Below are 72,089 nucleotides of genomic sequence, written 5' to 3'. Positions count from 1 at the left end.
GGAGATGCTCTTTCAGACTGAGGCCATTTAGGGCTTTAAAGGCCAGCACCAACACTTTGAACTGTGCTCGGAAACATACTGGGAGCCAGTGTAGGTCTCAGGACCAGTGTTATATTAGGCTTGACCTAATCCCCAGATTTCCTAGGCACTTTATCCAAAACTGCAGGCAGAATCCCCATCCCCTGTGCTTTTTTAAAGGGTGCGCACTGCCCAAGCCCAACACAGATACCCCACCCTGGGACCCAAATGCATGCTTAGTTTGCCTTTCTGGTTAACCATCCCTGCACAAGCTAATATAACAGACATGGAAGCAAGCTTTCAAACACATCAAACTATCTTATTTTATTTTAATAAAGCCAGTGTGGTGTACAGTTGGATTCAGGCTATGAATGTCTAGATGACCTGTTCTGGCATTTTTTAAATAAAAAAACGCACACAAGAAAAAACATGTCAGGGATGTTCCCATTCTGACAAACAGTGAGGGCTCTGAAGAGGAGGAAGGGCAAGCTGAGGGGAGTAGAAATTTGAGCCTTTCACACAGCAAGAGCGAAATAAGCCTCTCTCGCTCTGAAATGTTGCTTCTCAGTTCTCAAAGCAACAGAGAGCTGATGAAGATAACAGAACTGGCTGGAGGAGAACAGGTGGGGGTAGACTCCACTCCAGGACTGGCCATCCTAAGACCAGGAGGAGGACAGACTGGAAGAAGATGGAGCAGAAAGTGGAAAGTACCCTGCCTTGGCAGGAAACAATAGTTGAGTCAACTGATTCTGACAGTGATGAATGAGTTAAGGAAGCTCTGACTGCTGAATCCTGTAATTGCTGAATAAATCTGAAAGTAATAAAGCTGCCAATGTGCTGTGTCTTGTGTGAGAGAGACGTACTAAACCTGACAAAACACTACCAGGCAGAGGCAATGTGGCAGTCTCATAAATGGATCCACGGGGCTCTGATTTCTGAACTGGACTCAGGATCCAATTGAATCAGATGAATCCACTGTAGAATCCACCTTCTGTGGAATCCTCTTCCACCCTTCGGCTTCTGGGAAACTTACAAAGAAATTGGGCAGGTTTTTATATCATAGGCAAAGTCAACTACTAGAATTTGTTTAGTGTGTGCTACTTTCTTCTTATTAACATATCTTTGTTGTTCAGCTCAGGTCTCAGAATAATGATATAACATTTGGGGGAAAAGATGCAGCCCAGTAAGCCAGCACTGGAGGTCAAGATGGAGAAGATCTCAACTGCCACCATGTATTTTCCCTTTGTGCTCAAGTAGGTTGGAATGAAGGACAGCCAAACACTGCAGAAGACCAACATGCTGAAGGTGATGAACTTGGCTTCATTGAAACTGTCTGGCAATTTCCTGGCTAGGAAGGCCACAGTGAAGCTGACAAAGGCAAGTACACCCATGAAACCCAGGACGGAGTAAAACATGGTGACAGACCCTTCATTGCATTCCATTATAATTTCTTCAGGCATGGAGTTCATGTCAGATTCTGGGAATGGGGGAGAGGTTGCAAGCCATACACTGCACATTGTGGCTTGATTAAGAGTGCAGGAAAGAACAATGGAAAAAGCCAGTCTATTGCCCACCCACTTCCTCATCGTGGACCCAGGCTTGGTGGCCATGAAAGCCAGAAACACTATGATGGTTTTGGCCAAAACAGAAGAGACAGCAACTGAGAAAATGACACCAAACAAGGTTTGTCGAAGGAGACACATCACCATCTGAGGTTGCCCAATGAAAAACAGAGGGCAAAGGAAACAGAGCAGGAGGGAGATGAGGAGAGTGTAGGTGAGGTCCCGGTTGTTGGCTTTGACTATGGGAGTGTCCTTATGCTGAATGAAGACCCAAAGCACCAAAGCTGTGATGGAAGAAAAGGAAAGCGCCAGAACGGCCAAACTAGTCCCCAAAGGTTCTTCATAAGACAAGAAGTTAATTCTTTTGGGAATGCAGGAATCTTTCTTGATATTTGGATATTGTCCTTCTGGACATAGAAAGCAGTCCGCCATGTCTGAAAAAGATAGAAATATTTATTGTACATAGAATCCCACATTGTAGCTTACTGTACTAATCAACCTGGTTCGTCAAAATCTGTAAGAGACATGTGCCATCTCAATAGGGCTGTACAAGCAAGTGTGTTCCAAAAGCAACCAATGGTGTAGATCTCCTTTAATCAAAGGAAATGCATCCAAGCACTGAAGCTGCCTCTCTTATTGGAGAGCAAATGCACTATAGATGTGTTAGACTAGAGGTGTTTAGAACTGTGTCTATCCTAAAAGAAATGTCCTATCAGCCTTGAAGCTCACTGAGTTATCTTACACCAACAACTATGTCTCAGACTAACCTTCCAGCAGTTCCCTCACTGCAAGAAGCAAAGTTACAGGGAACCAGGCAGAGGGCCTTCTCGGTAGTGTCGCCCACCCTGTGGAACACCCTTCCTTCAAATGTCAAGAAAATAAACAACTATCTGACGTGTAGAAGACATCTGAAGGCAGCCCTGTTTAGGGAAGTTTTTAATGACTGATGTTTTAATGTATTTTTAATCTCTTGTTGGAATCCGCCCAGAGTTTCTGGGGAAACCCAGCCAGATGGGTGGGGTATAAATAATAAATTATTATTATTATATTATTATTATTATTTTTCAACCCAACCATCTCTCATTAATATGTTTCTGGTGTTTATACTGTTATTAATGTGTTGTATGTTGCACACTGATTTGTTATATTTTCTTTGAAAGTGTAGTTATAAATATGCAAATAAAATAAATAAAATTAACACGTAGAATCTATGCATAGTTGTTCATTACGTTGAAACCAGGTGTCAGATAATTTCATATAGGGATTTGAAGAGATAAATTTCCACTTAGTTTGGTTAGAGTATGATATTTTTCATTATTTCCTCCAAGCTGTTGAACTGACCACTATTTGTTAAGCATGAACATATCACTAGGTGTATCCTTCTGTAACCTTATGTCAGCACACACTACCCCTTTAGGTAGTGTGAACAACCTTTTTGATAGAAGGCAGGTGACTATAAGCTGATAAGTTTTGGAAAAGGCTTCTCTTACCCTTTTCATTGGAGATCTTTCCTTCTGGACACGGGAGGCAATCGTAGCAGCAAACTTGTTCACCTTCTTTCTTGGTCTTACGATAGCCCAAATGGCAATTGTCATTACATGTGGAAAGGGGCACTGCCTGTTCATAGATGAAAGAGATAAATGTTTAAGGATTCAGAAAGTATGTGTCTGCCTTTCTGTTTTGAAAATGCAACAACAAGAACAACAACAAGCAGATCCTATTGAATATTTAAATAATGGTCCAATGCACCCCAAAAGAAACATAGACCCTACCTGGTTGAAACTTTTAGACCACACAATAGAATCCTCACAAATGTTGAACACTTTATCAGGAGCAGCCTGTGGGTCTATCCTGCCAATTTTGACGTTACGAAAGGACTGGTTGGGGAATACAATCCAGTTTCTAATATCAAATCCAGCTCCTATTTCCCCATTTTGGTCAAAATAAACTTTTTCATTCACACTGTTATTAAATGAGACTCTCCTGAGATACTGGTGGACCTTAAAAAAACACATGCATAATTATGATCCAAGTGGTTTGAGTTTACCTTGACCACTAACTGTGTTGTCTTTTTATATTTTTATTATTATTTGTAATCAACCTTTATTGAGGATCTCGGACAACAGAAACAGTAGTCATATTTATTTTAAAAAAGATAGAGATACTTCCCCCCTTCCTCATTCATATTATTAAAAGCCCGAGTCAGCTAATAAAGTTGAATGCTGTGATATTCAGGACAGATAAGCGCAAGTATTTCCTCTGCAAATACAAAAGAATTCATAATCATAATTTTTGGTTATTGACACCACTGGAAAAGCTTTAAAAGGGGACATGACAAATTTGTGGTGCATAAGGTTTCAAATAAGTCTTCTCATAATGGCTATATACTACTTTGGGGTTCAGAGTCACAGTGCCTCAGAATATCATGGGCAACAGTAGGAGTGGACTGCTGATCTACTAGTAGGCTTTCAGTAGGTATCTGATTGGCTATTGTAGGATATTGGATGCTGAACTACATAACCAGCAAAATTCATTTTATGCATTTAGAAGACAAGAAATACTTAGGAACAAATTTCGCATTAAGCCCACTCCACATGCTGCAACTCCCAACCTGATCCCAAGGTTTTGATAACTTGCTTAAAACAAACAAACAAATAAACACTAATTGTAAATGTTATCATGTGTTTGTAATAACATGCAATTTTGCCATTAAGTTATACCCTTCCAGAATGACCAGCTAATCAAATCCACAATGATACTAGCTGTTGTAAAATGGGTGTTAAATCAAAGGTAACAGTTTTCAGCCATCACATGCAGATTTAACAGAGAGGAAGAGTGATATATATAAGACAGACATACTGAGGTCTATCAATATAATAGTGAGTGCTCTTGTTTTCACCTGTTCAAAAGGTTACCTGCCATGGATGGTGATTCAGAAGCTTCCAGTTACTGTCACCCACCATTGGTCTGTGTTTAACTTGGGATGGATGCATGTCATGCAAAGCATGGGCCAAAGCATAGACAGCATTGTAGATGCTATAGCTGTTGCCACTCATGTTTGGGTCAAAAAGAGGCTCAGAAAGAGTCTCCGGCTTCTCATATCCAGTGCATAATTGCATATCTTCACCATCTGTCTCAGAGTTGGGGAAAAGGCATTTGAATGCATATTGCCAGATATCCCTGATAAAGCCATCTTCTGAATCTACAACTGGATTTCTCATCTGAAGGAATTTCTGGAATCCTAACAACTCTTGAGAATGAATTGCAAAGGATAAAGAGCCATCAATGAAGTTTGCTTTCCATCTACTTTGATGCCCAACTGATGAGAAGTCCATCTGGGCTAGCATAATCCAGACTTGACCACTTAACTTCACTGGTATATTCAATTCAAACATGTAAAGCAGTGTTGTCAACATGATAATATTCTTAACATCACCATGCAAGATAAACACGTTGGCAGTGCTTTCCATTATAACTTGATTACCCTTGTTCACCTCTTTTGACATATTTATAATGCCACTGGAAAAGGATAGGTTGGGGAATCTTACTATGAAGTCAAAGCAGATCCCATTCAAGGAAAAGAGGGGAAGTATGACATTTACAAATCTTTCTCCAGTCTCATCATCCTGAGAGCAAATCACTCCAATCCATGTCCAGCTAAAAAACAGCAGCAATTGGAGGATTCCCCTATATTGATGGTTTACATTTGGAAACATCCGGTGGAAGAAAACAGCTTCAGTTACATCATTTATTTCTGGAGTAGCACCATAGGTCAGCTAAGTAAAAGAAAAAGTGTGGCTGAGGAGGAGAGCATGTGCATTTATTTCCACATTAAATTATACAGATATGGTTTCTTGATAACAGTGAAAGCAGAAAAAAATTATGGTTGGCTGCACATGTCCCATATTAATAATGATTCCATATCATACACTGTGTAAAAAGTCACCCGTATGTTTTTACCTTAATGAAATAGATTCCACAACAAAGGTTCTACTATGGAGAACATGAAGATAGACCATTGCAGAACATGTAGCCACCAAGAGGGCTACCAAATAAGTCAGTGAATGGGGAAGTTGTAGACAGAACTGTTTGACCATTGTTAAACAGTAGCATATGTATACAGGATATTTTTTAAATTAAAAATCATATGAATCAATAAACATTTCATGATTAACTGCAGCGTGCAAGTTATGCCTTTCTGCAGAGCTTTCCAAACTGTGTGTCACAATAGGTTAGTGAGTTGGCTGCACTGCATAGGTGTGCTGTGTGATATATGTCCATATCTCTTATAAGGGGTTGGTTTTACCTCTGGTTTCCTCATAAAACTGAATTATTTTGTTGCAAAATGATGAACTTTCCAATGTGGAAAATTTGGAAAGCTCTGCCTTTATGTTTGTGTAATACAATTTTATATCCAAAAAGAGATGTATTAATAAACTCCCATGAGCACATCTTACCTGGGGAATCTTGTAAATGCACAGATTAGCTGCCATGTGAACACCAACATCAAAACTGGGTCCCCCAATGACTGCTACGGGATTGTACTGGGTGTCACACTTGAAGTTAGGGATGCATTTTCCATATGCAGAAAGAAGTTGCATTGAGGCATGATAAGTCCAGCTTGCACTGAAATAGCTATTGTAGATGTGGAATCCCAGGGTTATATTAGATAAGAGCTGTGGATTGTCATTAATCTCTTTTACAGCAAATACCAAGGCCACAATGTGCTGGTAGCTCTGAAGCAACATTCTGCAAAGAAAGGCAAAGTGTGGGTCGTAGCTCATCTCCTCCAGAATAAGGCATTCAAAAGTATGTATCATATCTCTTTATTGTTACAAAAGCTGGGTGTCTCCCTCTTTCTCTGCCAAGCGGTAGGAAGATTAAAGGGGGTTCCATGCCCTCACCCAGGGTCTGTGTTCCTTTGGAGAACTGAAATATGGAGGAGAATGCCATAGCTTTCATAAATATAGTTTATTCCCTCCCCCCTATTTAAACCTTCAGTGTGCATTGAGGGAGTCCAGATCTTACAGCATGGTCATATGCAGAGGGGATAGTCCACCACAACACTGCAGCCCTGGAGTCCAAGGCATCTTTCCCAGCCGGCCTTCAGCCAGCCTCCCCAAGATGGACTCCAGTCCTTTTCTCTGCCTTCTTCTTCACAGCACACCTTGCTAAAAGCTCTCTTTTCCTGTCACCTCACACCCAGTTACCCGGACAACCTTCCAACACACACACACCCTGTCTTTGTTCACACCTCAGGGTGGGGGGATGGGGAAACAGTTCTCTTGTATTGCCAATGACCCTCAATGACCCTGTATTGTTCCTTAATGACCCTAACTTGGCCAGGTCATTTTGCATAGGCTGGTTTAGGAATTCCTCTGCAGCTTGTATTTCTTGCTTCACATCCCAAATAATAAAAATCCTACTATTTAATAATTTTTGGGTTTAGTGGGGGTCCCCCCTAAATCTATAACAATACGTTTAATTAGTGTACTGCACAAAAATATTATATGGCCACCGTTCAGAGGTGAAGAAACACTTATAAGGAAGGGGAATGAGTTCAATACTGTTCTTATTTATATGCCTAATCTGCAGTTTCCAAAACAGTATATGGACTGAAAACTCGACATAATTTGAATTTTGATAATACCCAAATTTTACAGTGTACTTCTGCATCCAAGTAATGTGCATAAAAATGCATATACTAGCATAAATATTTTTATAGTTTTAGGATGTTTTAAATATATCAATGCACACTGTTTTTATATTTTTATGAGTTGGCAGTTTATAAGTATTCTTGCGAATATATAAATACAATTAAAATGCTTTTGTTGCTTTACAAAGTATGAAAATTGGATGCTCCTGTTTGATTTTAATAGGAGGGGGTACAGTGACCATTCATAAGGGAGAATACAGAGCTGATATACTGGGAACATAGATTGCATCCGTGGAAAGGTGGAATTGTAAAAAAAGAATTATTTTTACAGATGTATATCTGTTTTTTTAAAAAAAGAAGAAGAAATGAAATTCGTACAAATAATCATTAAAGCGTTCATCAGAAGGATGTCGTTCAAAGGTTATTTCATCCGAAAAAATGTAGAACTGAGAAACGATGCCTGTAATGATGAGGTCTCCTGACTGATAATACTTGTGACGAACAGAGAGAGGGTTGTTGATGCTGCATTTATTAACAGGAGTATTGCATGACAACAGAGGCAGCAAAACTGATAGCCACACAAAGAAGAGTATCTTCACCCATGAAAATGTCTTAATGAGTGTCATTTTCTCTATTTCCATATCAACATTCACATGTCCTTGAGCAGCACAGTCTGATTTGAATGGAGATCCATTGGACTTATTGCAGTGAAGGCTTATTCAGTGAAAAGTATCAGGGATAGTCTGTCTTATAAACTGCTGATTCTCACTAGCCCAGGTTCATGGAAAAGTCTATATTAATGGTTGTGTTATGTCCTGCTAGTTGTTTTCCTGTGGTTATCAGAGGTCCTCTGAGATTTGAAAATAAAGTGGAAAAAATTGTGGTTAACTTGATCATTACAGAGGAGATAACATCTTACTCAGAATTGCAGGTTCTCTGAGACATGGCAGAGGAAAACACGCTTATCACATCCCAGCGGACATTGCTTCCCGTTCTCCTCGTTGGGGCAGCAAGTGATACAGGAACTTGCATTGCTAACTTCTTTTTACCCAGACTGCATCAGAACCAGAATATTGTTTGCAATGCATTTTTGGAAAGTGGAGATTTTGGAGGCAAAAAACCCATTCAGCAAATAGGACTAGAGAAGGACACTCGGGCAATGGTCTCCTTCCTGCCACTGTATGTATCACAAGCAGCATAGACCCAGCATTCCATGTGATTGTGCCAGGCCCAGCAATTCCATATGTAGAACATAGCTATCAAAATGTTGAATGTGATCATCTGAATGTGGCTGTCTATAGGCAATAAAAGAGCTTGAGAAAGAGAACTGTCATTGTCTAGGAGAGGTTGTAAATCTTTGATGTTGTAAATCTCTGATGTTAACTTGGGAGCTGTATATGATTACTAGTGGTGTTCTGTTATTTTTTCCTTTTGAGTCTGTCTTAACTTGCTGTAAGACAGACCCAAAAGAGAAAAAGCTCTGGGAAGAAGACCTGTCATTGCCTACAGACAGCCACCCAATCTTAAACAACTCCTCACCCACAATATTACAGCAACCAGGCTTAACATGGACACTGGCCTGCAGTAAACCCAGATGCCAACTTTGCTACCACATACACCCATCACTGGACCATAAACATCACTGGACCCAAAAACATACCATCTCAGGCTTATTTAAACGCTCATCTTCTAACATTGTGTATGCCATCAAATGCCAGCAGTGCCCTCTATATTGGACAAACAGGCCAAACCCTACACCCAAGGATAAATGGACATAAATCTGACATCAGAAATCACAAGACAGAGAAGCCAGTAGGAGAAAACTTCAGTCTCCCAGGACATTCAATACAGGATCTCAAAGCAGCTGTCTTGTTACAAAAGAATTTCAGAATAGACTTGGAAGAGAAGTTGCTGAATTACAACTTATTACTAAACTGAAAACTATGGAGAGACCTGGTCTGAATAGAGATATTAGATTCTTGTCTCATTACATATGCTAAAACTAATTTTGGTTCTCTGCATACTATCTCATGCTTTTTCCTGTAGGACTAATTACAGTCGTTAACAGTTGTCAACAGGTTTACCATACCCATTGAGTCAATCACCCATCTCCTACTACCCTTCTGAGAAAAACCCCACCCCACCCTCCCACTGTATAAGGGTCTGGTGACTTCTGTTTCAGTGTACCTGAAGAATCATGCATGCATATGAAAGCTTATACCCAGAACAAACTTAGTTGGTCTCTAAGGTGCTATTGGACTTTCTTTCTTTCTTTCTTTCTTTCTTTCTTTCTTTCTTTCTTTCTTTCTTTCTTTCTTTCGACTGCATTGGACCAACACGGCTAGCTACCTGAATCTAGAAACTTGCAACGTAAAACACGATTTTCCTGGTTTTAAAAAAGGTTGTGTGTGTGGTGCACCTACACCTCAGTGTCCTTGGCTGGAGTCCTCAAGGGTAGAGATAGTAGCCACTGAACACTCAGCCAATAGACTGTAAGCTTGCTCCAACTAGGAAAGAAAAAAAGGCTGCAGGAACAAAGCATGGGGGAAGGGTGTGTTGAAGGATCCTGCATTCAAAGGTTGCTTCAGAACAGAAATCACAGAAACTTGCAATGTAAAACTCACATGATTTTCCTGGTTTTTAAAAAGTTTGTTTGTTTTCTGGGAGCAAATAGCACAGAAATGGGCACCAAACTTGTGCTTTATTCTGCTAGGTTTTGGGAAGTGGTTTTTACATTACACTGACTGTATTGCCTATGCCTGTTCCACAAGTTCTCCATTCATGTTCTAAGCATAAAACAATATATAATAATTATCAATAACACAAGTTGAACCAGCAACACTTAAAAGCCACTTGGCTTGCTGGGGGGGAAAGAAAAGAGAGATCTCAGCAGGAATCTAAAGCAGCATAGTGAGTATACCTGCCTTAAGTTACAAATGAAATTGATAGAATTTCATAATATATTAACTAACCCATTGTGGCAGATAACATCTGGCAGGGAGGGAACTGCCAGCTGAGCTCTGATGGTTCAGGACATCAGAAATTGGGAGTGAGGCTGCTGCTTTAAAAATCCTCCATGGACCCAGAAGTCTTGAAAACCTATAGGCCAGTTGCAAATGTCCATTTTTTGAGCGATGTTCTCTAGCAGATGATTGCTAATGAGCTAGAGGCAATAAAATTCAGGGTACAGGCCTGATTTTGTCCTAAGACTATCTTGGCCACCCAGTATGGTGATCTATGTGGGGAAGGAGACAGTGGGAACATGTTCCTGTTTATTCTGCTTCACCTTTCAGTGACTTTTAATACCATCAGTCATGGCATCCTTCTGGGGAGACTATCTGTGCTAGTAGTACTGTGCATTGTTTCGCAATGGTTCTACTCCTACTTGAATTTTCAACTCCAGAAAGTGGTGCCTGTGGGTTTTTACTTGGCCCAACTGAGACTCCAGTGTGGAGTTACTCAGAGTTTGATTTTATCTCCCCTGCTGTTAGCATCAAAATGAAACCACCAAGTGGGGTCATCTGGAATTCTGGAGTGTGTTTCATCAGTATGCTGATGACCAGAGCCCATGAGGCAGACTGAAGCACTTGCCTTACCTCAGAGGGCAGAAGTACAAGAGTTGTCACTTTGCCCACCCCACCAAGGTGGGGAAAAAAATCAGATTGCTCCCACACATGCATAGAAGTCTGGACTACTGTGCACTAACTGTTTCCTGTGCACTAACTGTTGCCTGGACTTTGAAAGTCATCTAATCTTCCTTGCTGTTTTATACTGTATTGTTTTAATTAGTGTTTTTATAGTTGTTTTGATTTTGTGTGGAGTGCCCTACCTGGGTGGATGGAGCAGCCAAGTAATTTCGTTGCCCCCGAGAGGGGGCAATGACAATAAAGATATTATATTATTATTATTATTATTATTATTATTATTATTATTATTATTATTATTATTATTCAAGCTATGAGTGTTGGATTAACAAGTTCTAGCATTTTTCTAAAAGGCAAGAAAAGAAGAACTACCAGGCAAAGGCAATGTGGCAGTCCAAAGATATCCCATAAATAGATCCACAGGGCTCTGATTTCTGAACTGGACTCAGGATCCAATTGAATCAGATGAATCCACTGTAGAATCCACCTTCTGTGGAATCCTCTTCCACTCCTCAGCTTCTGGGAAACTTACAAAGAAATTGGGCAGGTTTTTATACCATAGGCAAAGTCAACTGCTAGAATTTGTTTATTGTTACAGATAGGTAGCCGTGTTGGTCTGCCATAGTCAAAATAAAAAATTCCTTCCAGTAGCACCTTAAAGACCAACTAAGTTAGTTCTTGGTATGAGCTTTCGTGTGCATGCACACAAAAGCTCATACCAAGAACTAACTTAGTTGGTCTTTAAGGTGCTACTGGAAGGAATTTTTTATTTTGTTTATTGTGTACTACTTTCTTCTTATTAACATATCTTTGTTGTTCAGCTCAGGCCTCAGAATAATGATATAACATTTGGGGGAAAAGATGCAGCCCAGTAAGCCAGCACTGGAGGTCAAGATGGAGAAGATCTCAACTGCCACCATGTATTTTCCCTTTGTGCTCAAGTAGGTTGGAATGAAGGACAGCCAAACACTGCAGAAGACCAACATGCTGAAGGTGATGAACTTGGCTTCATTGAAACTGTCTGGCAATTTCCTGGCTAGGAAAGCCACAGTGAAGCTGACAAAGGCAAGTACACCCATGAAACCCAGGACGGAGTAAAACATGGTGACAGACCCTTCATTGCATTCCACTATAATTTCTTCAGGCATGGAGTTCATGTCAGATTCTGGGAATGGGGGAGAGGTTGCAAGCCATACACTGCACATTGTGGCTTGATTAAGAGTGCAGGAAAGAACAATGGAAAAAGCCAGTCTATTGCCCACCCACTTCCTCATCGTGGACCCAGGCTTGGTGGCCATGAAAGCCAGAAACACTATGATGGTTTTGGCCAAAACAGAAGAGACAGCAACTGAGAAGATGAGACCAAACATGGTTTGTCGAAGGAGACACGTCACCATCTGAGGTTGCCCAATGAAAAACAGAGGGCAAAGGAAACAGAGCAGGAGGGAGATGAGGAGAGTGTAGGTGAGGTCCCGGTTGTTGGCTTTGACTATGGGAGTGTCCTTATGCTGAATGAAGACCCAAAGCACCAAAGTTGTAATGAAAGAAAAGGAAAGTGCCAGAACGGCCAAACTGGTCCCCAAAGGTTCTTCATAAGACAAGAAGCTAATACTTTTGGGAATGCAGGAATCTTTGTTGATATTTGGATATTGTCCTTCTGGACATTGAAAGCAGTCCTCCGTGTCTGAAAAAGATAGAAATCTTTATTGTACACAGAACCCCAAATTGTAGCTTACTATACTAATCAGCCTGGCTGGTCAAAATCTGCAAGAGATGTGTGCCATCTCAATAGGGCTCTACAAGCAAGTGTGTTCCAAAAGCAACCAATGGTGTAGATCTCCTTTAATCAAAGGAAATTCAACCAACTACTGAAGATGCCTCTCTTAGTGGAGAGCAAATGCACTATAGATGTGTTAGCCTAGAGGTGTTTAGAACTGTGTCTATCCTAAAAGAAATGTCCTATCAGCCTTGAAGCTCATTGAGTTATCTTACACCAACAACTATGTTTCAGACTAAACTACCTCAAACACTGTAAAAATGTTGGACTAGAAGTGTGAGAATACAACATCTGGTGCAGGTTCTTGGTTGGATCCAGTGCCTCTGAGGATTGATCGTCCTTTCCCCGGCACTGCCCCTTGAGTGTGACAGTCTCTGCCCCATAGATATCCTTGCCAACAGAAGCTTCATAGGAATCATCCTTACTTTCTTTCAGATGTCTTTTAAAACTGTATTGTTCAGACAGACCTTTGGAATGTGATTTTTTAAACCCAACCAATTCTCATTTATATGTTTCTGGTGTTTATACTGCTATCAATGTAGTGTGTTTTATTAAGAATGTATTTATGCATTATGTTGCAAACTGACTTCTTATATTTTCTTTGAAAGTGCAGTTATACATAAGCAAAAAGATGAAATAAAATTAACGCCCCAAATCTATGCATTGCTGTACATTAGTTTGAAATCTGGGCTCAGATCATTTCATATAGGCATTTGAAGAGATAAATCTCCACTTAGTTTGGTTAGAGCATAATCAGGCATATTTTTTCAGGCAGAACTCTGGAACTGAATTCTGGCACCTCTCTGGTGGGCATCATTGCAATTCTAAGAGAACAAGGGAGGTTTTCATGGTAAATTATGGCACCTTTTTTCTGGAAAAATAATACTGAGTATAATATTTTTCATTATTTCCACCAAGCTGTTGAATTAACCACTAATAGTTAAACATGAACATATCACTAGGGACTCATCTACACTGGTCAGTTAAAATGTAAAAAATGTGTTATAAAAATGTGACACTAGAATCATAGAATCATAGAATCATAGAGTTGGAAGAGACCACAAGGGCCATCGAGTCCAACCCCCTGCCAAGCAGGAAACACCATCAGAGCACTCCTGACAATGATGCCCACCAGAGAGGTGCCGATCCATCCTCAATGGAAAATTGCATTCAGAGCTATATTACGGTGGTTTGCTTTTTGTAGCTTCTTTACAAATCAGTGTAGATCCAGCCTAGGTCTATCAAACTATAACCTTATATCAGTAAACTCTACCCCTTTAGGATTCTAAACCACTTTTATGACAAAAGGGAAAGGAATATAAGCTGATAATCTTAGTAAAGGCATCCCTTACCCTTTTCATTGGAAATCTTTCCTTCTGGACACGGGAGGCAATCATAGCAGCAAAATTGTTCACCTTCTTTCTTGGTCTTACGATAGCCCAAATGGCAATTGTCATTACATGTAGAAAGAGGTACTGCCTGGCCATAGAGGAAAGAGATAAATATGTAAGGATTCAGAAAATATATATTAGGAATTGGCATCTAACAGTCATTTCAAAAATGTTTGATCCTCACATGAAATAACAGTGCTGCTAGTGTCAAGGGTACCTGTAGGTATGCAATCGGCTATTGGCCCTCCCCTGTTGGTGAACTTTGTTGAGAATGTGACAAATGTCTTGCATACTTTCTGATGGATTAGCCCACTGTATTATGCACTGGATCTCAGCAAAATTGAGTTTGGCATAATCTTTATTGATAGCTGCTCTTTCACTAATTTTTGCTTATTTTTTGATAGTGTTATTGTGTTTTGCAACTCCTATACATGAAAACTAGAAAGTATGTTCTCCTGATAGCTATGTGACTCAGTTTTAGGTGATTGTACACAGAAGTGCAGCCTTAGCTTATTATGCCAAGTACAGTAATACCTCAGGTTACAGACGCTTCAGGTTACAGACTCTGCTAACCCAGAAATAGTACCTCCGGTTAAGAACTTTGCTTCAGGATGAGAACAGAAATTGCGCAGCAAAATTGTGCAGCAGCGGGAGGCCCCATTAGCTAAAGTAGTACTCCAGGTTAAGAAAAGTTTCAGGTTAAGAACGGACCTCCAGAACAAATTACGTTCTTAACCAGAGGTACCACTGTAAACTGATTCAATGTTTTGAGAGATGTAGATTTGAGTTGAAAACATTGTTTTGAATGGGCTGGACCTAGCCAACAAAATACAGATTCCCTATTCAGGTATCAAAGCTCCTCTTCCAGCTGAGAATGAATAAACAGATATTAGGTCATGGTAGGTTCTGCCTCCAGATGTGTTTGAAGAGAAACACCAAATTGCAACATGCCTCTGTGAATAGAAACATGCATATGGAAGACAGGAAACTTCTTTCTCAGGGTTCATGATTGTGTGGTACCCTAACAATATGTGGGTATTTATACAGATGAATTGGATGCTGCAGACATGCATTTCAATGTGTTGACAATAGGACAGAGAAGTCTGCTACTGCTCACCATCTTCAAGTTTGCTCTATGCATAGAGAGGAAAGTCAGTGCCTGACTAAGTCTTGACAAGTCTTAACATTCTTGGGTCTCAAGAATGTCTTGATGTATCTGAGTTGCAATCAACTCATAAATTTAACAGCCTCATTTGTTACCACCACTACCCTTCTAGTGATGCTCCATGTGTTGGGCAGAGTGTCTCTGATTGTATCAATCGGTGGAAGGGCATGTGTAGTAGCATTTTCTCAGCCAGTGCAATGACACATCTTCCCTCTCCATGCTGTACTTCAGTCTTAAAAGAGGGAAAGCACACAGCCTCTTTTTTGGTTGAAGCAATTTGGCAAATCACAACCATTTCCAGAAAAAAAAGTAGGCTTGATCAAGTTTGCAGAATGACATAGCTTTCTATTGCATAGCCACAAGGTAATAAACAAGCTAGGACTGAAGGCAGAATAGATGTCTGTAGCTGGAAACAACCATGTGTTTCTCCTTTTCTCTGGGTGTATTATACAGGGAAAGAGAATCTTACATAATCTATTTACCCAATTTTGCAATGATTACTTTTGTGGGTGATATTTGGTAGCAGAGACATATTTTTTTGAATATTCAATGGTTCAATGCACCCCAAAAGACACATAGACCCTACCTGGTTGAAACTCTTAGACCACACAATAGAATCTTCACAAATGTTGAACACTTTATCAGGAGAAACATGTGGATCTATCCTTCCAATTTTGACTTTAAGAAAGGACTGGTTGGGGAATACAATCCAGTTTATAATATCAAATCCAGCTCCTATTTCCCCATTTTGGTCAAAATAAACTTCTTCATTCACACTGTTGTTAAATGAAATTCTCCTGAGATACTGGTGGACCTTTAAAAAAATTAAAAGAAAAAAACCCATGCATAATTATGTACCAAGTGGTGTGAGTACACTTTGACTAGTCACAGTGCTGTCATTTTTTTTGTAATCGACTTCCTTGAGAATCTTGGACAACAGAAAAAGTAGTAATAAAATTTTAAAATTACACAGATGTGAAAACAATTAGTGATACTTTTTTCCTTTCCTCTCTAATATCATTAAAACCCTGGGTCAACTAATGATGTTGAATGTTGTTGTATTCAGGACAGATAAGCAGAAGTATTTCCTCCGCGAATACAAAAGAATTCATAATCATATGTTTTGGGAATTGACACAACTGAAAAAGCTTGAAAAGGGGACAAGACTACTTTGGGGTCCAGAGTCACAGTGACTCAGAATATCATAGGCAGCAATAGGAGTGAACTACTGATCTACTTGTGGATTTTTAGTAGGCATCTGATTGGCTACTGTGGGATCTGGGATGCTGATTTCCATGTGCCTCTGTTCTGATGCAGCCCGGATCTTTTTATGCACAAGAAGGCAGGGAATACTTAGGAACAAATTTAGGATTAAGCCCACTCCACACGCTGTAAATCCCAACCTGATCCCAATCTTTTGATGATTTGCCAAAACAAGATAGCTAATTGTAAATGTTTGAAATGACATACAACTTCGCCATTAGTTATGCCCTTCCGGAATGACAAGCTAATCAAATCCACAATGATACTAGCTGGAGAAAAGCTAAACTCATAAAATGGATGATAAACCAAAGGCAACAGTTTTCCAACATAATATGCAAATTTCACAGAGAGAAACAATAATATAAGACAGACACAGTTATACCAATAGATAAAGTGAGTTATCTTGTTTTCACTTGTTCAAATGGTTACCTGCCATGGGTGCTGATTCGGAAGCTTCCAGTTACCTTCACCCACCATTGGTCTGTGTTTAACCTGGGATGAATGCATGGCATGCAAAGCATGGGCCAAAGCATAGACAGCATTGTAGATGCTATAGCTGTTGCCACTCACGTTTGGGTCAATAAGAGGCTCAGAAAGAGTCTCCTGCTTCTCGTTTCCAGTGCATGCTTCCATATCTTGATCACCTATATCAGAGTCGGGGAGAATGCATTTGAATGCATATTGCCAGATATCCCTGATAAAGCCATCTTCTGAGTCTACAACTGGATTTCTCATCTGAAGGAATTTCTGGAATCCTAGCAACTCTCGGGAATGAACTGCAAAGGATAAAGAGCCATCAATGAAGTTTACGTTCCATCTACTTTGATGTCCAACTGATGAGAAGTCCATCTGGGCTACCATAATAAAGACTTGACCACTTAACTTCACTGGTATATTCAATTCAAATATGTGAAGTAGTGTTGTCAACATGATAATATTCTTAACATCACCATGCAAGACAAACACATTGGCAGTGCTTTCTATTATGACTTTCTTAGCCTCGTTCATCTTATCCTTCATTTTTGGAATGCCACTGGAAAAGGATAGGTTGGGGAATCTTACTATGAAGTCAAAGCAGATCCCATTCAGGGAAAAGAGGGGAAGTATGCTGTTTACAAATCTTTCTCCAGTCTCATCATCCTGAGAGCAAATCACCCCAATCCACGTCCACCTAAAAAACAGCAGCAGTTGGAGGATTCCCCTATATTGATGGTTTACATTTGGAAACATCCGGTGGAAGAAAACAGCTTCAGTTACATCATTTATTTCTGGGGTTGAACCATAGGTAAGCTAAATAAAAGAAAAACGTGTTGGGGGGGGGGACGGAGAGTATGTGCATTTATTTCCACATTAAATTATACAGATATGTTTGCTTGATAACAGGTGAAAGCAGACAAAATTGGCTACATTTGTACCAGAATAACCATTACAATGATACCAGTTCATGCACTGAGTAAAAAGTCACACATATGATTTTACTTTAATGAAATAGATTCCACAACAAAAGTTCTACTATGGAGAACACAAAGATGGACCACTGCAGGACATCTAACCACCAGGAGTGGCTCCTCTAAATAGATTAGTGAATGGGAAAGTTCATATGACAGTAAGATGACCCAAGGTTGTAGAAAGAACTGTTTGACCATTGTTAAACAGTAACATATGTATGCAGGATATTTTTAAAATAAAAATATCATATGAATCAATAAACCTTTCCCCCATTTCATGATTAGCTGCAGCATGCAAGTCATGCCTTTCTGCAGAGCTTTCCAAACTGTGTGTCACAACAGGTTAGTGAGTTGGCTGCACTGCGTAGGTGTGTTGCATGATATGTGTCCATACCTCTTTAAAGGGGTTAGCTTTACCTCCAGTTCGCTAGTAAAACTGAATTACTGTGTCACAAAATGATGACCTTTCCAATGTGGAAAGTGTGGAAAGCTCTGCCTTTCTGTTTCGGTAATGCAATTTTATATCCACAAACCACAGAAAGGAGATGTATGATTCATGGGCATATCTTACCTGGGGAATCTTGTAAATGCACAGATTTGCTGCCATGTCAACACCAACATCAGAGCTAGGGCCCCCAATGACTGCTACGGGATTGTACTGGGTGTCACACTTGAAGTTAGGGATGCATTTTCCATGTGCAGAAAGAAGTTGCATTGAGGCATGGTAAGTCCAGCTTGAACTGAAATAGCTATTGTAGATGTGGAATCCCAGGGTTATATTAGATAAGAGCTGTGGATTGTCATTAATCTCTGTTATTGCAAATACCAAGGCTACAATGTTCTGGTAGCTCTGAGGCAACATCCTGGAAAGAATTTACAGGGTGCATCATAGCTCATCTACTTCAAAAAAGGTATACAAAAGTATAATAATAATAATAATAATAATAATAATAATAATAATAATAATTTTTTATTTATACCCCACTCATCTGGCTGGGTTTCCCCAGCCACTCTGGGCGGCTTCGAACAAAATAATAAAATACAATAGTAGGTTAAACATTAAAAGCTTTCCTAAACAGGGCTGCCTTCAGATGTCTTCTAAAAGTCTGGTAGTTGTTTATTTCCTTTACATCTGGTGGGAGGGCATTCCACAGGGTGGGTGACACTACCGAGAAGGCCCTCTGTCTGGTTCCCTGTAAAGCTGGCTTCTCGCAGCAAGGGAACTGCCAGAAGTAGGTTTCGTATGTATTTAATTTAAATAATGTACTGCACAAAATTATACTACCACATTTCAGAGAAGTGTGAAAACACAGTTATAAGGGTGGGGAATGATTTCTTATATATAGGCCTGATCTTCCATGTCCAAAACAGTATATTGACTGAAAAAAATAATTTGAATTTTGAATTTTCTGGAATTTTACAGCATACTCCTCCAGGCAATAATGTGCATAAAAATGCACCTACCAGCATAAACTGTGCATACTAGTGCATTAAAATTGGGGGAGTATCCTCTGAATCTAATATACTAATGTTTAATTGAGAGCATAACACACTACTAAACGAAAGATAATTTATAAAGATATATATCTTGTTCTTCAAAAATGAAAGAAAGAAAATGCAGTGCTTACAAATAATTATTAAAGAGTTCATCAAAAGGATGTTGTTCAAAGGTTATTTCAAAAGAAAACATGTAGAACTGAGAAATAATGCCTGTAATGATGAGGTCTCCTGACTGATAATACTTGTGACGAACAGAGAGAGGGTAGTTGATGTTGCACTTCTCAACAGGAGTATTGCATGAAATCAGAGGCAGCAAAACTGACAGCCACACAAAGAACAGTATCTTCACCCATGAAAATGTCTTAATGAATGTCATCTTCTCTGTTTCTATTTCTATATCAACATTCAAATGTACTTGAGCAGCACAGTCTGATTTGAACGGAGATCCATTTGACTTATTGCAGCGAAGGCTTATTCAGTGAAAATTATCAGGGATAGTCAGTCTTACCAAATGCTGATTCTCACTAGCCCCGGTTCTTCATGGAAAAGTTATGTCCTGCTGGTTGTTTTCCTGTGGTTATCAGAGGTCCTCTGAGATTTGAAGATGAAGTAGAAATAATTGTGACCAATTTGATAATTACAGAGCAGATAATTATCTGAGATTTGCAGGTTCTCTGAGACATTGCAGAGGAAAACACCCAGGTGGAGGTTGCCTCAGGTTCTGCTCACTGGGGCATACACAACCTTGTGTGGCTAACCCCCCCCCCCCCCCCGATTGCACCAGAACCAGAACATTGTTTGCAATGTGTTTTGGGAAAGTTGAAGTTTTGGAGGCAAAAATCCCATTCAGCAGGAGGCTGAGGCAATGGCCTCCCTCTCCCCACTGCATGCATCTCAGGTAGCACACGCTCATAATTCCATGTGATTGTGCCAGGCTTACTGTTTGCATATGTAGAATACAGCTATCAAAATGTTGAATGCAATCATCCCATTCCTGTAACTTCCATCAGTGCCCATGCATACATAGGGTGGATTCACACATGAGGCTTGTTGCATTAGCTTACTAACTAATGACAGTACTGATTTATAACATCCCTTTAACAATGGGTTTTGACTATTATAGCTCCATCCCCCCCACACAACAGACACCACATTTCTGAGTATTTGTTTTCTCTCTTTTCCTCAGTTTGACATTCTGACATTCAGGTTTTTCTTCTCCTCCCTGGAATTGCCTTCTCTTTAATGTTTCTAACTGCCCTGTTGCTGTGGCAACACAGATTGGAAGTCCCTCATTGTCCCTTTTGCTCTAAACCCTTGATCTGCCCTCCAAACAGTCTCCCCACATCGTGTTTTCTACTGCTTGGGTGTTCCCTCTCACTCACACCTACTTTCCACGCTGTCTCACTTGCTTCTCTTCTTTTTTCTTTTTTAAAAAGCTGTTTCACCTTTCCTTCTTATCTTGCCTTTCCCCTCTTGCTTTTTCAATGTCTTCTTAGCTACCCAGGTCCACTGGGCTGTGTTATTGGTTGTATGTGTTGCACCTACACCTCAGTGGCCTTGACTGGAATCCTCAAGGGTAGGGATGGTAGCCACTGAACACTTAGCCAATAGACTGTAAGCTTGCTCCAACTAGGAAAGAAGAAAAAAAAGGCTGCAGGAACAAAGCATGGGGGGAGGATGTGTTGATGGATCCTGCATCCAAAGGTTGCTTCAGAACAGAAATCACATAAACTTGCAGTGTAAAACTCACACGATTTTCCCAGTTTAAAAGAAGTTAGTTTGTATTCTGGGAGCAAATAGCACAGAAATGGGCACCAAACTTGTGCTTTATTCTGCTAGGTTTTGGGAAGTGGTTTTTACATTACACTGACCGTGTTGCCTATGGCTGTTCCACAAGTGCTCCATTCACATTCTAAGCATAAAACAATATATAATAATTATCAATAACACAAGTGGAACCAGCAACAATTAAAAGCCACTTGGCTTGCTGGGCGGGGGAAAGAAATGAGAGCTCTCAGCAGGAATCTAACACAGCATAGTGAGTATCCTTGCCTTATGTTACTAATGAAATTGATAGAATTTCATAGTATATTAACTAACCCATTGTGGCAGATAACATCTGGCAGGGAGGGGACTGCCAGCTGAGTTCTGATGGTTCATGACATCCACCATGGTAAACCTATAAGCCAGCTGCAAATGTTTGCTCCAACTAGGAAAGAAACAAAAGCCTGCATGAAAAAACTATGGGGAAAGGACCTGTGCAAATGTTGCTTCAGAGCAGCCATAACAGAAATTTGCAATTCAAAACGCATGATTTTCTAGTATGGAAAAATATATATATTATTTTTTTCTGGAAGCAAATACCAAAGAATTGGGCACCAGAAATGGGCACTTGTGCTGTGTTAGATTTTTTGGAACTGGTTTTCACGTTATGTGAAAGCTCAAATATAACACAGAAATGAACAGTAAGGGAATCATTGGGGGGAAAGTTCACTTTAGTTTTTTTATATTGCAGGATCCATGAACTCCTTGCTGCAAAAGCTCACAGCTTTGGCTGCCATCTATTCCCTTTTAAAACTTACTGTAAAGCTTCCTAACAGTTTGCCATAATAGCTGTAGACACCAATATTGGGACAGAATGTACTAATAACTAAGATTCTTAAAGGGATATATTATATGTTAAGGGAATACTAATATTTACTACATTCAGTGTTGTACATCTGATTTTTGAAATGTTGTTTTAAATAATAATAATAATAATAATAATAATAATAATAATAATAATAATAATTTTTATTTATACCCCGCCCTCCCCAGCCAAGGCCAGGCTCAGGGCGGCTAACAAGCAATAATAAAAACAAGTTGAATGCCTGCAACTTAAAAACAAAATTAAAATACAACATTAAAATATTAAAATGTAGCCTCATCGCTGAAGGAGAAAGAAAAAGAAAAAGAAAAAAGAAAGAGGGGGAGGGAATCAAATTGGCTCCAAGCCAAAGGCCAGGCGGAACAACTGAGGCCCTGCAGAAAGAAATCAGATCCTGCAGAGCCCTGGTCTCGTGAGGCAGAGCGTTCCACCAGACCGGAGCCAGTGTTGAAAAGGCCCTGGCTCTGGTTGAAGCCAATCTAACTTCCTTAGGGCCCAGGACCACTAGGGTGTTGCTATTTATGGACCTTGAGGCTCTCCATGAGGCATACTGGGAGAGGCGGTCCCATAGGTACGAGGGTCCTAGGCCGTGAAGGGCTTTAAAGGTCAAAAGCAGCTCCTTAAATCTGACCCTGTACTCCGCTGGGAGCCAGTGCAGCTTGAAAAGCACTGGGTGAATATGCTCCGATGGCAGAGACCCTGTGAGGAGCCTCGCTGCAGCATTCTGCACCCCCTGGAGTTTCTGGGACAGCTTCAAGGGCAGCCCCGCGTAGAGCGAATTACAGTAGTCAAGCCTGGAGGTGACCGTCACATGGATCACTGTGGCCAGGTCTGGGCGGGAAAGGTAAGGGACCAACTCCTGTTTCCAAGAGGTGTGATGCTATTAATGCCATCTTGCTATATTTCTTACACTAAACCATTCCTTTTTCTATGTCGTTATATTTGCTATTTTGTTGTTCTTTTATTATGAAATTGTTCTTGACGCTGTTGATTTCGAGATGTGTTCCTGTATTCTTCTTGTTAGCTACTTGGAGTAAGATGCTTTCAGTGGAAGTGGAATGTATAAATAAAAATGCTAATGAATGATTGACCTGTATTTCAGTCTTCCCAGGACAGATGTTAAGCTAACCAGTCTATAGTTTCTAGGGCCTTAAGGTCCAATGTGAAGCCAGACTCATCTTAAGTGAACTTGGAAGTTTCTGCAATACAGTTCTGGGCAGGGAATGAATAGTCTCTGGCAGACATTATAAGATGGGCAACATCTGGCATGGGAAGAGGGGGAGGGTCAGCTGGGATGATGAGTTGCTCCTTGCTCTCTGGGTATCTCATTACAAATGAACAGAAGTCCATCAGAGAAAATGCAGGAGAAAAAATTAATAAAGGACCTTCAACGGGGAGGAGAGAGGTTCATGGGGATTTATGGAATACCTCCCCTCCTTTTGTTGTTTGAAAATTGTTTGTTAATTTAAATATTCTAAAAATCAATAAATTTATTTTTAAAAAACCCCACAACAACAAAAAATGAACAGAAGTCAGGACTGTAGATAATACATACTTAGGGCTGGTTTTCAACGACATTTAACTCCCTCCACACACATCATTTTTTCAAGGGGATTTCTGACATCACCATATTAATCTGTCAGTTTGTGAATACCAGTGAGACCTGCACAGAGCAAGCTGAGTAACTTCACTTTCAAGTGTAATGCATCAAGCATGGTATTTGCTCAAAGGTCCCTGCTTGTACAAAGTCAAGATAATCATCTGCTCCTAAGTACTATAGTTACATCCACCTACTTTCCTGCTACAAATTGCACTATCTGGGACCATTAATTCCCATAACTCCATTAGACGACCACATGAGCTGGATGAATGCAGCAGTCACGTCTAAGCGCCTGTAAATCTCAATGATATTATTATCCTCCCTGTAATTATGAAATTAAGCATGGGAGCTTCGTTTCCACATATTAAGGGATTTACAAATATGAGTTGCATTATTATCAATGAAGATAGGAGGGTGCTGTGAATATCGCCGGTACAATTCCAAGGTGTAACAAGAGATAGTCAGAGCTTGGTCAGGCTGATGACAGATACTTTACACTGCACAATCTGACTCACAAATCAATGTAGTGTTGACTTAAGATAAGCTGCCCAACACAGCAAAGGACTTACTGAAAGATAATGTGGGGACAGGCGAATTTAGGTAGAAGAGGAATTATTTCCTGCAACATAGTTGGATTTGTATTATTGCCATCAGTGCTTCTACTTCAGGTGATGTTCAAGATTCCTAACACTAAGTGCAGCATCTGCAGTCCCCTTCCTTTTCTTCACAAGTATTACCAACCAGGAGACCTCATCGTTGCTGCTATTATGTCTCAGATCTCCATACTATTCAACTCAATAGACTTTGATAAATGTCCTTCTACTGACCTCTTTGACGATATTGTGTAAGATTTTTTTTGTAAAAACCTCTGGTACCGTATGTTATATTAATTTTCCCTAGGAGTGCCAGACCCATAGAACTGTGGTAGATCCTCTGAATGAGAGAAGGACAGCTTTCTCTGTCTTTGGCAAATAGTTGCATCATACCCATATTAATCATCATCTGTTATATTTGTAGTTGCGGCAGCCATGAATCTAATATCAGCAGCTTCGGAGCATTTCAAGCCCAGTATCTGCCAGTATGTGCAGAGTTTGGGAGAGACAGGTCTTGGGCTAAGCCACATTATTATCTGTACCTCGGAACTCAATTTGGTGGGGTACAAATCACTCAAGTGAGCCTTAAATGTCTTTGGACTGCAATACCTAAAAAATTGCCATGCCCCACATGAACTAACTGAGACCATGTGATCATCATCTGAGGCCTTTCTTTGAGTGCCCCCTTCAAAAGAGTTTCAGGGCCTTTTTCTGCAGTGGCCCCTCTTTGTAGAATACTTGGCTAAGGGACGCTCACCTTGTGTCTTTGTTACATTTCTTTAGCTGCCTTATGGATTTTTGTGTTTTTATGTTTTAAACAGGCCTATGATCCTTCGATGAACACCTGTGTAGAAATTTAATTTTAAAATAACTAGAATTAAACACCATAGTTTAGAGCTGGAACCTGTGCATGTTAATATTCCTCCAGGTTTACCTGAATTGAGACTGATCAGTAAGATATTATTGTTGCAGCTGAGGTGTAGAAATTTTCCTATCCAGAAGGAAACTCACTGTGTTACAGTATGTAACTCTCATTTCAGGGTTATGACACAGCTCTACCAACATATCCTGGCATTAGTATTTGCTGTAAAAGAGATCAATGCAAACCTCCAAATCTTACCCAACCTCACCCTAGGCTTCCACATCTATAACAGCCATTTTAGTGCAAGCTGGACCTATCGTGCCTGCTTGGAACTCCTCTCTACATACAGCAGATTCATCCCCAACTACAAGTGTGACTCCCAGAATGAACTAGCAGCAGTCATTGGAGGTCCGAACTCTGAGGTTTGTCTTCATATGGCAAGTATACTGAGCTACTACAGAATTTCACAGGTACCTCTCCTGATAGAAAACTACCCATACCATTAGGTCTTCTTTTCAGGCAAAAACCTAGCACTTTGCAGGTGCCGACAATCAGTTGGCCCTTCACAACTGCTACTGTGTTGATTTTTTGTCAGTTCTTTTTCATTTGCTTCCCCCCCCTTGTTGCTTAATATAGAATGTTATTAACTGCCATGGAAGAAATAATGAACTGGATAGATATCTTAATACAAATAATTGAAATAAGCTGGGTGAGGGGCTACAGTAAGGTGTCCTGCAGATGTTATTGAAATCCAACTTTCATCAGCCCCAGCCAGTAAGGGCAATGTGCTCATAGATTATGGGAGCTCTCATCCTACAATGGAAGATTGTGCAAGCCCTGTTTCACCAGTGTAATGTAAGATATGGCTTTTCAATGTTTAGAGGATTGCTCGGTGTATCTGCACATTTGAATTCTTTCAAGTTTCAGGAAAAACAAACAAGCTCCCATGTCAGCAGCACTTGCTCAAAACAAAATCTGAAATCTAGAATGTATTTTAACTGTAGTCAATACAAGTTAACATAGAAAACCACTGTACACTTAAACAAAATTTCTCTTCTCCTCATTTCCTGTCTTTGATTTAGCTCATCTATGGTCCTGCTCCAATGAGAAATATTAAAACTGAAGTTGCTTTCCTTAACCAAATGTTCCCAAATATAGACCACCAATATGAAGGGATTCTCAAGTTACTGCTACACTTCAGATGGCTCTGGACTGGTGTGGTGATTGTGAATGATGAGAATGGAGAGAGGTTTCTACAGAGCGTGGTTCCAAAATTTATTCTGAGAGGAATCTGCTTTGATTTCATCGGAAGATTTCCATCAATTTCTTATTCTACTGGTCTTATGGACGTAGTTGCAGATGGGCTCAAGACATTTAATGTTGCAATGAGAAGTACTGTTAATGTGTTGATCATTCATGGGGAAATTGATTCCATGACACTTTTGACAATGTTTCCTGCCATGTCAGAATATGAAGATATACCAATAAAGGCTAAAGGGAAAGTTTGGGTCATGACAGTTCAAATGGATTTCACATCACTTCCCTTTCAGAGAGATCAGGACATAGACTTCCTCCATGGTACTCTATCCTTCACAATTCACTCAAAGGAGGTCTTGGGATTCCAGGAATTTGTTCAGATGAGAAGTCCCATCTTGGAAAAAGAAGATGGCTTTATGAGGATATATTGGGAAAAGGCATTTCAGTGTCATTTCCCTGACTCTGAAGGAAATATGCAGGATGGCAGTATTTGCACTGGGGAGGAGAAGCTGGAGACTCTTCCTGGCTCTATTTTTCCAACAAGCATGACTGGCCACAGCTATAGCATCTACAATGCAGTCTATGCTGTGGCACACGCTGTGCATGCCATGCATTCATCTAAGCTGAAGTGCAGAGTGGATGAAGGGTGGCTGAAGCTTTGGAATAAACAGATGTGGAAGGTAATATCATGAGCACAATAATGCAGGAATGCTCACCATAGCCCTGGAAATAACAATAAAAAGGAAGTATCCAGAGTGTTTGAAAGGTTTCTGTTTCTACCAAGGGTGGTTAGAATCTAAAGACCAAATTACATGTGACATTCAAAACATAGCTCACTGTTGTGTGAATCTGTTCTAGCAACCACACTCAGGACTGTGACTGACTCATACTGAATGCGGTTAGCCCTTTCATCTTTCTAATAGGAGATTACACCAGAAGTTTCCATTTAAGGCCAAATGGCAGCTTCGTCAGAAGGATTTCTCTCTCTCTCTTCCCCTCTCTCTGCCTCTCTCTCTTTCTCTCTCTTTCTCTCATTGTTCTTCATGAAAATATCTTATTTTTAAAAACTGTAATCAAATGCCCATATGTATGCCGAGAAAGAGAGTATACAGGAGGTAATTGTTCTGCATTCACTTACTTAAGGCCGTAAGAAGATATTGCTGGACCAGGACATTGGATCATCTAGTCCAGCATCCTTTTTCATCAAAAGAAGATGATGGTGATGAAGTGCTCAGTGACTTCTATTATATCCATTACTGGTCTTTATGAATCTTTTGAAGGGCCCATTGCTCATTTCCCTCAAGAAGGAAAGTTCATCATCAACCTGTTATCCCATCATTCCCCCTGCCCAATTTAGCTCAGCTGCTGGTGAGAAACAGCTTCTTTAATAATAGTGCTGGGGAAAATGTTTATTTCAACCAACATGGAGAAGTAGAGGCTGCATATAATATCATAAACTGGGTGACATTCCCAAACCTGTCCATTCTTAGAGAGAGAGTTGAAGGAGTAGACCCATGGGAACCCCTGGGCAAAGAGTTCACCATTCATGAAAATACCATTGTATGACCCAGCAGGTTTAACCAGGTTTGATTCCAGACACATTTTTGCAGGCCATTTTGCAAAAGAAGTGTCATGGAAATACTTCTGTCTTTAGTCCTAAGGCAGGGATGGGGAACCTTCAGCCTCCCAGATGTTTCTGAACTGCAACACCCATATTCCCAGCAAACATAGCCAATACCTGTAGGTCCCGCACCCTACAACTACAATGTCTCCATAGAAGTCTCTGAGGTTACACATGCTTTGCATGCCATGCACCCATCTAGATTCAAACACAGAATGACAGTGGATGAAGGAATAACATTTCAGAATGAGCAGTTGTGGACGGTAATGTCCCAAGCATGCTAAAAGCAGAGTAGAAAAGGTGATGGATCAGTTGAAAGATTTCCCAAGGCAGCCATCTTGATACCTGTGGGAAGTGTTCAATCATGACATTATGGAAATAGGCCACTCCCAACAGTCTGGTGTTCAGAGGTACGACGCCCCTTTTTCTGGAGCAAGTATATAGTCATTGTGGCTAATAGCCATAGAAATCCAAATTCTTCCATGTCTAATCTCCACTGCTCACCAGAAGCAAAGGAATAAACAGAGAATCGAGATTTTCTGGAAAATCCAAAAGCTCATAATAATAAGCATGGAACAGCATTTTTTTCTGCTTCAACCTTCTACCACATCACGGTTATAAATGTAGAAGTTGCTATACCATTCTGACCTGCTCCACTGCTGCCCAGTCACTTCCTTCATTAGTACCACTGTTACATTTTATTATTGTAGTTTATCACTCAATCTGTTTATTATTGTACGTATATCTCAAAGTTCCTGCAATAAGCTCAAGGTGGCCTATCGGGGTCTTCCTCTCTCCGTATCCATTCTTCCTTGGTATAAAGCTTTTAAAACAGTTCAGTAATCAATTGTGAGTGATCACCAGCATTTTGTATATGCTTATGAATTTGTTTTTTAAAATTTCTCTCTAATTCTATCTATTCTTTCCCCCCAAACAGCTCAACTACTTTGTTAAAAGCATCTCATTTAATAATAGTGCTGGGGGGCAAGTTTCATTCAACCAAAACGGAGAGTTAGAGTCTGGATTTGATATTATAAACTGGGTCACATTTCCAAACCAGTCCTTTCGGAGGGTGAAAGTTGGAAAGATCGACCCCATGGCTCCCCAAGAAGAAGCATTCAGCATTTGTGAAGAAGCCATTGTGTGGCCCAGCAGGTTTAACCAGGTGAGATAAAATCATATTTTGTAGCCTATCCATCACTTCTGAAATGATTCGCAGTTGAGATACTGACCCAGCTCTGTGACCTAAGCTCAATCATATGCTTAGTGTAGGAGTGAGGGCATGGCTGTAGAGATCGTCCATGTTTTGCCGATATAGTGACACTCATTAAATCCATTATCGCACTACAACCACCAAATTTACCACCCGAAAAAAAAGGAAAACTTGATAAATTTACAGAGGGCCATATTCATGTAGGGGAAGGCAGGCTAAGGATTCCTTTTATCAAAATGGGGCTTGCTCATTTCCTTTCCCTACCCAAATCTGTGACATATTGCTCTGCTTTCCTTTGGACCACATCAGTGAGGTCAAGAAGGATTTCCTTTTCTCTGGGCAACCCAGGACCTCCATATACACTGCCCAGGTTTGGTGCTGCTAATGCAGCAGTTCAAGGAGATCGTTCAGCAAGTATACATTTTGGATACACAATATTGCAAAAAAAAACCCAAACCATGATTCTTTTTCATTTGTGGACAGGCACAGCCTCTTTCTCTTTGTAATGCCAATTGTCCTTTGGGTTATCAAAAAACAAAGAAGGAAGGGAAACCATTTTGCTGCTATGATTGCGTATTATGTCCAGAAGGGAAGATTTCCAACCAGACAGGTAAGAGACATCATGTATAGAGCCTTTAAAATATACGGACACTAAGATATTCAGACACGCAATTCCCTTGTGGTGTTCAGTTGTTCAGAAAATTCAGTAAAGTTGTTCAGAATTCAGTGAAGGTTGTGGTTCCTGATATGGGGATACAGCCTGATATATTCAGTGATATCAGTCCAAGCCATTGACAGCTGGTAATTATTTACCCATGCACACACACACACGAACACACGCAAAAAAAATGAAATGAAATGAGTCACCACTCAGACGAAGGAGGTTTCAAAAGCTTGTAAAACAAAAACCTTCAGAAATATGAAAGAACTTCAGGGGAAAGCTAACGGTGCAACAGCCTCTGTCTCTTAAAAACAACACCCAAGAACCATTTTTCACAATTCGGAGATGAGATAAAACTGAAATACAACCTTGCTCCAGTTGACATATTAGGATGGGAAGTTCAAATCATGTTGGGATGTTAAAAAATGTGAATAGGTAAAATCTGCTAGAATCCTGACCGTAAGTGATAACATTAAGCTTCAAAAGCTGAGTTAGGTCTTAAGATCTGGGGGTGGGTGGGACATTAACCATTCCTGAATATGGCATGCTGTTAATAATATAATTACATGAGAAGTGTGGCAAATTGTTGTTGTTTTTCAGATATCAACCTGGCAACCCTTATTTAAGGTTTTGTTACTTTCATTTTGATCATTTTAGTATTATGCATGTAGTGGTGCTCCTACAGCTTCTCTTTTTCAGACATGGATGAATGCTTTCAGTGCCCACCAGATCATTACCCAAATGTGGAAAAGGATTCTTGCCTGCCAAAGAACATACAATTCTTGTCTTATGGAGAACCACTGGGGATCTCTTTGGCCTGTTTTGCTCTTTCCTTGTCCTTCCTTACAGCTTTGGTGCTTTGGATTTTCATTAAGCACCGGGACACTCCCATAGTCAAAGCCAACAACCGCAACCTCTCCTACACTCTCCTCATTTCCATCTTGCTTGCTTTCCTTTGTGCTCTTCTATTTATCGGTCGACCTGAGAAAGTGACATGTCTCCTTCGACAAACAGCTTTTGGCATCATCTTTTCAGTGGCAGTTTCTTGTGTGTTGACCAAGACAATCATTGTGGTCCTTGCTTTCATGGTCACCAAACCAGGGTCCAGCATGAGGAAATGGGTGGGGAAACAACAGGCCACTTCCATTCTTCTTTCCTGTTCTTTGATTCAAGCTGCTCTTTGTACTGTGTGGCTGGCAACTTCTCCCCCATTCCCAGCTTTAGACATGAACTCAATGAGTAAAGAAATTGTTCTGGAATGTAATGAAGGGTCAGTCACCATGTTCTACTGTGTGTTGGGGTTTATGGGCTTGCTGGCCATTGTCAGCTTCTCTGTAGCCTTCCTAGCCAGGAAGTTACCTGACAGTTTTAATGAAGCCAAGTTTATCACCTTCAGCATGCTGGTATTTTGCAGTGTGTGGCTGTCCTTTGTTCCAACTTATTTAAGCACAAAAGGCAAATATATGGTGGCTGTGGAGATCTTCTCCATCTTGGCCTCCAGTGCTGGTTTACTAGGCTGTATCTTTTCCCCAAAATGTTATATTATTGTGATGAAGCCAGAGCTGAACAACAAGGAGCAGTTAAGAAGACGAAATCAGTGAAGCACCTACAATTCTATGGCCCTGCTCCATCTTAATTTGAATCTATGCAAAGGGATTTAAGCCAGCCACAACTGATTAGTTCAACTGCATTGCAATTTAGATTACAGTTTCTCCCTTTATTCCCTCATTAGGCAGGACATATATATTGCAACATATGGATTGAATATAGGAACCATCCTATGTTAATATCAACTCCCTATCCCAAGTCTGCCAACAAAGCAAGATATGGGAGCCAAAGCTTTCTTCCTTAGGTTTGCCAAACGTAGTGGCATGATTATGTGCCACCTTGAGTGGATATGAAAATACCCCCTCTTTGGAGCTAACCTATGTTAATTCATTATTCCCCCCCCCCCAACATCCAGCAGCCCAACAACATATAGCCAACCTAAAGTAATGTAAGCTCTGCCCTTCCATTTTGAATGCCACAGAATTGCCATTTATTTCCTGAATGCAACAGAACAAACAATAAATCCAAGTTATACAGAGCCCAGGATTTGTGGGAAATTTATTTTGTCTGCCTATATGCAAATGGACGATATCGTTTGGCTAGTAGTTCTGTGGAGATTCCCAACTCCAGAAAACTCCTGCCCCAAATCCGTGTGTTGTATCCAACTGCTTCATCCCATGAGTGCAAGCTTTTCTGCTTGTACAATGGATTTTCTCCCTTCTCCTCTCCCTGCGTGGGCCTCATACCCTCCCAATATCTGTTCCAGAGTGTCGGGGGAGGGAGAACCTAGGACAGATTTAGAGTTCAAATGGGGGAGTGGGAGATGGTACCTTTTACAAAAGGAAATGAGAAAAAAGTTCCGGAGCAGCCTTCCACAATGCTTGTCACACATGGGGGCAGAGGCAAAAGAGTGAGCAGCAACACATGTAAGTTTTGCATTTGTACAGTACACTAGTACCTGCACACACTCACAAGTCAAGTAAGGAGCATTACCAGAGTTCAGGGACACATTCCAGTGAGGGGAAAAACTCTGGGTGTGGAGCTGGGTAGTAATGGTTTTCAAGTGGGAAGAATTCCAAATATCAGCATCATATTCAGCTCCCAGATCTGGAATTCCCAAGCCCTGTTCTCATTGCATGAAGGCCAGAATGGTCTGCACTCAGCAACCTGTTTAGCTCTGCTGGTGAGTGCATTTCATCTAGCAAAGCATTCCAACTTGTGCTATTCCCCTGAACGGCCAGGTGTTGAGCAAAGCTTATGTATAATGCTTGTATGATACTGAATCTACATCATTTATTTCAGCCACCATATTGTCAGCAGGGTGTTTTGGTTAGATTAGTGGTTATTTTTGCTGTTTCCAAGAGGTGTGATGCTATTAATGTCATCTGGCTATATTTCTTACAGTAAACCATTCCTTTTTCTATGTCGTTATATTTGCTATTTTGTTGTTCTTTTATTATGAAATTGTTCTTGACGCTATTGATTTCGAGATGTGTTCCTGTATTCTTGTTGTTACCTACTTGGAGTAAGATGCTTTTAGTGGAAGTGGAGTGTATAAATAAAAATGCTAATGAATGATTGACCTGTATTTCAGTCTTCCCAGGACAGATGTTAAGCTAACCAGTCTATAGTTTCTAGGGCCTTAAGGTCCAATGTGAAGCCAGACTCATCTTAAGTGAACTTGGAAGTTTCTGCGATACAGTTATGGGCAGAGAAAGAATAGTCTCTGGCAGACATTATAAGATGGGCAACATCTGGCATGGGAAGAGGGGGAGGGTCAGCTGGGATGACGAGTTGCTCCTTGCTCTCTGGGTATCTCAGAACAGAAGTCCAAAAGAGAAGATTCAGGAGAAAAAATTAATAAAGGACCTTCAACGGGGAGGAGAGAGGTTCATGGGGATTTATGGAATACCTCCCCCCTCTTTTGTTGTTTGAGGATTGTTTGTTAATTTAAATATTCTAAAAATAAATAAATTTATTTTATAGAAACCCACAACAAAAACAAATGGACAGCGGTCAGGACTGTAGATAATACAAACTTAGGGCTGGTTTTCAACGACATTTAACTCCCTCCATCCACATCATTTTTTCAAGGGGATTTCTGACATCATCCTATTAATCTGTCAGTTTGTGAATACCAGTGAGACCTGCACAGAGCAAGCTGAGTAACTTCACTTTCAAGTGTAATGCATCTAGTATGGTATTTGCTCAAAGGTACCTGCTTGTACAATGTCGAGAATATAAATATCATCTGCTCCTAACTATTATAGTTATATCCACCTACTTTCCTGCTACAAATTGCACTATCTGGGACCATTAATTCCCATAACTCCATTGGATGATCACATGAGCTGGATAATTGCAGCCGTCACATTTAAGTGCCTGTAAATCTCAATGATATTATTATCCTCTCTGTAATTATGAAATTAAGCAAAAAAGCTTTGTTTCCACATATCAAGGGAACTGCAAATATGAGTTGCATTATTATCAATGAAGACAGGAGGGTGCTGTGAATATCGACAGTACAATTCCTAGGTGTCAGAGCTTGGTCAGGCTGATAACAGATACTTTACACTGTACAATCTGACTCACAAATCAATGTAGTGTTGACTTAAGATAAGCTGCCCAACACAGCAAAGGACTTACTGAAAGATAATGTGGGGACAGGAGAATTTAGGTAGAAGAGTAATTATTTCCTGCAACATAGTTGGATTTGTACTATTGCCATCAGTGCTTCTACTTCAGGTGATGTGCAAGATTCCTAACACTAAGTGCAGCATCTGCAGTCCCCTTCCTTTTCTTCACAAGTATTACCAACCAGGAGACCTCATCGTTGCTGGTATTATGTCTCAGATCTCCATATTATTCAACTCAATAGACTTTGATAAATGTCCTTCTACTGACCTCTTTGATGACATTGTGTAAGATTTGTTTTGTAAAAACCTCTGGTACCATATATTTGTTATATCAATTTTCCCTAGGAGTGCCAGGCCCATAGATCAGTGGTAGATCCAGTGAATGAGAGAAGAAGCTTCCTCTGTCTTTGGCAAATAGTTGCATCATGCCCATATCTATCATCATCTGTTATCTTTTTAATTACAGCAGCCATGAATCTAATATCAGCATCTTAAGGATCATTTCATGCCCAGTATCTGCCAGAATGTGCAGAGTTTGGAATAGACAGATCTTGGGCTAATCCACATTATTATTTGTACCTCGTAACTCAGATTGGTGGGGTACAAATCACTCAAGTAAGCCTTAAACGTCATTGCACTGCAATACCTAAAAAACTGTCATGCCCCATATGAACTAAGCGAGACCATGTGATCATCATCTGAGGAATTTCTTTGTGTGCCCCCTTCACAAGAGGTTCAGGGCCTTTTTCTGCAGTGGCCCCTCTTTGTAGAATACTCTGCTAAGGGAGGCTCACCTCGTGTCTTTGTTACATTTCTTGAGGAGCCTTATGGATTTCTGTGTTTTTATGTTTTAAAGTGCCCTATAATCCTTGGATGAACACCTGTATAGAAATTTAATTTAAAAATAACTAGATTTAAAGACCATAGTTTAGAGCTGGAACTTGTGCATGTTAATATTCCTCCTGATTTACCTGAATTCAGATTGATCAGTAAGATAGTATTGGTGCAGCTGAGGTGTAGAAATTGTCCTATCCAAAAGGAAACACACTCTGTTACAGCATGTTACTCTCATTTCAGGGTTATGACACAGCTCTACCAACATATCCTGGCATTAGTATTTGCTGTAAAGGAGATCAATGCAAACCTCCAAATCTTACCCAACTTCACCCTGGGCTTCCACATCTATAACAGCCATTTTAGTGCAAGGTGGACCTACCGTTCCTCCTTGGAACTCCTCTCTACATACAGCAGATTCATCCCCAACTACAAATGTGACACCCAGAATGAACTAGCAGCAGTCATTGGAGGGCCAAACTCTGATTTTTGTCTTCATATGGCAAGTATACTGAGCAACTACAAGATTCCACAGGTAACAATCTATCAGAGCTCCTCTCCTGATAGAAAACTACCTTGACAATTAGATCTTCTTTTCAGCCAAAATGATGGTACTTTGCAAGCACCAATGATTAGTTGCACCTTCGTAACTGTTAATGTGTTGATCCTTTGTCAGTTCTTTTTCATTTGCTTTTTCTCCTTGTTGCTTAATATAGAATGTTATTAACTGACTTGGAAATAAATGATGAGGAGCTGGATAGATATCTTCATATAACTAATTGAAATAAGCTGGCTGAGGGACTACAGTAAGGTGTCCTGCAGGTGTTATTGAAATCCAACTTTCCTCAGCCCCAGCCAGCAAGGGCAATGTGCTCATAGATGATGGGAGTTCTCATCCTACAATGGAAGATGATGGAAGTCCTGTTTCACCAGTGTAATGTAAGACATGGCACTACCATGAAAGGTAACTGAGCATTATTGCTTGAGCAGATTGCCACAACCCTCGACCAGCATATACTTTGTGCTACTAAAATTTCACTGGTGAGAACATTTTTCTACGTTTAGTGGATTGCTCATTAAACCTGGACAAGATCCCATGTCAGCAGCACTCCCTCAAAACAAAATCTGAAATCTAGATTGTATTTTAACTGCAGTCAATACAAGTTAACATAGAAAACCACTGTACACTTAAACAAAATTTCTCATCTCCTCATTTCCTGTCTTTGATTTAGCTCATCTATGGTCCTGCTCCAATGAGAACTATTAAAACTGAAGTTGCTTTCCTTAACCAAATGTTTCCAAGTATAGACCATCAATATGAAGGGATTCTCAAGTTACTGCTACACTTCAGATGGCTATGGACTGGTGTGTTGATTGTGAATGATGAGAATGGAGAGAGGTTTCTACAGAGCGTGGTTCCAAAATTTATTCTGAGAGGAATCTGCTTTGATTTCATAGGAAGATTTCCATCAATTTCTTATTCTACTGGTCTTATGGACTCTGTTGCAGATGGGCTCAAGACATTTAATGTTGCCTTGAGAAGTACTGCTAACGTGTTGATCATTCATGGGGAAATTGATTCCATGACACTTTTGAGAATGCTTCCTGCTGTGTCAGAATATGAAGATATACCAATAAAGGCTAAAGGTAAAGTTTGGGTCATGACAGTACAGATGGATTTCACATCACTTCCCTTTCAGAGAGATCAGGACATAGACTTCCTCCATGGTACTCTATCCTTCACAATTCACTCAGAGGAGGTCTTGGGATTCCAGGAATTTGTTCAGATGAGAAATCCCATCTTAGAAAAAGAAGATGGCTTTATGGGGATATACTGGGAAAAGGCATTTCAGTGTCATTTCCCTGACTCTGAAGGAAATATGCAGGATGGCGATATTTGCACTGGGGAGGAGAAGCTGGAGACTCTTCCTGGCTCTATTTTTCCAACAAGCATGACTGGCCACAGCTATAGCATCTACAATGCAGTCTATGCTGTGGCACACGCTGTGCATGCCATGCATTCATCTAAGCTGAAGCGCAGAGTGGATGAAGGGCGGCTGAAGCTTTGGAATCAACAGATGTGGAAGGTAATATCATGAGCACAATAATGCAGGAATGCTCACCATGTCAGGTTTGGCACGGCTCTCCCACACAAGACGAGTCTGGCTGGAAGCTGTTTTACTTTCTGATTTATTAAGCAATTTATTGCAGCTCGTCTTCTATAACACATCAGTCACTGTCTGAGTCAGTTGCTGCACTGAACTTCCGTCGTCTCCCAAGGCAGCCTAAATTCTACCTCTGGGTCCCTCTCTTTCTGGTCCTGCGCATTGCTCCTACCCTATTCTTTCTCCTAGTTTTGGGGGAGTCTGGTTCTGTCAACCCCCCTTCCTCTGGCATGGATCCTAATGGCTCCCCTCCTCCTGTAGCTTGCTCTGTGGTGTTTTGACATTCCACAGGCTGCATTCCAGACCTCATCTCTTCCTGACTGTGCAAAGGATTTAAGCTCCTGCTTCCCCCAGGTTCCTCTCCTGTTCAGCTTCTTCACTTTCTGCCAGAGTGACAGCGTCCCTGACACACCATAACCCTGGGAATAATAATAGAAATAAAGAATCCAGAGTGTTTGGAAAGTTTCTGTTTTTATCAAGGGTGGTTAGCATCTAAAGACCAAATTACATGTGACATTGCAATCCTAGCTCACTGTTGTGTGAATCTGTTGTAGGGACCACACTCAGGACTGTGACTGACTCATACTGAATGGGAACTTTCATCTTATTAATAGGAGATTATACCAGAAGTTTCCATTTAATGCCAAATGGCAGCTGCTTCAGAAGGATCTCTCCCCCCTCCCCCTCCCCCTCCCTCATTGCTCTTCATGAAAAGATCTTATTAAAAAAAAAACCTTACTGAAATTAAATACCCATGTGTATGTAGAGAAAGAGAGTATGTAGGAAGTAATTGTTCTGCATTCACTTACTTTGGGACATAAGAAGATCCTGCTGGACCAGGACATTGGCCCATCTAGTCCAGCATCCTCTTTCGTCAAAAGAAGATGATGGTGATGAAGTGCTCAGTGACTTCTATTGCATCCATTATTGGTCTTTATGAATCTTTTGAAGGACCCATTGCTCATATCCCTCAAGAAGGAAAGTTCATCATCAACCTGTTATATTTACTTATGAAATACCCTTCGTTTTCCATCTTTTCCCCTGCCCAATTTAGCTCAGCTGCTTGGTGAGAAATAGCTTCTTTAATAATAGTGCTGGGGAAAACGTTTATTTCAACCAACATGGAGAACTAGAGGCTGCATTTGATATAATAAACTGGGTGACATTCCCAAACCGGTCCATTCTTAGAGTGAGAGTTGGAGGAGTAGACCCACGGGAACCCCTGGGCAAAGAGTTCACCATTCATGAGGATGCCATTGTATGGCCCAGCAGGTTTAACCAGGTTTGACTCCAGACACATTTTTGCGGGCTTTATTTAAATGTCATTTTGCCAGTCTTCAAGAGGTGTCATGGAAATACTTTTGTCTCCAGTCCTTTCCCTGTTCATCTCTATTTATTCACTGTCAGGCAGGCTCACAGCCCCTTCAGCATACCCCCAGCCTAACTGTGCTATTGCTAATCATGCCTGCCATGTCTGCATGTTGGATGGCACATTTGAAAATGTTTATTTACTTATGCATATAGTCATCTATTTATTGGGACTTAATGTAATATGGATCCTGCTCATGCAGCTTTCTTATTGCAGGGATCACACATGCATACAACTCTATGAGAACTAGTGCATGACGGCATTTAGGACTTTGTTGTTTATTTGTGTTTATCCTGTGTAGTTCTTTGTATTTATTTCCATTTATTGTCAGATGTCTTCTGACTGCTATGTATCAGGGTGATTAATGAAATAAATTACTATAATCATAATATGATTAGATGTTCTAGGACATTGCTTTTCTTGCCTTCCTTGCAACATGAATAGGAACAAAGGTAGCTCTCTTAGACCAAGTCAATCCATTGACCCATCTAGCTCATTACTGACACTGACTGGCAGCTGGTCTCTGGGCTTGAAGACCAAGGTCTTTCTGAGCCCTAGCTGGAGACACCTGGGATTGAACTGCATGCAAAGCAGATTCTCTGCCGTTGATCTATGACCCTTCTCCTAAGGCAGGGATGGGGAATCTTCAGCCCTCCAGATGTTTCTGAACTGCAACACCCACATTCCCAGCAAGCTTAGCCAATACCTGAAGGTCTTCCAAACCTTCCCTAAGGAATGCAGATGTTGGAGTCACCAAGTCTTGCTTTATCACACTCTACATGTTCAGTGTATCCATTCTAATTTATGTTTTAGGTCTCAAATCTTCACCAGGAAATTTTTTGAAATCATGTTAGTTTAAATAGGTTTAACTTGTACTCCAATGTACAAGTAAAGAAGTCCCAAGCAACACCAAAGAGATTCATTGAAGAAAGGCAGAAAATTATAGCAAAATACCTGTCATTGCCTCTATTTATGCCAAACCCAAGGCAACTCTGCCAATTCTGGGGATGGGGATGAACAATCTGTGCTATACAAATTTGGAAACCAGGACCTGCTTTCCTCTATCTTTTATGTACAGGCACTACCCATTTCTCTTTGTAATGACCATTGCCATTTGGGTTACAGTAGAACCAAGAAGGAAGGGAGGCCATTTTGCTGCTATGATTGCCTTGCCTGTCCAGAAGGGAAGTTCTCAAACCAGAAGGGTAAGATGTGTTGTGGTAATCTTTCACAAATGGCTTAAACTTGGGATGTTTAATCTACTTACTTACTTACTTACTTACTTTGCATGAGTAGCAATCAATGCCAGCTAGCAGGACATGGCTGCATGGGCGAACTGAGGTGCAACCAATCAATGTTCTTAACAAAAACAAGTCTGCATCTTTTCTATACAAACTACCTCGCATATTTCATAAACCTCCCCATTTCATCCAACCAACAGTTCAACCTGACATTATGGACTCGCAAATGCAAAACAGCTATTTGTGTTTGTGGCGGGGGGGGGGGGGCTTGGTGTGACTCATATCCCTCCCTATTTCTATCCAGAAGGCCAAGACCATGGGTAGGCAAACTAAGGCCCAGGGGCCGGATCCGGCCCAATCGCCTTCTAAATCCAGCCCATGAACGGTCCGGGAATCAGTGTGTTTTTACATGAGTAGAATGTGTCCTTTTATTTAAAATGCACCTCTGGGTTATTTGTGGGGCTTGTGTGGTGTTTTTACATAAGTAGAATGTATGCTTTTATTTAAAATGCATCTCTGGGTTATTTGTGGGGCATAGGAATTCGTTCATCCCCCCCCAAAAAAATATAGTCTGGCCTCCCACAAGGTCTGATGGACAGTGGACCGGCCCCCTGCTGACAAAGTTTGCTGACCCCACAGTGTGTATGTGGTTCTTAGGCACCCCCATCCATGCTATAATCAGACCCAGAACCAGTGGCGGAGCAAGCCGATCAGGCACCTGGGGCAGCGCATGTACCCTGCGCCCAGGGGCGGGGCCAGCCACCCACAGGGTGCAGCCAGCAAGGGCAGGACACTCTGCAGGGCCTCCAATGAGTCTGCCTGCCTCCTCCCACTCAGCCGCCCTACAGCTGAGGGGGAGGCGGCGGGCGGACCGTTTGGGGCAGCATGAAGCCTGCGGGCACGCAAGCCACTATGTCACTCCCAGGAGAGATGCATGACTTGGGCAAGCTGCAGGCCCTGCAGTGAGTGCTGCCTGCCATTTTGTCACCCCTTCCCACCTCAGTGGTGATACCCGGGGCAGCCTGCCCCCACCTTACCCCCCTTTCTCTGCCCCTGCCCAGAACTGCTTAGTTTCAGCAAGGTGGTTTTTGGGTTTGTTAAGAAATAGGATTTACAGGGTTTATCAGGAATATTCTATATAAGAGAATATAGTTAGATACAGATTACATTCCGGTATAACTACTGATATGTAAGTATTACGCAATCGGTGCCAAAAGCTTGGTAGAAATAATGAACCACTCTATGTAGAAGTAGTAAAAAGTTAGTACCCGTCAACTACGTTCTTTCACTGACAGGGAAGGAGAACGCTGGCATAGAGAGAGAGCAGATAAGAATGGAATGCAGAGGGGAGGGAGAAGCAGCAGGGAGCAGCCGTAACTTGATCTCTGGGCACAGGGATAACGGAAGAGAGAACCAGAGTGAAAGAAGGCAGCTTGTCAGCCCAGACAGTGACTCAGACCCAGGAATACCGGCTGTGCCCTCTCCAAAATCTCGTAGCATCATGAGACTTTACGAGAAGCATGAAAAGGAAAGGAAGAGAAGGTGGGGGGTTTTCTGTTGGGAGAAAAGCTGGTGGAGCTTAGTTCCGGCAACTGTGCTATCTGAGGATGACAGAAATTAGCTGAGTTCCGACCTGGTTTGTTTGTTTGTTTGAACAATAAATCTGAAATAATTGCCTGCCTGAGTTGTCTCGTGTTAGTGGGAGAGACCCAAGCCATTACACTATCTGATTTAGCTCGGAGTCTAGGACTGAATTCTGATTCAGAAAAGAAGCTTTGCACCTCCTCTATTATTATGTGGAAATTACAAATGAACTATAACCCCCCCCCCCATTTCCAGACAGATGAGTGAAATTCACAGGCAGGTGAGGTGGTTTCTTGTGTACGTGTCCTGGCACATTTGAAATTATAGGCTGAAAACTTGAGGTTCCACGACTACCATCTCTGAGTACAGTATCCTCAAAATATAATTGCATAAGAAAGATGGATATAATTTTTTCAGTTATTTTTTCAATTATCTATCTAGCATCCATCTTCCTAGGTTTTGTAAAATTAATCTGGTTACCCCAAGTGCCCGCTCATTGTGGTATTTTCTCTCTCCTTTTGACTTGATTATTCTACTGCAAATAGGGTTTCCATATTCCACTACAAATAGGGTTTCCTCATGTTTTCTTTTTCAGACATGGATGACTGTTTGCAATGTCCAGAAGATCAGTATCCAAACAATGCCCGTAATGCATGCATTCCAAAATTCATAATCTTCCTCACTTTTGGTGAACCTTTGGGAATCTCTTTGGCAGTATTGGCTCTTTCTTTTTCATTTATTACAGCTTCAGTGCTTGGCATCTTTGTTAAGCTTAAGGACACTCCCATTGTCAAGGCCAACAACCGGAATCTCACCTACACTCTTCTCATTTTCCTCCTGCTCTCCTTCCTTTGTGCTTTGCTGTTCATTGGCCAACCCCAAAAGCTGACGTGTCTTCTTCGACAAACTGCTTTCGGCATTATCTTCTCAGGAGCGATATCTTGTGTTCTGGCCAAAACCACCATTGTAGTCCTAGCTTTCATGGCCACCATGCCCGGATCCAAAATGAGGAAATGGTTGGGGAACAGACTGGCTGCTTCCATTGTTCTTTCCTGCTCCCTGATTCAAGCCACTATTTGTACTGTGTGGCTCTCAACCTCTCCCCCATTCCCAGATTTCAACATGCACTCAGTTATGAAAGAAATTGTTCAAGAATGTAATGAGGGCTCAGTCACCATGTTCTACTGTGTTTTGAGCTACATGGGCTTCCTGGCCACTGTCAGCTTCACTGTGGCTTTCCTAGCCCGTAAGTTGCCTGATAGTTTCAATGAAGCCAAATTTATCACCTTTAGCATGTTGGTCTTTTGCAGTGTTTGGCTGACCTTTGTCCCAACCTACCTGAGCACCAAGGGTAAATATATGGTTGCCGTGGAGATTTTCTCCATCTTGGCCTCCAGTGCTGGCTTACTGCTTTGTGTCTTTTCTCCAAAGCTCTACATCATTGTGTTCAGACCAGAGTTGAACAACAAGGAACAGCTAAGAAGAAGAAACATTGAAATATTCTAAATCATTTGGCCCTGGCCCAATTTAAATTAGCAACGAGAATTAAGGAATTAAGTCAGTGAGATGCATCTCTTTCCTATGGCCTTTCAAACTGTATGGGGGAGTAATTGTTCCCATTGTTATTATGGTATGTATTTTTGTGACTTTATTTTGTAAAGCACCCTGTGATCTTTGGATGAAGGGCAGTATAGAACTTAATAAAGAAAAATAGTAAAGGTAAAGGTACCCCTGCCCATACGGGCCAGTCGTGACCGACTCTGGGGTTGTGCGCCCATTTCGCTTAAGAGGCCGGGGGGCAGCGCTGTCCGAAGACACTTCCAGGTCATGTGGCCAGCGTGACGAAGCTGCTCTGGTGAGCCTACACCAGCACAGCACACGGAAACGTCGTTTACCTTCCCGCTATAAAGCGGTACCTATTTATCTACTTGCACTTAAGGGTGCTTTCGAACTGCTAGGTGGGCAGGAGCTGGGATCGAACGACGGATCAGAGTGCTCTGATGGTGTTGACTGCTTGGCAGGGGGTAGGACTCGATGGCCCTCGTGGTCTCTTCCAACTCTATGATTCTATGATTCTATGATGGGAGCTCACCCCGCCGCGGGGATTCGAACCGCCGACCTCTAATAAAGAAAAATAATATTAAAGAAATAATACGCATGGGCCTAATCATGCTGAAATTTATGGGACTGAATCCTATGTTACTCTTGCATTTTTATTTATTTACTCTATCTAAAATGCAATATGAACTGCAGTTTGGATCTGGAATGAGTCATGTTTAGAGTAGACCTACTAAAACAAATGAAACATAGATTAGTCTTATTGATGTACGACATTTAAGATTAATTGACCTCACAATATATAGTCAAAAGAAAACATACATGAGAAACTCATATTAGGCTAGATTCAGACTCACATAGTAGCTCTTAATGTTGACGGAAATCAGTTAAACTACTACAACTATCTGGATTGAAACCTCTTTATTTCATTGACAGAAGCAGCAGACTACTTATGTAACTTCCAGAAAAATAATCCTTACTTGTTACTGTAATAGCTTGTGTGGAGAAATGCTGAATATTTGTCGGTTAGTTTAAGTTCTGTACTTTGGAAAAGATTTATGTGACTTCTGCTGATGTCAGTGTGCAAGTGTTGAAGTCTGAGACTTGTGCTCTCAACTGTTTTGCAGGCCTGAGTTTCTTTTTTTCTACCCAGTAGCTGCTAAACCTGGGCTGGATCAACATTGACCTGTTTAGCGCTATTAGAACAATATTAGTTATGTCGTTCTAAAACATCACAGGGCACACTTGTTAATTAAAGCGTTTTTAACCTTGGTTGTTCTACTGGTTTCTCTGCAGCACCCACTGGAGTCACCTTTTAATAATGCACCATGAACATTAAAAGTAGGACGTCATTTGGCCATATACAGTATCAAAAACATTCCTTAACCCTTCCTTAATGTTAAAAATCATGAGTGTAGATGCATCCCAGGATGTGAGTGAATTTGACTAGGGTATAAGTCTATTTGAAGCTGGTGTCAGCAACAACATCTCTTTATTATTATTATTATTATTATTATTATTATTATTATTATTATTAGCATCACACCTCTTGGAAAAAGCAAAAATAACCACTAATCTAACCACAACACCCTGCTGACTATATGGTGGCTGAAATAAATGATGAAGATTCAGTATCATACAAGCCGGAGCATTATACATAAGCTCTGCTCCACCAACCAGGCCGTTCGGGGGAATAACACAAGATGGAATGCTTTGCTAAATGAAATGCACTCACCAGCAGAGCTAAACAGGTTGCTGAGTGCAGAACTTTCTATCCTTCATGCAATGAGAACAGGGCTTGGGAATTCCAGATCTGAGAGCTGAATATGATGCTGATATTTGGAATTCTTCCCAGTTTAAACCCCTTACTAGCCAGCTCCACACCCAGAGTACTTTTCCCTCACTGGAATGTGTCCTTGAACTCTGGTAATGCTCCTTACTTGACCTGTGAGTGTGTGCAGGTACTAGTGTACTGTACAAATGCAAAACTTACATGTGTTGCTGCTCACTCTTTTGCCTCTGCCCCCATGTGTGACAGGCAGGTGGATGGCTGCTCCGGAACTTTTTTCTCATTTACTTTTGTAAAAGGTTCGATCTCCCGCTCCCCCAATTTGAACTCTAAATCTGTCCTAGGTTCTCCCTCTCCCGAAACTCTGGAGCAGATATTGGGAGGGTATGAGGCCCACCCAGTGTGAGGAGAAGGGAGAAAATCCATTGTACAAGCCGAAAAGCTTGCACTCATGGGATGAAGCAGTTAGATACAACACACAGAGTTGGGGCAGGAGGTTTCTGGAGTTGGGAATCTCCACAGAACAACTAGCCAAATGATATCGCCCATTTGCATATAGGCAGACAAAATAAATTTCCCACAAATCCTGGGCTCTGTATAACTTGGATTTATTGTTTGTACTGGAAATTATTCAGGAAATAAATGGCAATGCTGTGGCATTCAAAATGGAAGGGCAGAGCTTATATTACATTAGGTTGGCTATATGTTGTTGGGCTGCCGGATGTTGGGGGGGGGGGAATAATGAATTAACATAGGATAGCTCCAAAGAGGGGGTATCTTCATATCCACTCAAGGTGGCAGATAATTATGCCACTACATTTGGCAAACCTAAGGAAGAAAGCTTTGGCTCCCATATCTTGTTTGGTTGGCAGACTTGGGATAGGGAGTTGATATTAACATAGGATGGTTCCTATATTCAATCCATATGTTGCAATATATATGTACTGCCTAATGAGGGAATAAAGGGAGAAACTGTAATCTAAACTGAAATCCAGTTGAACTAATCAGTTGTGGCTGGCTTAAATCCCTTTGCGTAGATACAAATTTAGATGGAGCAGGGCCATAGAATTGTAGGTGCTTCACTGATTTCTTCTTCTTAACTGCTCCTTGTTGTTCAGCTCTGGCTTCATCACAATAATATAACATTTTGGGAAAAAGATACAGCCTAGTAAACCAGCACTGGAGGCCAAGATGGAGAAGATCTCCACAGCCACCATATATTTTCCTTTTGTGCTTAAATAAGTTGGAACAAAGGACAGCCATACACTGCAAAATACCAGCATGCTGAAGGTGATAAACTTGGCTTCATTAAAGCTGTCAGGTAACTTCCTGGCTAGGAAGGCTACAGAGAAGCTGACAATGGCCAGCAAGCCCATAAACCCCAAGACACAGTGGAACATGGTGACTGACCCTTCATTACATTCCAGAACAATTTCTTTACTCATTGAGTGCATGTCTAAAGCTGGAAATGGCGGAGAGGTTGCCAGCCACACAGTACAAAGATCAGCTTGAATCAAGGAACAGGAAAGAATAATGGAAGTGGCCTGTTGTTTCCCCACCCATTTCCTCATGCTGGACCCTGGTTTGGTGACCATGAAAGCAAGGACCACAATGATTGTCTTTGTCAACACACAAGAAACTGCCACTGAAAAGATGATGCCAAAAGCTGTTTGTCGAAGGAGACACGTCACTTTCTCAGGTCGACCGATGAATAGAAGAGCACAAAGGAAAGCAAGCAAGAGGGAGATGAGGAGAGTGTAGGAGAGGTTGCGGTTGTTGGCTTTGACGATGGGAGTGTCCCGGTGCTTAATGAAAATCCAAAGCACCAAAGCTGTAAGGAAGGACAAGCAAACAGCAAAACAGGCCAAAGAGATCCCCAGTGGTTCTCCATAAGACAAGAAATGGATGTCCTTTGGCACGCATGAATCCTTTTCCACATTTGGGTAATGATCCGGTGGGCATTGAAAGCATTCATCCATGTCTGAAAAAGAGAAGCCGTGGGAGCACCACTACATGCATAATACTAAAATGATCAAAATGATAACAAACCTTAAATAAGGGTTACCAGCTTCAAATCTTAAAAACAATTTGCCACACTTCTCATGTAATTATATTATTAGCAAAATGCCGTATTCAATTCCCACCCACCCCCAAATGTTAGGACCTAATATGACATCTGAAGCTCAATATTATCACTTACTGTCAGGATTCTAGCAGATTTTACTTGTTCACATTTTTAAACATCCCAACATGATTTGAACTTCCCATTCTAATATGTCGACTGGAGCAAGGTTGTATTTCAGTTTTATCGCATCTCCGAATTGTGAAAAATGATTATTCGGTCTTGTTTTTAAGAGAGAGAGGCTGTTGCACCTAGCTTTCCCCTGAGGTTCTTTCGTATTTCTGAGGTTTTTCTGTTTTTTCTTCATCATCATCAATCTTTATTACGGTCCAGAGACCCAACAAATTGTTAGCTGTTTTTTTCAGTTTTTGATACCTCCTTCATCTGAGTAATTACCAACCTTCAATGGCTTGGACTGATCATTGAATATATCAGGCTGTATCCCCATATAAGGAACCACAACATTCACAAAATTCTGAACAATTTTCCTGAATTTTCTGAACAACTGAACACCACAAGGGAATTGTGTGTCTGAATATCTTAATGTCAGTACATTTTAAAGGCTCTATACATGATGTCTCTTACCTGTCTGGTTGGAAATCTTTCCTTCTGGACATAAGACGCAATCATAGCAGCAAAATGGTTTCCCTTCCTTCTTTGTTTTTTGATAACCCAAAGGACAATTGGCATTACAAAGAGAAAGAGGCTGGACCTGTCCACAAATGAAAGAGGATCATGGTTTCTTTTTTTGCAATATTGTGTGTCCACAATGTATACTTGGTGAAAGATCTCCTTGGACAGTTGCATTAGCAGCACCAAACCTGGGCAGTGTATATGGAGGTCCTGGGTTACCCAGACAAAAAGACATCCTGTTCGACCTCACTGATGTGGTCCAAAGGAAAGCAGAGCAATATGTCACAGATTTGGGTAGGGAAAGGAAACCAGCAAGCCCCGTTGTGATAAAAGGAATCCTTAGGCTGCCTTTCCCTACATGAATATGGCCCTCCGTAAATTTATCAAGTTTTACTTTTTTTTATATCAATCCAAGCTATGGTTTTCCCAGTAGTGAGGTATGGAAGTGAAAGCTGGACCATAAAGAAGGCTGATTGCCGAAGAATTGATGCTTTTGAATTATGGTGCTGGAGGAGACTCTTGAAAGTCCCATGGACTGCAAGAAGATCAAACCTATCCATTCTTAAGGAAATCAGCCCTGAGTACTCACTGGAAGGATAGATTGTGAAGCTGAGGCTTCAATACTTTGGCCACCTCATGAGAAGAGAAGACTCACTGGAAAAGACCTTGATGTTGGGAAAGATGGAGGGCACAAGGAGAAGGGGACGACAGAGGACGAGATGGTTGGGTAGTATTTGCAAAGCTACCAGCATGAGTTTGACCAAATTGTGGGAGGCAGTGGGAGACAGGAGTGCCTGGCGTGCTCTGGTCCATGGGGTCACGAAGAGTCGGACACGACTAAACGACTAAACAACAACAACAAAAATTTTCAGGTGGTAAATTTGGTGGTTGTAGTGCAAGAGTGGATTTAATGAGTGTCACTTAATTGGCAAAACATGGAAGATCTCTACAGCCATGCCCTCACTCCTATACTAAGCACATGGATATACAATGCACAGAGCTAGGTCAGTATCTGTATTGTGAATCGTTGTAGAAGTGATGGATAGGCTACAAAATATGAATTTATCTCACCTGGTTAAACCTGCTGGGCCACACAATGGCTTCTTCACAAATGCTGAACGCTTCTTCTTTGGGAGCCATGGGGTCGATCTTTCCAACTTTCACCCTCCGAAAGGACTGGTTGGGAAATGTGACCCAGTTTATAATATCAAATCCAGACTCTAACTCTCCATTTTGGTTGAAGGAAACTTTTCCCCCACCACTATTATTAAATGAGATGTTTTTAACAAAGTGGTTGAGCTGTTTGGGGCAGAAAGAATAGATAGAATCAGAGAGAAATTAAAATAAAGCAAATTCATAAAAATATACAAAAGGCTGGTGATCATTCGCAATTGATTACTGAACTGTTTAAAGCTTTATACCAAGGAAGAATGGATACGGAGAGAGGAAGAGCCCGATAGGCCACCTTGAGCTTATTGCAGGAACGTTGAGAGATACGGAGAACAATAAACAGATAGAGTAATAAACTACACTAATAAAATGTAACAGTGGTACTAATGAAGGAAGTAAATGGGCAGGAGTGGAACAGGTCAGAATGGTATAGCAACTACTACATTTATAACCTTGACGTGGTGGATGGTAGAAGCAGAAAAAAATCCTGTGCCATGTTTATCATGATCACCTTTGGGACTTTCCAGAGAATCTAGATTCTCTATTTATTCCTTTTGTGCTGGTCCCAGGGGGAGGTTACCGTGGGGCGAGGCCCAGGACCTGGGGCGAGGGTCGGTAGTCTGTCCTCCACGGGCGAGGCGGGGTCCAAAGCGAGGAGCCGGGCAAGGACAGGAACTCTGGAGGAACAGGACTGGGTGCTGGCCGAAACAGCTCTTCAACGACGTTGCTCCTGCAACCTAGGACTGGGCTGACTGGCCTTTATCTTCTCTGAGGCCAGGGGCGGTCCCGGCCCCCAGGAGACCCACCTCTCCTGGCCTTAAGACGAGCACTCCTCCTGGGAGAAACCAGTTCCCTCCTCCTCTCTGCTCTGAGCCTCTGCAGCTCAGGAGAGGCTGGAGGGTTACTGGGCCCAGGGGGAGACTCACCTTCCCCTGACAGGGCTGGGAGAGGCGCACCTGTAGGCACTGTGTCCTCAACCACCTCCGGAGCCAGAGTAGATTCAACTGGTACCTGCTCCTGAGGTTCCGGCACAGGTGCAGGCACTTCAGAATCAAGGCCCTGCCCCAGTTCAGCCGGCCCTGGAGGCGGGGACCCTGTGCAGGCTGGGATTCCTCCGGTTCAGCCTCTGAATCGGATTCCCAGGCCATCACACCTTTGCTTCTGGTGAGCAGTGGAGATTCGACAAAGGAAGACATTGGATTTCTATGGCTATTAGCCACAATGCCTTTATACTTGCTCCAGAAAAGGGCCAGGGTGCCTCTGAACACTAGACTGTTGGGAGTGGCCTATTGCCAAAATGTCATGATTTAACACTTCCCACAGGTATCAAGTTGGCTGCCTTGGGAAACCTTTCAACTGATGCATCACCTTTTCTACTCTGCTTTTAGCATTCTCGGGACATTACCCTCCACAACTGCTCATTCTGTAATGTTATTCCTTCATCCACTGTCATTCTGCCTTTGAGTCTAGATGGGTGCATGACATGCAGAGCACGTGCAACCACATAGACTTCTATGTAGACATTGTAGTTGTAGGGTGCGGGACCTACAGGTATTGGCTATGTTTGCTGGGAATATGGGTGTTGCAGTTCAGAAACATCTGGAGGGCTGAAGGTTCCCCATCCCTGCCTTAGGACTAGAGACAGAAGTATTTCCATGACACTTCTTTTGCAAAATGGCCTGCAAAAATGTGCCTGGAGTCAAAGCTGGTTAAACCTGCTGGACCATACAATGGCATCCTCATGAATGGTGAACTCTTTGCTCAGCGGATCTCGTGGGTCTATTCCTCCAACTCTCACTCTAAGAATGGACCGGTTTTGGAATGTCACCCAGTTTATGATATCAAATGCAGCCTCTACTTTTCCATGTTGGTTGAAATAAACTTTTCCCAAAGCACTATTATTAAGGAAGTTATTTCTCACCACGCAGCTGAGCTACATTTGGCAGGGGGAATGATGGGATAACAGGTTGATGATGAACCTTCCTTCTTGAGGGAAATGAGCAATGGGCCCTTCAAAAGATTCATAAAGACCAATAATGGATGTAATAGAAGTCACTGAGCACTTCATCACCATCATCTTCTTTTGACGAAAGAGGATGCTGGACTAGATGGCCAATGTCGTGGTCCAGCAATATCTTATTATGGTAAGTGAATGTGGTAAAACTACCTCCTCTAATCTCTCTTTCTCAGCATACATATAGGCATTTGATTTCAGTAAGGTTGTTTTTTTAATATGCTCTTTTAATATGATCTCTTTTCATGAAGAACAATGAGAGAGAGAGAGAGAGAGAAAGAGAAATCCTTCTGAAGAAGCTGCCATTGGGCCTTAAATGGAAACTCCTGGCGTAATCTCCTATTAGTAAAATGAAAGGCCTAACCCCATTCAGTATGAGTCAGTCACAGTCCTGAGTGAGGTCCCTGGAACAGATTCACACAAGAGTGAGCTATGTTTTCAATGTCACATGTAATTTGGTCTTTAGATGCTAACCACCCTTGGTAGAAACAGAAACCTTTCAAACACTCTGGATACTTTCTTTTTATTGTTATTTCCAGGGCTATGGTGAACATTCCTGCATTATTGTGCTCATGATATTACCTTCCACATCTGTTGATTCCAAAGCTTCAGCTGCCCTTCATCCACCCTGCGCTTCAACTTAGATGAATGCATGGCATGCACAGCATGTGCCACAGCATAGACTGCATTGTAGATGCTATAGCTGTGGCCAGTCATGCTTGTTGGAAAAATAGAGCCAGGAAGAGTCTCCAGTTTCTCCTCCCCAGTGCATATATCACCATCCTGCGTATGTCCCTCAGAGTCGGGGAAATGACACTGAAATGCCTTTTCCCAGTATATCCTCATAAAGCCATCTTCTTTTTCCAAGATGGGATTTCTCATCTGAACAAATTCCTGGAATCCCAAAACCTCCTTTGAGTGAATTGTGAAGGATAGAGTACCATGGAGGAAGTCTATGACCTGATCTCTCTGATAGGGAAGTGATGTGAAATCCATCTGTACTGTCATAACCCAAACTTTCGCTTTAGCCTTTATTGGTATATCTTCATATTCTGAAATAACAGGAAGCATTCTCAAAAGTGTCATGGAATCAATTTCCCCATGAATGATCAACACGTTAACAGTACTTCTCATTGCAACATTAAATGTCTTGAACCCATCTGCAACCAAGTCCATAATACCATTAGTATATGAAACTGATGGAAATCTTCCTATGAAATCAAAGCAGATTCCTCTAAGAATAAATTTTGGAATCACGCTCTGTAGAAACCTCTCTCCATTCTCATCATTCACAATCACCACACCAGTCCACAACCATCTGAAGTGTAGCAGTAACTTGAGAATCCCTTCATATTGATGGTCTATACTTGGAAACATTTGGTTAAGGAAAGCAACTTCACTTTTAATATTTCTCATTGGAGCAGGGCCATAGATGAGCTAAATCAAAGACAGGAAATGAGGACATGAGAAATTTTGCTTAAGTGTTCAGTGGTTTTCTATGTTAGCTTGTATTGACTGCAGTTAAAATACATTCTAGATTTCAGCTTTTGTTTTAAGGGAGTGCTGCTGACATGGGAGCTTGTCCAGGTTTTCCTCAAGCTTCCTGAAGCTTAAGAGAACATTAAAGAATGAGCAATCCACTAAACACAGAAAAATGTTTTCACCAGTGAAATTGTAGTAGCACAAAGTATGTGCTGGTCGAGGGTTGTGGCAATCTGCTCAAGCAATAATGCTCAGTTACTTTTCATGGTAGTGCCATGTCTTACATTACACTGGTCAAACAGGACTTCCACCATATTCCATTGTAGGATGAGAACTCCCAAAATCTATGAGCACATTGCCCTTGCTTCCTGGGGCTGGTGAATGTTGGATTTCAATAACATCTGCAGAACATCTTACTGTAGTCCCTCAGGCAGCTTATTTCAATTATTTGTATTAAGATATCTATCCAGCTCCTCACCATTTATTTCCAAGTCAGTTAATAACATTCTATATTAAGCAACAAGGAGAAAAAGCAAATGAAAAAGCAAATGACAAAGGATCAACACAGTAACAGTTGTGACGTGGCAACTGATCATCGGTGCTTGCAAAGCACCATCATTTTGGCTGAAAAGAAGATCTAATTGTCTGGGTAGTTTTCAATCAGGAGAGGTGCTCTGAGAGAATGTTACCTGTGGAATCTTGTAGTTGCTCAATATACTTGCCATATGAAGACAAACCTCAGAGTTCGGACCTCCAATGACTGCTGCTAGTTCATTCTGGGAGTCACACTTGTAGTTGGGGATGAATCTGCTGTAGGTAGAGAGGAGTTCCAAGGAGGAACGGTAGGCCCACCTTGCACTAAAATGGCTGTTATAGATGTGGAAGCCCAGGGTGACGTTGGGTAAGATTTGGAGGTTTGCATTGATCTCTTTTACAGCAAATACTAATGCCAGGATATGTTGGTAGAGCTGTGTCATAACCCTGAAATGAGAGTTACATGCTGTAACAGAGTGCGTTTCCTTTTGGATAGGACAATTTCTACACCTCAGCTGCACCAATACTATCTTATTAATCAATCTGAATTCAGGTAAATCAGGAGGAATATTAACATGCACAGGTTCCAGCTCTAAACTATGGTCTTTAATTCTAGTTATTTTTAAATTAAATTTCTATACAGGTGTTCATCCAAGGATTATAGGGAACTTTAAAACATAAAAACACAGAAATACATAAGGTTCCTAAAGAAATGTAACAAACACACGAGGTGAGCCTCCCTTAGCCGAGTATTCTACAAAGAGGGGCCACTGCAGAAAAAGGCCCTGAATCTCTTGTAAAGGGGGCACACAAAGAAATTCCTCAGATGATGATCACATGGTCTCGCTTAGTTCATATGGGGCATGACAGTTTTTTAGGTATTGCAGTGCAATGACGTTTAAGGCTTACTTGAGTGATTTGTACCCCACCAATCTGAGTTACGAGGTAGAAATAATAATGTGGCTTAGCTCAAGACCTGTCTCTCCCAAACTCTGCACATTGTGGCAGATTCTGGGCTTGAAATGCTCCTGAAGCTGCTGATATCATGGCTTCTGCAACTAAAAAGATAACAGACGATGATTAATATGTGCAACTATTTGCCAAAGACAGAGAAAGCTGTCCTTCTCTCATTCACTGGATCTACCACTGATCTATGGGCCTGGCACTCCTAGGGAAAATTAATATCAGATACGGTACCAGAGGTTTTTACAAAACAAATCTTACACAATATCGTCAAAGAGGTCAGTAGAAGGACATTTATCAAAGTCTATTGAGTTGAATAGTATGGAGATCTGAGACATAATAGCAGCAACGATGAGGTCCCCCGGTTGGTAATACTTGTGAAGAAAAGGAAGGGGACTGCAGATGCTGCACTTAGTGTTAGGAATCTTGCACATCACCTGAAGTAGAAGCACTGATGGCAATAGTACAAATCCAACTATCTTGCAGGAAATAATTCCTCTTCTACCTAAATTCTCCTGTCCCCACATTATCTCTCAGTAGGTCCTTTGCTGTGTTGGGCAGATTAACTTAAGTCCACACTACACTGATTTGTGAGTCAGATTGTGCAGTGTAAAGCATCTGTTATCAGCCTGAACAATCTCTGACTATCTCTTGTTACACCTTGGAATTGTACCGGAGATATTCACAGCACCCTCCTATCTTCATTGATAATAATGCAACTCATATTTGTAAATCCCTTGATATGTGGAAACAAAGCTTCCATGCTTAATTTCATAATTACAGGGAGGATAATAATATCATTGAGATTTACAGGCACTTAGATGTGACGGCTGCAATCATACAGCTCATGTGATCATCCAATGGTGTTATGGGAATTAATGGCCCCAGATAGTGCAATTTGCAGGAGGAAAGTAGGTGGATGTAACTATAGTAGTTAGGAGCAGATGATATTTATATTCTCGACATTGTACAAGCAGGGACCTTTGAGCAAATACCAAGCTAGATGCATCATACTTGAAAGTGAAGTTACTCAGCTTGCTCTGTGCAGGTCTCACTGGTATTCACAAACTGACAGATTAATATGATGATGATGGCAGAAATCCCCTTGAAAAAATGATGTTTGTGGAGGGAGTTACATGGCGTTGAAAACCAGCCTTAAGTTTGTTTTCTCTGCAGTCCTGAATTCTGTTCATTTGTTTTTGTTGTGGGCTTTTTAAATAAATTTATTTATTTTTAAAATATTCAAATTAACAAACAATCCTCAAACAACAAAAGGGGGGGGGGAAAGGTATTCCATAAATTCCCATGAACCTCTTTCCGCCCCGTTGTTGGATCCTTTATTAACTATTTTCTACACATTTTCTCTGTTGGACTTCTGTTCATTTGTAATGAAATACCCAGAGAGCAAGGAGCAACTCGTCATCCCAGCTGACCCTCCACTTTTCCCATGCTAGATGTTGACCATCTTATAATGTCTGCCAGAGACTATTCATGTCAGTCAGTGTGGTGTAGTGGTTAAGAGTGGTAGTCTCGTATTCTGGGGAACCGGGTTCGCATCTCCACTCCTCCACATGCAACTGCTGGGTGACCTTGGGCCAGTCACGCTTCTTTGAAGTCTCTCAGCCCCACTCACCTCACAGAGTGTTTGTTGTGGGGGAGGAAGGGAAAGGAGAATGTGAGCCGCTTTGAGACTCCTGAAGGGGAGTGAAAGGTGGGATATCAAATCCAAACTCTCATTCCCTGCCCAGTACTGTATTGCAGAAACTTCCAAGTTCACTTAAGATGAGTTTGGCTTCACTGGACCTTAAGGCCCTAGACTGGTTAGCTTAACATCTGTCCTGGGAAGAAAGACTGAAATACAGGTCAATCATTCATTAGTATTTTTATTTATACACTGCACTTCCACTGAAAGCATCTTACTCCAAGTAGCTAAAAACAAGAATACAGGAAGACATCTCAAAATCAACAGGGTCAAGAACAATTTCATAATAAAAGAACAGCAAAACAGCAAATATAACAACATAGAAAAATGAATAGTTTAGTGTAAGAAATATAGCAAGATGACATTAAACCATCACACCTCTTGGAAACAGCAAAAATAACCACTAATCCAACCACAACACCCTGCTGACTATATGGTGGCTGTAATAAATGATGTAGATTCAGTATCATACAAGCTGGAGCATTATACGTAGGCTTTGCTCCACAACCAGGCCACTCGGGGGAAGAACACAAGATGGAGTGCTTTGCTAGATGAAATGCACTCACCAGCAGAGCTAAACAGGTTGCTGAGTGCAGACCTTTCTGTCCTTCATGCAATGAGAACAGGGCTTGGGAATTCCAGATCTGGGAGCTGAATATGATGCTGATATTTGGAATTCTTCCCAGTTGAAAACCATTACTACCCAGCTCCACACCCAGAGTTTTTCCCCTCACTGGAATGTGTCCTTGAACTCCAATAATGCCCCTTACTTGACTTGTGAGTGTGTTCAGGTACTAGTGTACTGTACAAATGCAAAACTTACATGTGTTGCTGCTCACTCTTTTGCCTCTGGCCCCATGTGTGACAGGCAGGTGGATGGCTGCTCCGGAACTTTTTCTCATTTCCTTTTGTAAAAGGTTCGATCTCCCGCTCCCCCAATTTGAACTCTAAATCTGTCCTAGGTTCTCCCTCTCCCGACACTCTGGAGCAGATATTGGGAGGGTATGACGCCCACGCAGGGAGAGGAGAAGGGAGAAAATCCATTGTACAAGCAGAAAAGCTTGCACTCATGGGATGAAGCAGTTGGATACAACACACAGAGTTGGGGCAGGAGGTTTCTGGAGTTGGGAATCTCCACAGAACAACTAGCCAAACGATTTCGCCCATTTGCATATAGGCAGACAAAATAAATTTCCCACAAATCCTGGGCTCTGTATAACTTGGATGTATTGTTTGTACTGTTGCATTCAGGAAATAAATAGCAATACTGTGACATTTAAAATGGAAGGGCAGAGCTTATATTCTTGGGTTGTTTATATGTTGTTTGGCTGCCGGATGTGGGGGGAATAATTAATTAACATGGTTCCTATATTCAATCCATATCTTGCAATATATATGTACTGCCTAATGAGGGAATAAAGGAAGAAAATGTAATCTAAACTGAAATCCAGTTGAACTAATCAGTTGTGGATGACTTAAATCCCTTTGCGTAGATTCAAATTTAGATAGACCAGGACCATAAAATTGTAGGTGCTTCACTGATTTCTTCTTCTTAACTGCTCCTTGTTGTTCAGCTCTGGCTTCATCACAATAATATAACATTTTGGGGAAAATATACAACCTAGTAAACCAGCACTGGAGGCCAAGATGGAGAAAATCTCCACAGCCACCATATATTTTCCTTTTGTGCTCAAATAAGTTGGAACAAAGGACAGCCATACACTGCAAAATACCAACATACTGAAGGTGATAAACTTGGCTTCATTAAAGCTGTCAGGTAACTTCCTGGCTAGGAAGGCTACAGAGAAGCTGACAATGGCCAGCAAGCCCATAAACCCCAAGACACAGTAGAACATGGTGACTGACCCTTCATTACATTCCAGAACAATTTCTTTATTCATTGAGTTCATGTCTAAAGCTGGGAATGGGGGAGAAGTTGCCAGCCACACAGTACAAAGAGCAGCTTGAATCAAGGAACAGGAAAGAATAATGGAAGTGGCCTGTTGTTTCCCCACCCATTTCCTCATGCTGGACCCTGGTTGGGTGACCATGAAAGCAAGGACCACAATGATTGTCTTTGTCAACACACAAGAAACTGCCACTGAAAAGATGATGCCAAAAGCTGTTTGTCGAAGGAGACATGTCACTTTCTCAGGTCGACCGATGAATAGAAGAGCACAAAGGAAAGCAAGCAAGAGGGAGATGAGGAGAGTGTAGGAGAGGTTGCGGTTGTTGGCTTTGACGATGGGAGTGTCCCGGTGCTTAATGAAAATCCAAAGCACCAAAGCTGTAAGGAAGGACGAGGAAACAGAAAAGCAGCCCAAAGAGATCCCCAGTGGTTCTCCATAAGACAAGAAATGGATGACCTTTGGCACGCATGAATCCTTTTCCACGTTTGGGTAATGATCCAGTGGGCATTGAAAGCATTCATCCATGTCTGAAAAAGAGAAGCCGTGGGAGCACCACTATATGCATAATACTAAAATGATCAAAATGATAACAACAAAACTTAAAGAATGGCTGCCTGCTTGAAATCTGAAAAACAATTTGCCACACTTCTAATGTAATTATATTATTAGCAACATGCCGTATTCAATTCCCACCCACTCCCAGTTTTTAGGACCTAATTCGACTTCAGAAGCTCAATATTATCACTTACGGTCAGGATTCTAGCAGATTTTACTTGTTCACATTTTTAAACATCCCAACATGATTTGAACTTCCCATTCTAATATGTCGACTGGAGCAAGGTTGTATTTCAGTTTTATCACATCTCCAAATTGTGAAAAATGGTTCTTGGGTCTTGTTTTTTAAGAGAGAGAGGCTGTTGCACCGTTAGCTTTCCCCTGAAGTTCTTTCATATTTCTGAAGGTTTCTGTTTTTTTCCCGTTTATGATACCTCCTTCGTTTGATTAATTAAAAGCTGTCAATGGCTTGGACTGATATCATTGAATATATCAGGCTGTATCCCCATATCAGGAACCACAACCTTCACTGAATTCCGAACAACTTTCCTGAATTTTCTGAACAACTGAACACCATAGGGAATTGTGTGTCTGAATATCTTTCTATATTTTAAAGGCTCTATACATGATGTCTCTTACCTGTCTGGTTGGAAATCTTCCATTCTGGACATAATACGCAATCATAGCAGCAAAATGGTTTCCCTTCCTTCTTTGTTTTTTGATAACCCAAAGGACAATTGGCATTACAAAGAGAAAGAGGCTGTGCCTGTCCGCAAATGAAAGAGGATCATTGGGGGGGGGGGTTGTTGTTGTTGTTGTTGTTTTTTGCAATATTGTGTATCCACAATGTATACTTGCTGAACAATCTCCTTGAACTGTTGCATTAGCAGCTCCAAACCTGGGCAGTATATATGGAGGTCCTGGGTTACCCAGACAAAAAGACATCCTGCTCGACCTCACTGATGTGGTCCAAAGGAAAGCAGATCAATATGTCACAGATTTGGGTAGGGAAAGGAAACCAGCAAGCCCCGTTGTGATAAAAGGAATCCTTAGGCTGCCTTCCCCTACATGAATATGACCCTCTGTAAATATATCAAGTTTTACTTTTTTTCTCGGGTGGTAAATTTGGTGATTGTAGTGCAAGAGTGGATTTAATGAGTGCAACTTAATTGGCAAAACATGGAAGACCTCTACAGCTATGCCCTCACTCCTATACTAAGCACATGGATGAGCATAGCACAGAGCTAGGTCAGTATCTGAACTGTGAATCGTTGTAGAAGTGATGGATAGGCTACAAAATATGATTTTATCTCACCTGGTTAAACCTGCTGGGCCACATAATGGCTTCTTCACAAATGCTAAATGCGTCTTCTTTGGGAGCCATGGGGTCGATCTTTCCAACTTTCACCCTCCGAAAGGACTGGTTTGGAAATGTGACCCAGTTTATAATATCAAATCCAGACTCTAACTCTCCATTTTGGTTGAAGGAAACTTGCCCCCCAGCACTATTATTAAATGAGATGCTTTTAACAAAGTGGTTGAGCTGTTTGGGGGGGGCGTAGAACATATAGAATCAGAGAGAATATTAAAAGAAAGCAAATTCATAAGAATATACAAAAGGCTGGTGATCATTCGCAATTGATTACTAAACTCTTTAAAAGCTTTATACAAAGGAAGAATGGATACGGAGAGAGGAAGAGCCCGATTGGCCACCTTGAACTTATTGCAGGAACGTTGAGAGATACGGAGAACAATAAACAGATACAGTAATAAACTACACTAATAAAATGTAACAGTAGTACTAATGAAGGAAGTGACTGGGCAGCAGTGGAGCAGGTCAGAATGGTATAGCAACTTCTACATTTATAACCGTGATGTGGTGGAAGGTTGAAGCAGAAAAAAATCCTGCTCCATGCTTATTATTCTGAGCTTTTGGACTTTCCAGAGAATCTCGATTCTCTGTTTATTCATTTGCTTCTGGTGAGCAGTGGAGATTAGATATGGAAGAATTTGGATTTCTATGGCTATTAGCCACAATGACTTTATACTTGCTCCAGAAAAAGGGGCGTCGTACCTCTGAACACCAGACTGTTGGGCGTGGACTACTCCCATAATGTCCAGACCGAGCACTTGCAACAGGTATCAAGTTGGCTACCTTGGGAAACCTTTGGCCTGATCCATCATCATTTCTACTCCACTTTTAGCACACTCGGGACATTCCCGTCCACAACTGCTCATTCTGAAATGTTATTCCTTCATCCACTGTCATTCTGCCTTTGAGACTAGATGGGTGCATGGCATGCAAAGTATATCCAACCACATAGACTTCTATATAGACATTGTAGTTGCAGGTTCGTGACCAACAGGTATTGGCTATGTTTGCTGGGAATATAGGTGTTGCAGTTCAGAAACATCTGGAAGGCTGAAGGTTCCCCATCCCCTTAGGACTAGAGACAGAAGTATTTCCATGACACTTCTTTTGCAAAATGGCAAGTAAAAATGCGCCTGGAGTCAAAGCTGGTTAAACCTGCTGGGCTATAAAATGGCATCCTCATGAATGGTGAACTCTTTGCTCAGGGGTTCTCGTGGGTCTATTCCTCCAACTCTCACTCTTAAGAATGGACTGGTTTTGGAATGTCACCCAGTTTATGATATCAAATGCAGCCTTTAGTTCTCCATGTTGGTTTAATTAAACTTTTCCCAAAGCACTATCATTAAGGAAGTTATTTCTCACCACGCAGCTGAGCTACATTTGGCAGGGTGAATGATGGGATAACAGGTTGATGATGAACTTTCCTTCTTGAGGGAAATGAGCAATGGGCCCTTCAAAAGATTCATAAAGACCAGTAATGGATGTAATAGAAGTCATTGAGCACTTCATCACCATCATCTTCTTTTGACGAAAGAGGATGCTGGACTACATGGGCCAATGTCGTGGTCCAGCAATATCTTATTATGGTAAGTGAATGTGGTAAAACTACCTCCTGTAATCTCTCTTTCTCAGCATACATATAGGCATTTGATTTCAGTAAGGTTTTTTTAAAAAAATATGCTCTTTTAATATGATCTCTTTTCATGAAGAACAATGAGAGAGAGAGAAATCCTTCTGAAGAAGCTGCCATTGGGCCTTAAATGGAAACTCCTGGCGTAATCTCCTATTAGTAAGATGAAAGGCCTAACCCCATTCAGTATGAGTCAGTCACAGTCCTGAGTGAGGTCCCTGGAACAGATTCACACAACAGTGAGCTATGCTTTCAATGTCACATGTAATTTGATCTTTAGTTGCTAACCACCCTTGGTAGTGTGGTTGCTGACCTTGAGCCAGACATCATGGAGAGTGAAGTCAAACGGGCCTTAGAAAGCACTGCTAATAACAAGGCCAGTGGAAGTGATGATATTCTAGCTGAACTATTTAAAATTTTAAATGATGATGCTGTTAAGGTGATACACTCAAGATGCCAGCAAATTTGGAAAACTCAGCAATGGCCAGAGGATTGGAGAAGATCAGTCTACATCCCAATCCCAAAGAAGGGCAGTGCCAAAGAATGCTCCAACTACCGCACAATTGCACTCATTTCACACACTAGCAAGGTTATGCTTAAAATTCTACAAGGCAGGCTTAAGCAGTATGTGGACCGAGAACTCTCAGAAGTGCATGCTGGCTTTCGAAGGGGCAAAGGAACCAGAGACCAAATTGCAAACGTGTGCTGGATTATGGAGAAAGCTAGAGAGTTCCAGAAAGACATCTACTTCTGCTTCATTGACTACGCAAAAGCCTTTGACTGTGTCGACCACAGCAAACTATGGCGGGTTCTTAGAGAAATGGGAGTGCCTGATCACCTCATCTGTCTCCTGGAAAATCTCTATGTGGGACAAGAAGCTACAGTTAGAACTGGATGGTCTGAAGCTCAACATCATAAAAACGAAGATCATGGCCACTGGGCCCATCACCTCCTGGCAAATAGAAGGGGAAGAAATGGAGGCAGTGAGAGATTTTACTTTCTTGGGCTCCATGATCACTGCAGATGGTGACAGCAGTCACGAAATTAAAAGACACCTGCTCCTTGGGAGAAAGGCGATGGCAAACCTAGACAGCATATTAAAAAGCAGAGACATCACCTTGCCAACAAAGGTCCGTATAGTTAAAGCCATGGTTTTCCCAGTAGTGATGTATGGAAGTGAGAGCTGGACCATAAAGAAGGCGGATTGCCGAAGAATTGATGCTTTTGAATTATGGTGCTGGAGGAGACTCATGAGAGTCCCATGGACTGCAAGAAGATCAAACCTATCCATTCTTAAGGAAATCAGCCCAGAGTGCTCACTAGAAGGACAGATCGTGAAGCTGAGGCTCCAATATTTGGCCAACTCATGAGAAGAGAAGACTCCCTGGAAAAGACCCTGATGTTGGGAAAGATTGAGGGAACAAGGAGAAGGGGACGACAGAGGACGACATGGTTGGACAGTGTTCTCGAAGCTACAAACATGAGTTTGACCAAACTGCGGGAGGCAGTGGAAGACAGGAGTGCCTGGCGTGCTCTGGTCCATGAGGTCACGAAGAGTCGGACACCACTAAACGACTAAACAACAACAACCCTTGGCAGAAATAGAAGCCTTTCAATCACTCTGGATACTTTCTTTTTATTGTTACTTCCAGGGCTATGGTGAGTATTCCTGCATTATTGTGCTCATGATATTACCTTCCACATCTGTTGATTCCAAAGCTTCAGCCGCCCTTCATCCACCATGCGCTTCAACTTAGATGAATGCATGGCATACACAGCATGTGCCACAGCATAGACTGCATTGTAGATGCTATAGCTGTGGCCAGTCATGCTTGTTGGAAAAACAGAGCCAGGAAGAGTCTCCAGCTTCTCCTCCCCAGTGCAAATATCTCCATCCTGCATATTTCCCTCAGAGTCAGGGAAATGACACTGAAATGCCTTTTCCCAGTATATCCTCATAAAGCCGTCTTCTTTTTCCAAGATGGGATTTCTCATCTGAACAAATTCCTGGAATCCCAAGACCTCCTTTGAGTGAATTGTGAAGGATAAAGTACCATGGAGGAAGTCTATGTCCTGATCTCTCTGAAAGGGAAGTGATGTGAAATCCATCTGTACTGTCATGACCCAAACTTTACCTTTAGCCTTTATTGGTATATCTTCATATTCTGACACAGCAGGAAGCATTCTCAAAAGTATCATGGAATCAATTTCCCCATGAATGATCACCACATTAACAGTACTTCTCATGGCAACATTAAATGTCTTGAGCCCATCTGCAACCAAGACCGTAATATCATTAGTATAAGACATTGTTGGAAATGTTCCTATGAAATCAAAGCAGATTCCTCTCAGAATAAATTTTGGAACCACGCTCTGTAGAAACCTCTCTCCATTCTCATCATTCACAATCACCACACCAATCCATAGCCATCCAAAGTGTAGCAGTAACTTGAGAATCCCTTCATATTCATGGTCTATATTTGGGAACATTTGGTTAAGGAAAGCAACTTCAGTTCTAATATTTCTCATTGGAGCAGGACCATAGATGAGCTAAATCAAAGACAGGAAATGAGGAGATGAGAAATTTTGTTTAAGTTTGCAGTGGTTTTCTTTTTTTTAACTTTTATTGACTGAGGTTACAATACAATCTAGATTTCAGATTTTGTTTTGAGGAAGTGCTGCTGACATGGGAGCTTGTTGGTTTTTCCTGAAACTTGAAAGAATTTAAAGGTGCAGATACACTGAACAATCCTCTAAACATTGAAAAGCCATGTCTTACATTACACTTGTGAAACAGGGTTTCCACAATCTTCCATTGTAGGATGAGAGCTCCCATAATCTATGAGCACATTGCCCTTGCTGGCTGGGGCTGATGAAAGTTGGATTTCAATAACATCTGCAGAACACTTTCCTGTAGTCCCTCACCCAGCTTATTTTAATTATTTGTATTAAGATATCTATCCAGCTCCTCATCTTTTTTTTCATGGCAGTTAATAACATTCTATATTCAGCAACAAGGGGGGAAAGCAAATGAAGAAGAACTGACAAAGGATCAACACAGTAACTGTTCCGAAGGGCCAACTGATCATCGGCACCTGCAAAGTGGTATGTTTTTGCCTGAAAAAGACACCTAATGATCTGGATAGTTTCCTATCAGGAGAAGTACTCTGAGAGAACGTTACCTGTGGAATCTTGTAGTTGCTCAGTATATTTGCCATATGAAGACAATCCGCAGAGTTCGGACTTCCAATAACTGCTGCTAATTCATTCTGGGTGTCACATTTGTAGTTGGGGATGAATCTGCTGTACGTAGAGAGGAGTTCCAAGGAGGAACGGTAGGTCCAACTTGCACTAAAATGGCTGTTATAGATGTGGAAGCCCAGGGTGAGGTTGGGTAAGATTTGGAGGTTTGCATTGATCTCTTTTACAGCAAATACTAATGCCAGGATATGTTGGTAGAGCTGTGTCATAATCCTGAAATGAGAGTTACATACTGTAACAGAGTGCGTTTCCTTCTTGGATGGAATAGGAAAATTTCTACACCTCAGCTGCACCAATACTATCTTACTGATCAATCTGAATTCAGGTAAATCTGGAGGAATATTAACATGCACAAGTTGCAGCTCTAAACTATGGTCTTTAAATCTACTTATTTTTCAAATTAAATTTCTACACAAGTGTTCATCCGAGGATCATAGGGCAATTTAAAACATAAAAACATAAAAATACATAAGGCAGCTAAAGAAATGTAACAAAGGCACAAGGTGAGCCTCCCTTAGCAGAGTATTCTACAAAGAGGGGCCACTGCAGAAAAAGGTCCTGAACCTCTTGTGAAGGCCTCAGATGATGATCACATGGGCTCGCTTAGTTCATGTGGGACATGACAGTTTTTTTAGGTATTGCAGTCCTGAAACAGTTAAGGCTCACTTGAGTGATTTGTACCCGCCCAATATGAATTATGAGGTACAAAAAAATGTGGCTTAGCCCAAGATCTGTCTGTTCCAAACTCTGCACATTCTGTCAGATTCTGGGCTTGAAATGTTCCTAAGCTGCTGATATTAGATTCATGGCTGCCACAACTAAAAAGATAACAGATGATGATTAATATGGGGATGATGCAACTATTTGGCAAAGACAGAGAAAGCTGTCCTTCTTCTCTCATTCACTGAATCTACCACAGATCTATGGGCCTGGCACTCCTAGGGAAAATTGATATAACAAATATATGGTACCAGAGGTTTTTACAAAACAAATCTTACACAATGTCGTCAAAGAGGTCAGTAGAAGGACATTTATCAAAGTCTATTGAGTTGAATAGTATGGAGATCTGAGACATAATAGCAGCAACGATGAGGACTCCTGGTTGGTAATACTTGTGAAGAAAAGGAAGGGGACTGCAGATGCTGCACTTAGTGTTAGGAATCTTGGACATCACCTGAACCAGAAGCACTGATGGCAATAGTACAAATCCAACTATCTTGCAGGAAATAATTACTCTTCTACCTAAATTCTCCTGTCCCCACATTATCTCTCAGTAAGTCCTTTGCTGTGTTGGGCAGCTTAACGTAAGTCCACACTACACTGATTTGTGAGTCAGATTGTGCAGTGTAAAGCATCTGTTATCAGCCTGAACAATCTCTGACTATCTCTTGTTACACCTTGGAATTGTACCGGCGATATTCACAGCACCCTCCTATCTTCATTGATAATAATGCAACTCATATTTGTAAATCCCTTGGTATGTGGAAACAAAGCTTCCATGCTTAATTTCATAATTACAGGGAGGATAATAATATCATTGAGATTTACAGGCACTTAGATGTGACGGCTGCAATCATCCAGCTCATGTGATCATCCAATGGAGTTATGGGAATTAATGGTCCCAGATAGTGCAATTTGCAGGAGGAAAGTAGGTGGATGTAACTATAGTAGTTAGAAGCAGATGATATTTATATTCTCGACATTGTAGAAGCAGGGACCTTTGAGCAAATACCAAGCTAGATGCATTATACTTGAAAGTGAAGTTACTCAGGTTGCTCTGTGCAGGTCTCACTGGTATTCAAAAACTGACAGATTAATATGATGATGATGGCAGAAATCCCCTTGAAAAAATGATGTTCGTGGAGGGAGTTAAATGTCGTTCAAAACCAGCCTTAAGTTTGTTTTCTCTGCAGTCCTGAATTCTGTTCATTTGTTTTTGTTTTGGGCTTTTTAAATAAATTTATTTATTTTTAAAATATTCAAATTAACAAACAATCCTCAAACAACAAAAGGGGGGGGGGTATTCCATAAATCCCCATGAACCTCTATCCGCCCCGTTGTTGGATCCTTTATTAACTTTTTTCTCCACATTTTCTCTGTTGGACTTCTGTTCCTTTGTAATGAAATACCCAGAGAGCAAGGAGCAACTCGTCATCCCAGCTGACCCTCCACTCTTCCCATGCTAGATGTTGACCATCTTATAATGTCTGCCAGAGACTATTCATGTCAGCCAGTGTGGTGTAGTGGTTAAGAGCGGTAGTCTCGTATTCTGGGGAACCGGGTTCATGTCTCCACTCCTCCACATGCAACTGCTGGGTGACCTTGGGCCAGTCACGCTTCTTTGAAGTCTCTCAGCCCCACTCACCTCACAGAGTGTTTGTTGTGGGGAAGGAAGGGAAAGGAGAATGTGAGCTGCTTTGAGACTCCTGAAGGGGAGTGAAAGGCGGGATATCAAATCCAAACTCTCATTCCCTGCCCAGTACTGTATTGCAGAAACTTCCAAGTTCACTTAAGATGAGTTTGGCTTCACTGGACCTTAAGGCCCTAGACTGGTTAGCTTAACATCTGTCCTGGGAAGAAAGACTGAAATACAGGTCAATCATTCATTAGTATTTTTATTTATACACTGCACTTCCGCTGAAAGCATCTTACTCCAAGTAGCTAAAAACAAGAATACAGGAAGACATCTCAAAATCAACAGGGTCAAGAAGAATTTCATAATAAAAGAACAGCAAAACAGCAAATATAACAACATAGAAAAATGAATAGTTTAGTGTAAGAAATATAGCAAGATGACATTAAAGCATCACACCTCTTGGAAACAGCAAAAATAACCACTAATCCAACCACAACACCCTGCTGACTATATGGTGGCTGTAATAAATGATGTAGATTCAGTATCATAAAAGCCGGAGCATTATACATAAGCTTTGCTCCACAACCAGGCCATTCGGGGGAAGAACACAAGATGGAATGCTTTGCTAGATGAAATGCACTCACCAGCAGAGCTAAACAGGTTGCTGAGTGCAGACCTTTCTGTCCTTCATGCAATGAGAACAGGGCTTGGGAATTCCAGATCTGGGAGCTGAATATGATGCTGATATTTGGAATTCTTCCCACTTGAAAACCATTACTACCCAGCTCCACACCCAGAGTTTTCCCCCTCACTGGAATGTGTCCTTGAACTCTGGTAATGCCCCTTACTTGACTTGTGAGTGTTTGCAGGTACTAGTGTACTATACAAATGCAAAACTTACATGTGTTGCTGCTCACTCTTTTGCCTCTGGCCCCCTGTGTGACAGGCAGGTGGAAGGCTGCTCCGGAACTTTTTTCTCATTTCCTTTTGTAAAAGGTTCGATCTCCTGCTCCCCCAATTTGAACTCTAAATCTGTCCTAGGTTCTCCCTCGCCCGACACTCTGGAGCAAATATTGGGAGGGTATGAGGCCCACGCAGGGAGAGGAAAAGGGAGAAAATCCATTGTACAAGCAGAAAAGCTTGCACTCATGGGATGAAGCAGTTGGATACAACACACAGAGTTGGGGCAGGAGGTTTCTGGAGTTGGGAATCTCCACAGAACAACTAGCCAAATGATATCGCCCATTTGCATATAGGCAGACAAAATAAATTTCCCACAAATCCTGGGCTCTGTATAACTTGGATGTATTGTTTGTACTGTTGCATTCAGGAAATAAATAGCAATACTGTGACGTTTAAAATGGAAGGGCAGAGCTTATATTCTTGGGTTGGCTATATGTTGTTTGGCTGCCGGATGTGGGGGGGGGGAATAATTAATTAACATGGTTCCTATATTCAATCCATATCTTGCAATATATATGTACTGCCTAATGAGGGAATAAAGGAAGAAAATGTAATCTAAACTGAAATCCAGTTGAACTAATCAGTTGTGGATGACTTAAATCCCTTTGCGTAGATTCAAATTTAGATAGACCAGGACCATAAAATTGTAGGTGCTTCACTGATTTCTTCTTCTTAACTGGTCCTTGTTGTTCAGCTCTGGCTTCATCACAATAATATAACATTTTGGGGAAAATATACAGCCTAATAAACCAGCACTGGAGGCCAAAATGGAGAAAATCTCCACAGCCACCATATATTTCCCTTTTGTGCTTAAATAAGTTGGAACAAAGGACAGCCATACACTGCAAAATACCAACATACTGAAGGTGATAAACTTGGCTTCATTAAAGCTGTCAGGTAACTTCCTGGCTAGGAAGGCTACAGAGAAGCTGACAATGGCCAGCAACCCCATAAACCCCAAGACACAGTAGAACATGGTGACTGACCCTTCATTACATTCCAGAACAATTTCTTTACTCATTGAGTTCATGTCTAAAGCTGGGAATGGGGGAGAGGTTGCCAGCCACACAGTACAAAGAGCAGCTTGAATCAAGGAACAGGAAAGAATAATGGAAGTGGCCTGTTGTTTCCCCACCCATTTCCTCATGCTGGACCCTGGTTTGGTGACCATGAAAGCAAGGACCACAATGATTGTCTTTGTCAACACACAAGAAACTGCCACTGAAAAGATGATGCCAAAAGCTGTTTGTCGAAGGAGACACGTCACTTTCTCAGGTCGACCAATGAATAGAAGAGCACAAAGGAAAGCAAGCAAGAGGGAGGTGAGGAGAGTGTAGGAGAGGTTGCGGTTGTTGGCTTTGACGATGGGAGTGTCCCGGTGCTTAATGAAAATCCAAAGCACCAAAGCTGTAAGGAAGGACAAGGAAAGAGCAAAACAGGCCAAAGAGATCCCCAGTGGTTCTCCATAAGACAAGAATTGTATGTTCTTTGGCAGGCAAGAATCCTTTTCCACATTTGGGTAATGATCCGGTCGGCATTGAAAGCATTCATCCATGTCTGAAAAAGAGAAGCCATAGGAGCACCACTACATGCATAATTCTAAAATGATCAAAATGAAAACAACAAAACTTAAATAAGGGTTGCCAGCTTGAAATCTGAAAAACAATTTGCCACACTTCTCATTTAATTATACTATCAGCCACATGCCTTATTCAATTCCCACCCACCCCCAGATGTTAGCACCTAACACGACTTCTGAAGCTCAATGTTATCTCTTACAGTCAGGATTCTAGCAGATTTTACTTGTTCACATTTTTAAACATACCAACATGATTAGAACTTCCCATCCTAATATGTCAACTGGAGCAAGGTTGTATTTCAGTTTTATCACATCTCCGAATTGCGAAAAATGGTTCTTGGATTTTGTTTTTTAAGAGAGATAGGCTGTTGCACCGTTAGCTTTCCCCTGAAGGTCTTTCATATTTCTGAAGGTTTCTGTTTTTTCCGTTTGTGATACCTCCTTCGTTTGATTAATTACCAGCTGTCAGTGTCTTGGACTGATATTACTGAATATATCAGGCTGTATCCCCATATCAGGAACCACAACCTTCACCGAATTCTGAACAACTTTCCTGAATTTTCTGAACAACTGAACACCACAAGGGAATTGCGTGTCTGAATATCTTAGTGTCAGTACATTTTAAAGGCTCTATGAATGACGTCTCTTACCTGTCTGGTTGGAAATCTTCCATTCTGGACATAATACGCAATCATAGCAGCAAAATGGTTTCCCTTCCTTCTTTGTTTTTTGATAACCCAGAGGACAATTGGCATTACAAAGAGAAAGAGGCTGTGCCTGTCCACAAATGAAAGAGGATTATGGTTGTTGTTTTTCCCAATATTGTGTATCCACAATGTATACTTGCTGAACGATCTCCTTGAACTGTTGCATTACCAGCACCAAACCTGGGCAGTGTATATGGAGGTCCTGGGTTGCCCAAACAAAAAGACATCCTTCTTGACCTCACTGATGTGGTCCAAAGGAAAGCAGAGTAATATGTCACAGATTTGGGTAGGGAAAGGAAACGAGCAAGCCCCGTTGTGATAAAAGGAATCCTTAGGCTGCCTTCCCCTACACGAATATGACCCTCTGTAAATTTATCAAGTTTTACTTTTTTTCCAGGTGGTAAATATGGTGGTTGTAGTGCAAGAGTGGATTTAATGAGTGTCACTTAATTGGCAAAACATGGAAGATCTCTACAGCCATGCCCTCACTCCTACACTAAGCATATGAGTGAGCTTAGGTCACAGAGCTAGGTCAGTATCTGAATTGCGAATCGTTGTAGAAGTGATGGATAGGCTACAAAATATGAATTTATCTCACCTGGTTAAACCTGCTGGGCCACATAATGGCTTCTTCACAAATGCTGAATGCTTCTTCTTGGGGAGCCATCGGGTCGATCTTTCCAACTTTCACCCTCCGAAAGGACTGGTTTGGAAATGTGACCCAGTTTATAATATCAAATCCAGACTTTAACTCTCCATTTTGGTTGAAGGAAAATTTTCCCCCACCACTATTATTAAACGAAATGCTTTTAACAAAGTGGTTGAGCTGTTTAGGGGCGGGGAGAACATATAGAATTAGAGAGAAATTAAAAGAAAGCAAATTCATAAGAATATAGGTGATCAGGCTTGTGATCATTAACGATTGATTACTGAACTGTTTAAAGCTTTATAGCAAGGAAGAATGGATACGGAGGGAGGAAAAGCCCTATATGCCACTTTGAGCTTATTGCAGGAACGTTGAGATATATGTACAACAATAAACAGATAGAGTAATAAACTACAATAATAAAATGTAACAGTGGTACTAATGAAGGAAGTGACTGGGCAGCAGTGGAGCAGGTCAGAATGGCATTAGCCACCACTACATTTATAACCGTGACGTGGTGGATGGTAGAAGCAGAAAAAAACCCTGCTGCATGCTTCTTATTATCAGCTTTTGGACTTTCCAGAGAATCTAGATTCTCAGCTTATTCCTTTGTATCTGGTGAACAGTGGAGATTAGATAAAGTCAAGGAAGAAATTGGATATCTATGGCTATTAGCCACAATGACTTTATACTTGCTCCAGAAAAAATGGCATTGTCGCTCTGAACACCAGACTGTTGGGAGTGAACTATTGCCATTATGTCCAGATTGAGCACTTCCCACTGCCTTGGGAAACCTTTGGACTGATCCATCATCATTTCTACTCCACTTTTAGCACGCTCAGGAGATTACCGTCCACAACTGCTCATTCTGAAATGTTTTTTCTTCATCCACTGTTATTCTTCCTTTCAGTCTAGATGTGTGCATGCCATGCAAACCATGTGCAACCACATAGACTTCTATATAGACATTGTAGTTGTACGGTGCGGGACCTACAGGTATTGGCTATGTTTGCTGGGAATATGGGTGTTGCAGTTCAGAAACATCTGGAAGGCTGAAGGTTCCCCACCCCTGCCTTAGGACTAGAGACAGAAGTATTTCCATGACACTTCTTTTGCAAAATGGCCTGCAAAAATGTGTCTGGAATCAAACCTGGTTAAACCTGCTGGCTCATACAATGGTATTCTCATGAATGGTGAACTCTTTGCCCAGGGGTTCCCATGGGTCTACTCCTCCAACTCTCACTCTAAGAATGGACAGGTTTGGGAATGTCACCCAGTTTATGATATTATATGCAGCCTCTACTTCTCCATGTTGGTTGAAATAAACAATTTCCCCAGCACTATTCTTAAAGAAGCTATTTCTCACTAGCAGCTGAGCTAAATTGGGCAGGGGGAATGACTGGAAAAGGTGGGTATTTCACAAGCAAATATAACAGGTTGATGATGAACTTTCCTTCTTGAGGGAAATGAGCAATGGGCGCTTCAAAAGATTCATAAAGACCAATAATAGATATAATAGAAGTCACTGAGCACTTCATCACCATCATCTTCTTTTGACGAAAGAGGATGCTGGACTAGATGGGCCAATGTCCTGGTCCAGCAGCATCTTCTTATGGCCTTAAGTAAGTGAATGCAGAACAATTACCTCCTGTATACTTTCTTTCTCAGCATACATATGGGCATTTGATTACAGTATTTTTTTTTTTAATAAGATCTTTTTATGAAGAGGAGAGAGAGAGAGAGAAATCCTTCTGAAGAAGCTGGTTTTGGCATTAAATGGAAACTCCTGGTGTAATCTCCTATTAGTAAGATGAAAGGCCTAACCCCATTCAGTATGAGTCAGTCACAGTCCTAACGGAGGTCTCTAGAACAGATTCACACAACAGTGA

The 72,089-nt window shown here is 41.3% G+C and overlaps 4 protein-coding genes across 4 annotated transcripts; 1 reads left to right on the top strand and 3 right to left on the bottom strand.

Moving 5' to 3' along the window:
• Nucleotides 1-24,342: 24,342 nt before the first annotated feature.
• LOC308570742 (vomeronasal type-2 receptor 26-like) lies at nucleotides 24,343-31,479 on the top strand (the record flags this gene model as incomplete). Its single annotated transcript, XM_081165658.1, has 6 exons — nucleotides 24,343-24,515; nucleotides 25,305-25,548; nucleotides 26,209-27,063; nucleotides 28,942-29,169; nucleotides 29,701-29,827; nucleotides 30,578-31,479. The coding sequence occupies 6 exons, from the start codon at nucleotides 24,343-24,345 to the stop codon at nucleotides 31,477-31,479; spliced, it is 2,529 nt and encodes an 842-aa protein (XP_081021784.1).
• A 14,201-nt stretch (nucleotides 31,480-45,680) lies between these two features.
• On the bottom strand, nucleotides 45,681-53,953 carry LOC308570741 (vomeronasal type-2 receptor 26-like; the record flags this gene model as incomplete). Its single annotated transcript, XM_081165657.1, has 6 exons — nucleotides 45,681-46,582; nucleotides 47,309-47,435; nucleotides 48,428-48,532; nucleotides 51,366-51,977; nucleotides 52,712-53,003; nucleotides 53,781-53,953. 6 exons carry the CDS (start codon nucleotides 53,951-53,953, stop codon nucleotides 45,681-45,683), a joined length of 2,211 nt encoding a protein of 736 aa, XP_081021783.1.
• A 2,803-nt stretch (nucleotides 53,954-56,756) lies between these two features.
• On the bottom strand, nucleotides 56,757-65,120 carry LOC308570740 (vomeronasal type-2 receptor 26-like; the record flags this gene model as incomplete). Its single annotated transcript, XM_081165656.1, has 6 exons — nucleotides 56,757-57,658; nucleotides 58,326-58,452; nucleotides 59,002-59,229; nucleotides 62,627-63,238; nucleotides 63,871-64,162; nucleotides 64,948-65,120. 6 exons carry the CDS (start codon nucleotides 65,118-65,120, stop codon nucleotides 56,757-56,759), a joined length of 2,334 nt encoding a protein of 777 aa, XP_081021782.1.
• A 2,803-nt stretch (nucleotides 65,121-67,923) lies between these two features.
• LOC308570739 (vomeronasal type-2 receptor 26-like) lies at nucleotides 67,924-68,823 on the bottom strand (the record flags this gene model as incomplete). The annotated part of the gene is made up of 1 exon (XM_081165655.1): nucleotides 67,924-68,823. One exon carries the CDS (start codon nucleotides 68,821-68,823, stop codon nucleotides 67,924-67,926), a length of 900 nt encoding a protein of 299 aa, XP_081021781.1.
• Nucleotides 68,824-72,089: the final 3,266 nt, after the last annotated feature.

Source organism: Podarcis bocagei (assembly GCF_964188305.1).
Source record: "Podarcis bocagei genome assembly, chromosome: 13".
In the NCBI taxonomy this organism is placed as follows: Eukaryota; Metazoa; Chordata; class Lepidosauria; order Squamata; family Lacertidae; genus Podarcis; species Podarcis bocagei.
This window is presented reverse-complemented; position numbering and strand designations above follow the sequence as displayed.